Here is a 72,089-nt window from a genome sequence, read left to right as displayed (position 1 = left end):
GTTTGTAAATGTGCAATAATTCCTGCTCCAAACGGTTTCTGTTTCACAGATTGCGGTGTGCCGTAACCTTTGACCCACTAAAGAGAGTCAGCTGTGGATTATTCATTGTTGTGTCTGATACCTTGAATAATGTTACACAGTTAACCAGGGTCCCCTCTCTCTGAATTAGGAAAGGTCGCCAGGCCGCGTGTTGACCGCAGGCCACATGTTGAGTATCACTGTTTGAAATGTGAAAATCGTTCTACTACAGTCAATGAACTAAACCAGAGAAGAATAAAACAGACTTTACCACCATGAAGATCCTCAGTGTGGATCAGTATAATATCAGCTTTATGTCTGCAGTTCAGTGTCAGCACAACTTTCACATCATATTCATCTCAGCACAACTAAAACATGCTGACTGACCCAAGAGTTTCAAGTTCACATCCTGGACTCTCCAGAAAACAACACAGCTGCTTCACTCCTGAATCCTGCAGGTTGTTCAGGCTCAGGTCCAGCTCTCTCAGATGGGAGGGGTTGGACTTCAGTGCTGCTGTCAGATAATCACAGCTGATCTCTGACAAACCACAGCTCTTCAATCTGTATAAAGAATGAAAGATGTAAGTTTATTAGACAAAGTGTGTGCTTGAAATCATTCAGTTTGTCATAATCTTTTCAGAGCTGAAGAAAGTTCAGAATGTAGAAACTCCAAACAGCTGAAGCCAAGAGGAAGCAGCTTCAAACAAACACAAGAGAAAAAACTCATAATTTTTCCACATTAAAATTGTATATTTCTAACAAGAGTGTTTTAAAGACAGCGTTACTGATGATCATCTTCTCTTCACTAAAACTTTGGTTTTCCACATGTGAGTGCAAAGAGGGAGCCAGGAGGACGACAGGGAGATGGTACAAGACCATCAAGAACCCAGCAAGGAAATGAGCAGAAGGCTTTTGGAGCCTGTTGGATTGAACAATCAAACCAAGTGGCCCTAAAGAAACCCCATCATATTATTGTTCAACATGTACCAGTTTCCTCTGGGATCATTGGAACTTGTACAACTGCAGCATTTTCGAATGATTAGCGTCAGAACATGATTCACTCACTTCTACATCAACACATATCAGATTATTGTTGATCATCAGAAATCCTTGTGCCCAACTCCACAATGATTTCCCGTTTCTTTACTGGAAATGCAACATGTACAGCAGGTCCTGAGAAACATTAGCAGCATGACCTGATTTCAGCTTCTTCTTCTCATTCTTCATCATTAATCACACTTGGTTTTCATTCATTTCCTCATCACATTTACTTTTTAACACTATTACAGTTCAGTCACAGATTCACTCAAACACATGATCATGATTCATACAGATGTGAGGAGCACACATCTGTTAGCTGTTCTTTCTTTCATGGCTAAGCTTGTACACTGATCTACTGACTGACACTGAGTTATTTCCTCATTCATAAAGTCAAAGCTCAGAGGAGAGAGTTCATCTGCACAAGTGTACAGTAGTCCCTCGCCATATTGTGGTTCCCTTTTTGCGGCCTTGCTGTTTCGCACAATTTTTTTTGTGCAACTTTGCATGCTCCCCCCCCCCCTAAATAAACACAGCACATTGTGTTCTGCATCCTGATTTGCTGTAGAGCATTGTCAATCAATCTCTTATGTGCCGTGTCTCCTGTCCAGTATTGAATGTGTTCAGCTTGTCAAATTTACATAAATGCTCGATCGCTACAGTGTGACTCTGAAGTGCTGTACTGTATGTTTGTAAGTTTTCTCCCCAACAAACACAACAATGTCGACAAAACGTTTTGCACCATGAAAGGCACCTGCGGTAACACCCAAAAGGCAGAGGAAGATGCTAACCATCACACCAAAAGTCCGACTTCTGGACATGCTAAAGGAACACAGAAGTTACCATATTTTACCATAAGGCACACCGGATTATAAGGCGCACTAAGTGAAACAAAACAGTCATATAAGTCGAACTTTACTCAACTCATTCTTCTTGCTTCCTCTACTTCTGTACCATTGATTCATTCATGTTGAATTCTGCTCTATTCTAATGTTCTGGACCTGAAAAGAGGCCTTGATCTTTGGTTTAATTCTAGAACACTCAACTTATTTTTCTATCTGTAATAATTGTAAAAAATAAAGTTGGCTACTTTGCAGATTTCACCTATGGCGGGTTATTTTTAGAACGTAACTCCCGCGATAAACGAAGGACCACTGTACTTTGTTACAAAAGCGGAAATCCCAGTTAAACAGTTTGCCAAACATGAAGCTTTTACAGCCAATCAGTGATCAATATATCAGGATGGGGACAGCAATGGCAGTACAGATTTACCATCAGCTCCGGATAAAATCTATGATCTACATCTTTCTAACTCTGAGACTCTGTGGACAGTGTTGCTGTCAGATTGGAAGTTTCCTGCACTGTAAACATTTACTGTGTTGCACAGTGATCAGTGATCCATAATTGTTTGATTAGAATCAATCACACTGATGAAAACATGTATGTCACAGGTGGATCTTGGAGATGATGTAAATATCTGAGTGAAGATGAGGCTGAAATTACTTTAAGACTAAAACTGAAGTCAATCTTTTTCAAAGCAGCTGCAGACACTCTGTAATCTGATTATATTAGAGTTAATTATTTTAAGATTTTCATTTGCACAAAGTCATGTGACCATTGCTTTTATGTGTCCTAATATGGTTGTCATTGTGCAGATAGAGATGGATAATTAGGAGCTGTATTTTCAGCTTTGCACAGACATGCTATAATTCCCCATTACACATTTAGATTTCACACTTCTATGACCTTAGGCAAGTTCCTGTTTTATATAGTTTAGCGAGACGCTCACTTCTGCTGTTTCGGCATGACACACGTTAGTTTGTGAAAGGTCACACTCTGTATGAGGGCGACTGGAGTGATTGATATCATGCCTTGTATGGTGTCAGGAAGTGACAAAGACATACACACACACACACACACACACACACACACACACACACACACACACACACACACACACAAAGGCATATACTTTGCTCACACACACATGCCTGCTTAAAACTGTCACGTGGTTAACTGAATTGTGTGTAACCTCTGTTGTCAATAAAAGAGTGAGGCGGACGCAGAGGAGTTTGAGTTGCTTGGACAGGCGAGTGGCAGCACTGCCCTCCAACGCTCCCCTTGCAAGTAAAACTATTGTGGTGTCTGTGTGGTTGCTTTCAGTAACAGTAGCTGTCCCCATCCTGATATATGTTCAGGAAAACATGAAGCTGTGATTAGCTGACATTGTAAATGCCGGCAAAGCCACTTTACTTTTACACTTTTATTTTGAAAGAGTACCTTAGCACTTCCTCTTTTATTGTGTCAGACTTCCTGTTGTGTTCTCAGTGAAACAACACAAACACGTTGCTTCAGAGTAAAAAACTTTGATTTTTTTTTTGAAAATACTGATGCAGAACTATGTATTTTATTTACCTGTCACATGCTATAACTTTGGAAAGTTTACACAATATAGTTGAATTCGGGTTTTTTGTGTATGCATGTCATTTGTGTGTGGTTTGGAATGACTAGCTAGGAGATGCGCATGGAGGAGGTTGCTAGCAGGGTCAGCATGATTAGCACCCTTGGAAGCAGAAAGAGGTTGGTTTAATGATTGCAAATGATTGTTTATGTATTTAAGAGACAGAAATGTTGTTGTTAATTCATTTTATTAAATGCTGTAACATAAATTGTTTAAAAGCTATTGATTTATGTCAATGTCACGATTTGCGTTCATCAAAATAATTTTCTATATAGTAAAATGTGAACATTTCTGCACTTTCCACTTAAATGCTATTATTGCATTTGTTTGTGCATCTTTATAGTTTTCACGGTGCCATATTATCGGTGGTTTAAAGAGGAGAGAATAAAGTTGCATCAGTCGAAGCTCTCTGAGTTATGAGTGGTAATTCCAAGTGGGCAGCTACAGACACTTTGAACACAGTTAGCACACACAGAGGCAGACTCTGTCTAAACCCTCAGAACAAAAGCTGTCCACATGTTTCTGTCAGTCCAAATACTTCTTATTGCTGGAAACACACCTTCACACTGCTACAGTCAAAGCTGGAAATCATTCACAAGTAAACATCATATTCACCAACACTCAGTGTGATGTCATCAGTAAATATCTCAGCCTCCGGCTGACCTGAAAGCATCTGACTACCTACCAAGTGTCAGCACAACTTTCACATCATATTCATCTCAGCACAACTAAAACATGGTGACTGACCTCAGAGTTACAAGTCCACATCCTGGACTCTCCAGAAAACCACACAGCTGCTTCACTCCTGAATCCTGCAGGTTGTTCAGGCTCAGGTCCAGCTCTCTCAGGTGGGAGGGGTTGGACTTTAGTGCTGCTGCCAGATAATCACAGCTGATCTCTGACAAACCACAGCCCCACAATCTGTATAAACAATGAAAGATGTAAGTTTATTAGCCAAAGTGTGAGCTTGAAATCATTCAGTGTTTCAAAATCTGTACAGAGCTGAAGAAAGTTCAGAATGTAGAAGTTTAGAAAATGGAAACGCCAAACAGCTGAAGCCAACAGGAAGCAGCTTAAAAATACACAACAGCAGCGATGATGTTGGTACAGTTTCACTTGGAGGCGAAGTCTGTTCACACACACACAGAAAAGAGGCTGCTACCAAGATAGTGAGCTAAGGCTGGGTGTAGTTTAAGACATGAAGTCCAGACTTTACATTTGAACTGGACACAATTATGGCCAGAGATGGGCAGTAACGCGTTACTGTAATCTGATTACTTTTTAAAGTAACAAATAGAATAGAATAGAATAGAATAATCCTTTAATTGTCCCACAAGGGGAAATGTGGTTGTAACAGCAGCCAAAAAGACAAATATACAAACAAACAGTACACAGGACACGGAACAGAAACATACACAATTTTTCTTACATATTTACATTAAGGACAATGGTTAATATAAACAGCGAGTACTGTACAGTTATTAAATTAAATAAAAATAATTACAGGTAAGAGGCACACCAGGTTGTAGTGCGAATTGGTTAATTAACTAACTTATTGCAGTTACAGCATTGATGTAAACATCTATGTTTGTTGGGAGCAGTTCAGATTGTACAGTCTGACAGCTGCAGGGAGGAAGGACCTGCGGAAACGCTCCTTCATGCATCGAGGATGCAGCAGTCTGTCACTGAAGGAGCTCTGCAGTTCAGCAACATCTACATGCATGGGGTGGGAGACTCTGTCCATCAGAGATGTTATTTTGGCCAGAGTCCTTCTGTCTCCCACCACCTGTACTGGGTCCAGGGTGCATCCCAGAACAGAGCTGGCCTTCCTGATGAGTTTATCCAACCTCTTCCTCTCAGCTGCCAATAAACTGCTGCTCCAACATACCACACTGTAAATAATGTAAGGGATTACTATTGCAAAAAAGTAGATTACTGTTACTTTTCTGTAAGCACGCTACGTTACTCTTACAGTTTAGCAATGCAGTTTGTGTTTGTTTGTAAGTGTCTCATAACAATTATGTAAGCATGTGCGACATCCGTGGCAACGTGAGAGTACGACCATACAGCGTTAAAAGCGTGGAAATACTTACATTACTTCCAAGTTTTATTTTGCAAAATGTGACTAAAATTAGTGTCCGCTGTACACTCTTCGTGGGAAGAAAACTTCTTTCTACTGCGAAACTTCAAATCTGATAAACCCTCTAGGCAAGCCGCCACGGCAATGTGAAATCAACAAGGAAACCCCCAGATCCACCCAATGACATGACTGCTGTGGCACTGGGCAGATCTCCAATTGCTCAACTCCTGCTAAACAGGTGAAAATAGATTTAAGAGCGACAGGACTAGAGATGGGTATCGTTTAGGTTTTATCCGATACCGATGCCAAACCGGTACTTTTGAAACTGCCAGTGCTTAAACGGTGCTCAAACTGGTGCTTAAAGAATAGAGAACACAGACTTTGTCCAAAAACCCCTTATGTTTTTCATTTTTAGCATTCTCTTTTTTTCTGCAAAATGATAACAAAGTTAGCCTTTTCTGTTAATACAACATACCTATTTTGGTTGCTCAAACAATGGAAAACACAAACTTTGTCCTAAAACCTCTCATGTTTAGCTGGGTTTTTTTTGTAAAAAGATAACAATGTTAGCTATAGGGCATACAGTGGCATGCAAAGGTTTGGGCAACCTTGTTAATAGTCATTATTTTCCTGTATAAATCGTTGGTTGTTACAATAAAAATTGTCAGTTAAATATATCATATAGGAGACACACACAGTGATATTTGAGAAGTGAAATGAAGTTTATTGCATTTTCAGAAAGTGTGCAATAATTCTTTAAACAAAATCAGGCAGGTGCATAAATTTGGGCACTGTTGTCATTTTATTGATTCCAAAACCTTTAGAACTAATTATTGGAACTCAAATTGGCTTGGTAAGCTCAGTGACCCCTGACCCTACATACACAGGTGAATCCAATAATGAGAAAGAGTATTTAAGGGGTCAATTGTAAGTTTCCCTCCTCTTTTAATTTTGTCTGAAGAGTAGCAACATGGGGGTCTCAAAACAACTGTCAAATGACCTGAAGACAAAGATTGTTCACCATCATGGTTCAGGGGAAGGATACAGAAAGCTGTCTCAGAAATTCAAGATGTCTGTTTCCACAGTTAGGAACATATTGAGAAAATGGAAGACCACAGGCTCAGTTCAAGTTAAGACTCGAGGTGGGAGACCAAGAAAAATCTCAGATAGACAGAAGCGATGAACGGTGAGAACAGTCAGAATCAACCCACAGACCAGCACCAAAGACCTACAACATCATCTTGCAGCAGATGGAGTCACTGTGCATCGTTCAACCATTTGGCACACTTTACACAAGGAGGTACTGTATGCGAGAGTGATGCAGAGGAAGCCTTTTCTCCGCCCACAGCACAAACAGAGGTGCTTCAGGTTTGCTAAAGCACATTTGGACAAGCCAGCTTCATTCTGGAATAAGGTGCTGTGGACTGATGAAACTAAAATTGAGTTATTTGGGCATAACAAGGGGCGTTATGCATGGAGGAAAAAGAACACAGCATCCCAAGAAAAACACCTGCTACCTACAGTAAAATATATGGTGGTGGTTCCATCATGCTGTGGGGCTGTGGGGCCAGTGCAGGGACTGGGAATCTTGTCAAAGTTGAGGGACACATGGATTCCACTCAGTATCAGCAGATCCTGGAGACCAATGTCCAGGAATCAGTGACAAAGCTGAAGCTGTGCCGGGGCTGGATCTTTCAACAAGACAAAGACCCGAAACACTGCTCAAAATCCACTAAGGCATTCATGCAGAGGAACAAGTACAACGTTCTGGAACAGTCATCTCAGTCCCCAGACCTGAATATTATTGTAAACCTGTGGTGTGAGTTAAAGAGAGCTGTCCATGCTCATAAGCCATCAAACCTGAATGAACTAGAGATGTTTTGTAAAGAGGAATGGTCCAAAATACCTTCAACCACAATCCAGAGTCTCATTGGAACCTGCAGGAAGCGTTTAGAGGCTGTAATTTCTGCAAAAGGTGGATCTACTAAATATTTTTTTCATTTCTTTTTTTGTGGTGCCCAAATTTATGCACCTGCCTGATTTTGTTTAAACAATTATTGCACACTTTCTGTAAATCCAATAAACTTCATTTCACTTCTCAAATATCACTGTGTGTGTCTCCTATATGATATATTTAACTGACAATTTTTATTGTCTGTCAGTGCGCCCCAGGGTGGCTGTGGCTACAATGTAGCTTGCTTTCACCAGTGTGTGAATGTGTGTGTGAATGGGTGGATGACTGGATGTGTAAAGCGCTTTGGGGTTCTTAGGGACTAGTAAAGCGCTATATAAATACAGGCCATTTACCATATAAACTAGTTCTAAAGTTTTTGGAATCAATAAAATGACAACAGTGCCAAAATTTATGCACCTGCCTGATTTTGTTTAAAGAATTATTGCACACTTTCTGAAAATGCAATAAACTTCATTTCTCTTCTCAAATATCACTGTGTGTGTCTCCTATATGATATATTTAACTGACATTTTTTATTGTAACAACCAACGATTTATACAGGAAAATAATGACTATTAACAAGGTTGCCCAAACGTTTGCATCCCACTGTATATGGTATCACTCTATCAAACAAGAAGACAGCCGCATGTAACTACAACGGTGTTTGCTAGTTCACCTTACGTGCATTAATTTAATAACATGGTTAGCGTACTCAACGTAAATTACACACGAACAACATTAAGCTACTCGCCCAGAGAAGAGCAGCTGCTGCTGCCATCATCATCCATCATCATTTCTGCTACACTGGCAGGGCTAGGGGCCAGGACTCTCCTCTTCGGGTTCTTGGGGGACGTTGCTAACTCCAGGTCCGTTAACAGGCACCACACCCGCAGTAGATGTGCTTGGTGTGAGGTCTTGCAGCAAGCTATCAAATATGGTGCATTTTTCGGCTTTTAAAAAAACGTTATGCGTCGCCAGGTGTTTCATCAGATTCAAGGTGTTAACCCCTTTGCACAGTGTCACCTTAAAGCACTTGTTGCAGGCTGCTGAGTTTGCATATTTTGAAGTACAGCCAGACTTTTTTTTTTTTTTTGCCCGTCCTGTTTGGCTCTTTTGGCATCAGAATTATTGTCTAAATGTGAGGAAAGATGCCCAATGGATTTACTTTACCAAATTGACCATCCCAGCCTTGCCGTAATGGTCTATTTGATTCACCTTTTATTGTTTATTTTATTTATTTATTTATTTTTATTTTCACTTGCTAGATACGGGACAGACTTGAATGAGGAAAAGAAAAGGGAGAAAGGAAGAGGGGGACAAAACAGCGGAGAACAGGGACGGGGATAAAGGGCAAAAAAACAAAAACCAACTAAATAAGCAGACAAAAAAAAAATACATATATCGATCACCTGGATCACCTGTTGAGAAAGAAAAAAGAAAACAAGCAGAAGAAAACTAGAGCAATTCAATAAACAACATCACGATGATCTATGGGAATATAACAGTAAATACTAAATATTAAACATTATTGTGCAGCACATAAGATCAACAGAACACAGTGTGCTTTGAGGTAGGAGCCAAAAAGGGTGTAGTTTGTGGGTGTGAGCACCCGTGTTTACACCTGTGAGCATGGACGCACTTGTTTTTAAAAGGTTCCTTCATGTAATGATCTGCTAGAGGGTGTGGGGGGGCCACAGCCCCGTTCTCCAGGGCATGAAGCAGGTATGGAGGAGATCAAAACTCCAGACATCCAGAGGCCCTCAGAACACAAGAGACCAAGGAAGACTAACAGAGGGGCAGCCGCGCCACTGTCCCAGAAAGAGCTGAGGAGAGTCCCAGATGAGGGGTCACTCAGCAGCCGCGGAGCAGAAGCCAGGGGGGGTTGCAGTGGCGTGCCCGTGAGCTCTGCCGGCAGCCAGCTGCGCCAGAGTGACCGAGCCCCAGGCCGAGGGCACCCCACCCCCGAAGTGGCCCGAGCGAGCCCCAGGCTCCAGGCCCCAATAAGCAGCCACCAAGGAGTGAGCCGGTGTGAACCTGGGCGCCCATCCCCGGAAACAAAGAACCACCAACGCACCGATGTCTGAGGGCGTCTGCCAAGACAGCCAGACTTTTTACGGCTTCACCATGGGCATTTCTAATCTGTACCTTTGCTCCCTTAGAACGTACGTACCTGGGCCCGCCTACTATCCTTGGAAAGGTAAAATGATCCAAAGTGTATGACATCTCAAGAAAAAAAAATAAGCACCGAAATGTGCGCTGCTTTTCGGTCTGGTTACTACCGTGTATGTCAGAACCGGCACCAGATACCGATACCCATCCCTAGACAGAACTTAGAGCTGCTGAGTGTTTGATTTTATTAATTTTTTGCTGTGTTTTACTTGCATCTATTTGAAAGACTGCATGTAAAAACAAGAAATTATTTTATTTTATATGCCAGAATATACAGAAAATAGGTTTATGTGTTAAACAAATTTCTCCAAGTCAAAGACTGTTGCATATAATTCAATTTGTGCTTAATGTAATGTGCATGGGGTTCTGGGGGTGCTCCGACTCCGGAATGGGGCCCTGGCTGGGCCTTGGAGGCTTGGGTCCTGGTTGGTGGTCGCCGGGGTTGTGGGCGGGTGGGTGTATGGGGGATCAGCCTGGCGCGGGGTGCCGCCAGTGCATTGAGCCACCTGAGGGGCTCTTCAACTGGTGGGGGAGGTTGCTACATATTTGCAGGAGGTCTCCTCTCTCCAGGAACTCACTCTGCAGGTGGGGGAGAGATATAGGAGAGGTGGAGGAAGAACTCAGCCTGGGTGTCTATTGTCTTGTGTAGTCTGGGAGATGAGTGGATGATGGGGTGGGTGCAGTTTTCTCTGTGGTGGGGTCGGGTGGGCTGCCCCGGGCTCTGTGGGGCCAGGAGGCACTGCTGAACTGAGAGTATGGGCTGCCTACAGGGGTAAGCGGGGGATTCAGTTCACCAGCAGCTACAGAGACTGGACACACCATACAGAGCGACTGTACCAGTGAGGCTGCAACGAACACCTTCTACTGCATCTTTAACTGAGGGATGCACTGAATTTAGTTTATAAGACTAGAAAAACACGACACTTTTGACTGCTATGAAATATTAAAACAATCATCATGGGGCGATCGTGGCTCAAGAGTTGGGAGTTCGTCTTGTAATCGGACGGTTGCCGGTTCGAGCCCAGGCTCCGACAGTCTCGGTCGTTGTGTCCTTGGGCAAGACACTTCACCCGTTGCCTACTGGTGGTGGTCAGAGGGCCCGGTGGCGCCAGTGTCTGGCAGCCTCGCCTCTGTCAGTGCGTCCCAGGGTGGCTGTGGCTACACTGTAGCTTGCTATCACCAGTGTGTGAATGTGTGTGTGAATGGGTGGATGATTGTGTATAGTGTAAAGCGCTTTGGGGTACTTAGGTACTAAGCTTGATTATTTTTAATTGTTTGTCTCTGATTTTTATAGAAACAACAAATGAAGGTATGAGCACATATTTACTTACAGAGCTTTGTTGGAGGCTTTGACCACTGGCAGCAGCCTCAGAAGAGCCTCCTCTGAAGCAGAGTATTTCTTCAGCTCAAACACATCCAGATCTTTTTCTGATGACAGTAAAATGAAGACCAGAGCTGACCACTGAGCAGGAGACAGTTTATCTGTGGAGAGACTTCCTGAACTCAGGGATTGTTGGATCTCCTCCACTAGAGAATGATCATTCAGTTCATTCAGACAGTGGAGCAAATTTATGCTTTGCTCTGCAGACAGATTCTCACTGAGCTTCTCCTTGATGTACTGGACTGTTTCCTGATTGGTCTGTGAGTCACATCCTCTCTGTGTCACCAGACCTCGAAGGAGAGTCTGACTGGTCCGCAGTGAAAGACCCAGGAGGAAGCGGAGGAACAAATCCAGGTGTCCATTTGGACTCTGTAAAGTCTTGTTCACAGCACTCTGGTAGACCGATTTTAAATTGCTAATTTTTCTAAATAATTTAAACTTCTTAGTAGTAATTTGTTCTTCTTCCAGCAGATTGAGTCCAGAGTTGATGAAGGTCAGATGGACATGAAGAGCAGCCAGAAACTCCTGAACACTCAGATGGATGAAGCAGAACACCTTGTCCTGGTACAGTCCTTTCTCCTCTTTAAAGACCTGTGTGAACACTCCTGAGTACACTGAGGCTGCTCTGATATCGATGCCACAGTCTGTCAGGTTTGATTCATAGAAGATCAGGTTTCCTTTCTGCAGCTGATCAAAAGCCAGTTTTCCCAGAGACTCAATCATCTTCCTGCTCTCTGGACTCCAGTGTGGATCTGTCTCAGCTCCTCCATCATACTTGACCTTCTTCAGTTTGGCCTGAACCACCAGGAAGTGGATGTACATCTCAGTTAGGGTCTTGGGCAGCTGTCCTCCCTCTCTGGTTTTCAGTACATCCTCCAGAACTGTAGCAGTGATCCAGCAGAAGACTGGGATGTGGCACATGATGTGGACACTTCGTGATGTCTTGATGTGGGAGATGATCCTGCTGGAATACTTCTTGTCTCTGAATCTCTTCCTGAAGTACTCCTCCTTCTGTGGGTCAGTGAACCCTCTGACCTCTGTCACCATGCCAACACATGCAGGAGGGATCTGATTGGCTGCTGCAGGTCGTGTGGTTATCCAGAGGTGAGCAGAGGGAAGCAGTTTCCCCTTGATGAGGTTTGTCAGCAGCACATCCACTGAGCTGGACTTTCTAGGGTCAGTTAGGATTTTAGTTTTATGGAAGTCCAGAGGAAGTCGACACTCATCCAGACCATCAAAGATGAACAGAACCTGGAAGTCTTCAAAGCTGCAGATTTCTGCTTCTTTGGTTTCAGTAAAGAAGTGATGAACAAGTTCCACCAAGCTGAACTTTTCCTCTTTCAGCACATTCAGCTCTCTGAAAGTGAATGGAAATATGAACTGGAAGTCCTGGTTGGCTTTGTCTTCAGCCCAGTCGAGGGTGTATTTCTGTGTTAAGACTGTTTTCCCAATGCCAGCCACTCCCTTTGTCAGCACTGTTCTGATTGGTTCTTCTCTTCCAGGTGAAGCTTCAAAGATGTCTTCTTGTCTGATTGTTATTTCTGGTCTGTCTGATTTCCTGGATGCTGTTTCAATCTGTCTGACCTCATGTTCATCATTGACCTCTGCAGTCCCTCCCTCTGTGATGTAGAGCTCTGTGTAGATCTGATTCAGAAGGGTTGGGTTTCCTGCTTTAGCGATCCCCTCAAACACACACTGGAACTTCTTCTTCAGCTCAGATTTAAGTTTACGTTGGCAAACTTCAGCAAGATGTTCTCAATAAATAAACAAAGAATATCACTTCATTATTTACAAATACCATATGACAACTTTTTCTGAACAAATGTTATTCATCTCTTGAGAGAGCTTAAATATTCAGAGATATCCTCTTACTGCTCTGCAGATGGTCAGCCAACTCCTCCTGCTTCATTCTCCTCAGAAAGTCTAGTGTGATCTTCACAAATGCCTCGCTGCTGCTGTTTCTCTGACTCTCTAAGAATTCTGGGTAATCTGGACTCAGAACCTTCTGGATCTTCTTCAGCTCATTCTTCACAAAAGTGATGATGTTGTCCTCCAGCAGCTGGAACAGAATACTTTATGAATGATCCATGGAGCCAAACATCAGATCCATGTTGGACACACTGACAATCCACTGGTCTATAAAGATCAGCATGGAGATGACTGTGAACAGAATAGATGTAAAAGTAGTTTTTGTACATGTACAGACCATAAATATGGAGTCCAGGTGTGTTTGATGCTGCTGGGCAGACTGACCACTGGAAAGCTCTGAGCTCTCCTGGTCCACTCTGTGGAGGAATCACGAAGAATTAGTTCAAGCCGAGGATAAAGAACCAGTAGACTTCTGCTCAAATAACTTCATCTGAATTAAGTTAGTCAAGTGAACACTCCGGATATTATTTCATTGAAGAGTTAATCCATCCAAGCACAGGTGTGTACTGATTTACACAACACAGGTACGGTGGCTCATAGAGGTGGGAATCACCATACATCCCACGATACGATATTATTGCAATTTTTTAAAATCTTTTGCGATATTCAGATTCTGTACATAAAGGTAAACTTTATCAATATTCATTTTATCTAATATCAAAGTCTCACACTCAGTCTTTCTCTCATTTCAGTCAGTTTTATTGTTGACAAACTTGAACGGTTTGTATTACAGTCTAGTCCAACTTAACTGAATGCAACCATCTGGTACAATTATAGCTATTCTGAACTATGCAATTTATGAAAACTATGCAGCCCATTCAGCAACTGAAGAATTTGAAAGTAAATGAAAACAAAATATAATTTTACATTAAATAAAAAAGTTTTAAACTTAATTAAATAAAACATGTCTTAAATTAAAATAAGTAAACTGTCATGTTTATTGCTGCTAAAAAAAACATTAAACACATTTGGACAGTGAAGGAATGTCAGGATTCTTGCTCAGAAAAAGGAGCTGATCAACATGCTCTGAAGTCAGAGCATGTTCCAGTCCACAAAAACTTTTTTTGTAACAAAATATCGATTTCTGCTGTCCCTGTATCGATACATTATTAGCAAACAAAATATGACGATACTACACAGTATCGATTTTTTCCCCCACCCCTAGTGGCTCATGACAGGCAAATTGGTGCTCAATAAACATTTAACCACCTGATCTGCATATTTGAATAATTATCCTGAGTATGTGCATTAGTATTGGACTTTGAGCTGTGTGTTGTTCCTGCTCTTCACTCTTTCTAGCAGCTTCTGTCCTGTAAAGCTTTGTCAGCTGCAATGAATCTACAACAACAGCATGATACGTTTCTGGAGTTTGAACAATCACAGATTTGACTTGGGACTGACCTCAAACAACTTGTTGTCATGGTAATAGTCTACATATTCATTGGCTCCCAGTCAGTGTAGTTATGTGTGTACAAAGTAAGAAGACGCTTCAGACAGATGTTCCCACACACACAGCAGTAAAACATCAGACTACGTGGACAGATGAATGCTTGAAGCCTCCAAACATTTACATGGAAAAGCTTCAAATGTCTGTTTGTGTCAACAGTTCAGTGAGCAGAAGATGAACTGATCTCCCCAAGGCACAAAGTGTTCTCCATCTATAAGATACAAATGGCCTGCCTGCATTTGTATAGCGCTTTTCTAGTCCTTAAGGACCCCAAAGCGCTTTACACTACATTCAGTCATTCACACACACATTCACACACTGGCAATAGCAAGCTACACTGTAGCCACAGCCGCCCTGGGCGCACTGACAGAGGCGAGGCTGCCGGACACTGGCGCCACCGGGCCCTCTGACCACCACCAGTAGGCAAACATGGGGTTAGTATCTTGCCCAAGGATATTTGGCATGCAGCCAGGAGGCAGCCTGGGATCGAACCACCGACCTTCTGATTGGTGGCTGACCTGCTCTGCCACCTGAGCTACAGCCACCCCGGCTGTAGCTCAGGAAACTTTTGTGAAACTTTTCCTACAGAAACTGGAACAACTATAAACATTTGTGTAACTGCTGATCAGTCCTACATCACTGAGGGAATCTAAGCTCAGTCCTTCACACAGAGCAGCTTCAGCTCTGGGACTTCTACAATATTTCTGCTGGATTAGGATCCAGAGTTTGAGTTCGTTTAGTGCTTATAAAACTTTGTTTTTTCTTTGACCGTCCTTTAGAAGAATGACTTGTTTGCTTTGTGTCACTGTCTGACTTTCTCATGAGACTCAGTGATTCTACAAGAGGAGCAGCAGTAGGATGACTTAGAGCCCAGTTAATAACACTAAATAAAATATGAGGTCTCTGACAGTTATTAGACATGATCTTGGAGAAATACTTTGTTTCTGCTGCTCTTACAGCCTTCTGATTGATAACAATGATCTGGTAAGATTATTCAACCAAGGCTGGGTTTTAGGTTTTAGACTCCTGGTTGTGAGAGGACCACTGGAATCAAAGATTTCCACAGGCGGGATATTTGATAACTCCTGGCATCCTGGGGCCAGTGGGGACTGCTCCTCAATAGCGGCTAAGATACACACAGGCGCCATCTTGACACAACCCTATGACAGGCAGCTTGGAGCTGAGTACAATATAAAGCACCTTGAGGCGACTGTTGTTGTGATTGGGCGCTATATAAATAAAACTGAATTGAATTGATGGAGGTCTCATTAACAGCAGCCAGTATGAGCCAGGCTTTAGCTGCTTAGATGTTACCCTGGGTCTCTTTGTGACCTCTCAGACTGTTTAACAGATCAGACATAAAGACATGAGAATCAGAGACCAAGTGTTACGTGCAGGCTGTGTGCAGGCAGTGTGCAGGCAGGAGTGGTGATATGAAGGACCCAAAATGCAGACTCACGGAAATCAAAGGTGAACCTAAATACAGCTTTAATGCTGAACTCCCAAAAAAGTAACAAAACTGAGACCCCAAGGTAAACTTTACACAGACAGAACACACAGCAAAATAAGGGTAGATCGCGACACGGACACAGAGAAACACAGGGCTTAAATACACAGAGGGAGCAATCAGGGAATGGGTAACAGGAGGGAAACACAGCTGGGGCAAATCAGGCCTAACGAGACAAGAGGAAAGAAAAACCAGACACATTAACATCAGACATGGACCTTCAAAATTAAAGAGGAAACATAACACAGACTGAACTAAAGACACAGACTCACATGCAGGCACTGCAACAAAGGGAACAAAGACATGGGAAACAGGGCAGACAGACACTGACTGGACACGGGGATATAGCAACTAAGGACTACACAGAGACATAAACCATAAGACATAACTCTAACGAAGAAACCAAAGAATAGAAATAATAAATAATACAATAAACTCAAAACCCTGGGTCAACGACCCAGGCATCCTAACACCAAGCAGCTCTGTTCTTTAAAGACAAACATGAACCCACTCAGTACAGACTTTCCCCAGAGATATGAGCATCACTGTCCTGAAACAGCAAATGACCAAGTCTAAGATTTTTATCTTTGTTTTTTCATTGTTTTCTTTTTAATGAATATCTTGATCCCTTGTGGGGATAGGTTAATTGGATAATCCAAATTGCCACTAGGTGTGAATGTGCGAGTGAATGTGAGTATGAATGGTTGTCTGTCCTTGTGTGTTAGCCCTGCGACAGACTGGCGACCTGTCCAGGGTGTACCCCGCCTCTCGCCCTATGACAGCTGGGATTGGCTATTTACATGAAAAGGGAAAGATAATCTCTGAATCGAGGAGGGGGCCTAAGGGTACATCTTTCGCCATCTTACAATGCTGTGATTGCAGCCATTCCCCAACCATTGATCAGTGGGCTTTGATCACTGGTTGTTGATCAATGGTCATGAGAATTTGCATATTAATAATCAAGGAACTGAACTCCCAGCCTATTGTTCCTTCAGTGGGCTGGTTTCAGTCATTATGCAAATGCACTGTTTATAAGATTGGGGAAACTTGCAGTCAGCTGAGACTGAAGAAGTCACTTGGATGAATGACAAAACGTTTCTCCCACTGAAAACGCTACGTCCAGATGAACAGAATCCACTTTTGGCGCTTTTTAATGGATCTTTGTAAAAATCAGAGGATTTTCAGGTCATATTTATCCGGGAAAACACAAATATGTAACGGAACTCATCACAGTTCTCTGACCTCATTGGTCCAGGTTCATCACTGAAGTTTGGATTGTGACCTTTGGACCGGTCACTGGTCACAGACAGACGGCTGGATCCTCCAGACGGGGTCCTCTGACCTCTGCAGACAAACATGTTTTATTTAATGATAAATTCTCCAATAAAGTCATTGAAGCAGCTCTGATCACACAGACTGCAGATAATGCAGCTGCTTCCTGTCAGTAACAGTCCTCTTAGATCAGAGTACAGCTTTTTACAGGAAAACTGGACAAAACTAACTTTTGTTAGAAATTCATTTTCATTTCCTCTCAGCACACAAACCAACCCAGTCATAAAATCAACCAGAATCAACAGTATAATATAATAATGTATAATGTTAGTGCAGAACAATTTCTGTTAACTCAGTGAGTTCAGCTCTCTGACCTCGATGGTCCAGGTTCATCACTGAAATTTGGATTGTGACCTTTGGACCGGTCACTGGTCACAGACGGACGGCTGGATCCTGCAGACTCTGCTCTTTCCTCCTCTTCCTCCATCATCATCTTCTTGTGGACTTCAGTCAGTCTGAGAGGTAAACCAAAAACACTCAGTGAGTTCACATTAACAGAAGTAACTGAGTTACGGTCGCTGACCTCTGACTGTAATGTAACCTAGAAACCAGGTCAATATGTCTGTAGGTTCTCAGTCATCCAGGTCATGATGATCTAAAAAGCTTGGAAAGAAAAGAGACTCCTTTAAATTTCTTGAAGACGTTTCATCTGAGAAGCTTCTTCAGTTCTAAAACCAAACACTGCACAGTTCCAGATATTTAAACCCTTGAGGAAAAGAAAGAGGGTCGCTGACCCACTATTGATCATATGACTTATTACAAGATCAATAGTGTGTTTTACTGATTCTCAGTAGCTCTGCTTTGACAGTCACCACCATCATTAAGCAGAATATCAAACAACTGCATGTTGTGGGTCAAATGTTTGTGCATGTTGTATGTGTTTCCTCTTTGTTGTTATCAGTGTTGGGTCATTACTCAAAAAAGTAATTATTACACAGAACACTTTTATTAAAGGTAATGAGTACGTTACTTAATTATATCCACAAGAAAATACTTATACCCCGCATAACATTACTTTCATGTTACTGTGGAAAATGAGCTGAAGCACTGTCTCATTATGACCATTTAACAATATAAAGCTACAGCCCCACACACCAACACAGATCCTGATGAGGACACACGTGATCTTTCTGAGTATTTAGGTATGAACACAAATCAAAGATGAAACCAGCAAAAAGACACTTCAAAGTGATTCTACTGTAAAAACATGAACAGGTAGAAACCTGCAGGCTGACTGCTTATCAGTTTGTTACCTGTTCAAGATTAGCAGCAGCTCACTTTGTCACAGTGCTGGTCTGGGGTCAGCATTTACTCAGCTTTAATGTCACTCTGGGTTCTTGGTTAGCTTAGCGTTAGCATGCTGTCTGGCTAGCGTAGCGTTAGAGCTCTGGCAGGTGTCTCGTATGTAAATATTAATAACAAGTGACAGTAAAGGAGGTTAGGGTTGTCCAAATTCATAGGCTGCATCCTCCTGAGGACCCGGCCTGCACGGTCTATGTGGGCCGGGTCCTCAGAAGGTCGGGTAGGCCGGAAGTAAACAGCCGTGAAATTGGACGGTCTAGCCTTCTGATTTGCATCACCAGCTGTCTCAGTGGAGTTTAATAAACTCGTCCGTCTGCTCCTTGCTATCTAAAATATAACAGGACACTGGTGTAAATTCTCTACCATTTCACACTTCTGTTTAATCAGTTTTCTGTTTGACGTTTATTCAGCTGTGTGAAAACCACCCGAGGGATTAAAAAAAGTTTTATTTTATCTAATCTAGTAACTTTAAACTCAGCCAAATCGATTTACTCACGAACAAATAAAACACTGAAAAAACCAAACAATAACATTTTTAGGTTATCTAAGTGACTTATATTACGTTTAACCTGAGTAGCGAAAGACCGAGGTGATCTGAAAATGATGTGCCGGGAGTTTGCCCTTCTCGCCGGCTGTAGTGACCTTGACCTCCCGGCTAACTATCAAGCTGGTGGGTAACAGACTTGATAAACCGAGCAGATATTTAAAGTTTACACAGCTACATTCTCGCCTGAAAATATGTTAAAGGTTTATTTTATGACCCAAAGAGTACTATCCGGTCGTTCAGCCTGACGTCACTAGCCGTGTCTGTCCGAGTATGGCAGCCTCGTCGCGAGCTCCCCCAAGCAACGGCTTTCTTCTGTGTTTAATTTTACTTTTCCCTTATTTTTTCACGAGTAGCACTTGTCTCCTTGTGTACGACCGACAAACCCTACTGGACATAAAATACGGTCTTTCTTATAACTTTCCGGAGTTCAAGTTTTGCAACACGGACGCTCCGTTTGCAGACCCCCCATTCATCTCACCTGAGACGCCTTTGTTCTCTGTCCCTGGAGGCCGCAAACGCCGACGCAGAGGGAGAAGATCTGGCGTTCTGGTTCGACTGAGACGGCGCACTAACAGACCACCGTTACCCAGTTTATTACTGGCTAATGTGCAGTCTCTGGAGAACAAGCTGTGCGAGCTTCGGGCACGGATCTCATTCCAGCGAGAGATGCGGGACTGCTGCGTGATCTGCCTCACAGAAACCTGGCTATCGGACAAGGTACCCGACTCCGCAATACAACTACCGGGGTTCTCCGTGCATCGTGCGGACAGGTCACAGGAGCTTACTGGGAAAAGCAGAGGCGGTGGTGTATGTTTCATGATCAACAACAGCTGGTGTGATTATGCGAACGTGCACCCGGTCAAATCCTTCTGCTCACCGGACCTGGAGTACCTGATGATTAAGTGCCGGCCATTCTGGCTACCGAGGGAATTTACAGCAGTGATTATTACGGCTGTTTACATTCCCCCACAAGCCGACACTGACCGAGCACTCAGGGAACTGTACAGCGCGATCAGCAGTGAGGAAACCGCACACCCAGAGGCAGCGTTTATCACAGCCGGAGACTTTAATAAGGGAAACCTGAAGAAAGTCTCACCAAAACTCCACCAACACATCCATTTCAACACTCGTGGAGACCGGCTCCTCGACCACTGCTACACCTCTTTCCGGGATGCGTACAAAGCCCTCCCCCGCGCCCCATTCGGCCAATCAGATCACCGCTCCATCCTGCTCCTGCCCGCCTACAGGCAGAAGCTGAAACAGGAAGCTCCAACCCGGAGGGCGGTACACTGTTGGACGGACCAATCGGAGTCTGCGCTGCGGGACTGTTTTGATCACGCGGACTGGGAAATGTTTCACGTGGCTGCCAAAGACATTGATGAGTACACAGACTCAGTCTGTGGATTTATCAGGAAATGCGTGGAAGATGTCGTCCCATCCAGAACAGTTAAATCCTTCCCAAATCAAAAACCTTGGATTAACGGAGATGTTCGCGCGGCACAGAACACCGCCTTTGCCTCCGCGAACACATCGGACTACAAATATGCACATTACCAACTTCGGAAGACGATCAAAGCAGCCAAACGTGAGTACAGGGACAGGGTGGAGCAACAGTTTGACAACCCTCGGAGTATGTGGCAGGGTCTAAACACGATCGCAGACTTTAGAGGGAAACCCAGCACACCGCAGACCACGGCCTCTCTGTGTGAGGATCTAAACGTATTCTACGCTAGATTCGACACAGCGAACACCATGAGACCGGACAGTGTGCGCACCGCGGATGACGTCAGTGCGCACACTGTGTCTGAGGTGGATGTGCGGAAGTGCTTCAGGAAGGTGAACGCGCGCAAAGCTACTGGTCCGGACGGGATTCCCGGCCGCGTCCTCAAGTCATGCGCGGCTCAGCTGGCTGGAGTGTTCACACACATCTTCAACCTTTCCCTCTCTCTGTCTGTAGTCCCAGCCTGCTTCAAAATGGCCACCATCGTCCCTGTACCCAAATCCTCCACCATCTCCTCATTGAATGACTGGCGACCTGTAGCCCTGACCCCCATCGTAAGCAAATGCTTCGAGAAGCTGGTCAGGGACTTCATCTGCTCTGCACTACCCGACTCACTGGACCCTCTACAGTTTGCATACCGCCACAACAGGTCCACTGATGATGCCATAGCCCTGACACTACACACTGCCCTGTCACACCTGGAGAAGAGAGACACGTATGTGAGAATGCTGTTTGTAGATTACAGCTCAATACCATCGTTCCCTCGAAGCTGGACAGGAAACTGCAGGATCTAGGACTGAGCAGCTCCCTCTGCAGCTGGATCCTTAGCTTCCTGTCTGACAGACGCCAAGTGGTCAGACTGGGCAGCATCACCTCATCCCCCATCACACTGAACACTGGTGCTCCACAGGGGTGTGTACTGAGCCCTCTCCTGTACTCACTCTACACCTACGACTGCACAGCCACTAACAACTCCAACATCATTGTGAAGTTTGCGGACGACACTACAGTGGTGGGTCTTATCACCAACGGTGATGAGATGGCTTACAGGGAGGAGGTCAGCGCCCTGACCCACTGGTGTCAAGACAACCATCTCACCCTCAACGTCGCAAAGACAAAGGAGTTGATAGTGGACTTCCGGAGGTGCAGAGAAGTACACACCCCTATCACCATCAACGGCGCTGCTGTGGAGAGAGTGAGCAGCTTCCGGTTCCTTGGAGTACATCTGGCTGAGGATCTTACGTGGTCAGTACACACAAACAAAACAGTGAAGAAGGCGCAGCAGCGCCTCTTCTTTCTCAGGAGACTGAAAAGATTCAGCATGAGCCCCCGCATCCTCAGGACCTTCTATCACTGTGCCATTGAGAGCATCCTCACTGGATGCATCACCACCTGGTATGGCAACAGCACCGCCTACAACTGCAAAGCTCTCCAGCGAGTAGTGCGGTGCTCTGAACGGATAATTGGAGGTGAGCTTCCCTCCTTCCAAGACATCTACAGGAAGCGCTGCCTGAGGAAAGCGGGGAGAATCATCAAGGACTCCAGTCACCCCAGCCATAAACTGTTCAGACTGCTTCCATCAGGAAGGAGGTTCTGCAGCATCCGGTCCCGTACCAGCAGACTGAGAGACAGCTTCTTCCACCAGGCCATCAGACTGCTGAACACTTCATAGACACCTCAGCTTCACTACTGGAACTTCAACATTATGCACTACACACTGTACAGTAATGCCACTGTTTTGCACATGTCTCAACTCTGTATATTTTTATATATTTTATTTTATTATTTCTTACTATTTAATTTGTAAAAATGTGTACACACACACACACACACACACACACACACACACACCCACACACACACACACACGTAGAAAAACATTTAGTATACACATCCAGAAATGCATACACTATTATATATTGTACATATATTTATTAGTTTCAGGTTGGCCATTCTTGTATTTTGCTCGTTTGTGTTGTTGTGTTTTGCACATCTCTGTTGCTTGTGGGGCTCGCACACAAGAATTTCACTCGCATGTGCTGTGCCAGTGTGCCTGCACATGTGATGTGACAATAAAAGTGATTTGATTTGATTTAAACTCCGCTGCAGGTCCATATATCAAACGATCACTATGCCATTACTGAGAGTTGAAAAACTGTCTAAAGTCTTTCATCTTTAATAAAATGATCAGCGTTCTGCTCTACCAGGTGTAACAATTGAGTTTAACATCCAGGCATCCATGAAAACGGAATTTATGACATTTAACGGAGTTAGAAGTTAGCAGGGAGTTAGCTCGCTAGCTTCTATCTAAATACAATATAGCATGTCCTGACTGCGGGGTTTTGTAAACAAATTAAAACGTACAGCTTTGTTATCACTTCCAGCATAAATGAAGACAGAAAACTAAACAGCAGTGACGTTTGTAGGGTTACTGAAGTTGGGCTAGCTGGTATATAATGATGTGCTACGTGACCGCTAGCGACACAGCTATGTTAGCATAATATAAACAAGCTAACTTTTTTTCCACTCGATAAAAGTTAACGTGAGTGTTCTCGGTGGTCAGGAACAAATGTAATCGCATGGCAGGATGCTGTAAAAGGACCAAACTTCAGCCAGGAGAACAACTGAGATAATCCATCCACAATACGAGGTTAGTCATTCATATACTGCTGCATGGGCTGGGCTGTAGTTACATCCTAAGGTTTTAAAAACTGAGCTTAAATAAATGATTAGCGGTAATAAAAGCCGAGGGAGGTCAACAGTGATCACTGACTGTTTTAGGAGCTTTTTGAGATTAAATAGAAGAAAATACAAAACATTAAACATGTTAACAACACAAAAGCCATATTAAACGCAAACTACTTTTGGCCCGGAAGTAGGATTCGTCACCTCATCACTTAGCAATCGGATAAAAACTTAGTAGCGGCCGCCATTGTTGGAAACTGGAATTAGCTGGGCCACGCTATGAATTCTGGGATATGGTGAGCCACGAAGGACACACCCGACCCATCCATCAAATTCAGGGAAAGAAGGACACATTTGTCGGCTGCATTCAGAGGAGTCTACGAATTTGGACAGTCTTCGCTGCGTTGCTGTGACATAATCAGCCTACAAATGCGGCCTCAGGAGGATGCAGCCCATGAATTTGGACAACCCCGTTGTCGCTACCAGAAACCCGATCAGTACCACGCATGTGTAAATCCTACGTCACTTCCTCTCTTTGCCAACATTGCGACAGTTAATGGGGGTGTCCATATTCGGGTCCTCAGGAGGATGCAGCCCATGAATTTGGACATGACCAATATATTTGATAATATACACAGTTAGCGCCCAGTTAGCTCCTAGCATTTCTCGACAGCTCTGCCTCTTTTTGGACTGCCCGGGACATTTAAACAATGGATACCTCCGTATACAAACAAATTCATGCTTTTCTCCTCAACATAGAGCTTCCCCCGATTGAATAACGGCGCTGTAAAATAACAAGGATTTTTTTTATTAATCTTCTCAAACACTTCATTTTACATGTCAACAAAAAGTTATGTATCAGTATAAGTGGTTAAGAACAAAGCAGTCATCGAACAAAGAACAATAGAAGAACAGTATAGGTCAGAAATACCATAAAGCAGCATACAAGTACAATAAAGTGACCTATCATATAAAAGTAAAAACAAAAGTACGCAAATACAATCTAGCTACATCAATTGAAAAGCTGCATCAAAAATTCAAGTAAGGTGTGAGCTTTATTTAAGTTACACTTGTCTAATGAAGCCTTCCACAGCAGGACTTCATTTTTAAAGCCAACAAAGGTCGGAATAATTTTCAAGAAGCGACATTTATGAATGAAAAATTTTGCAACTATAATAAGTTGTTAATCCCAAATTCTATTTTTTTTTCTGCTTATAGGCCAAATCTAATTCTTTGAAAGGTTAGAGAAGGGCAGTCAATATTTTTAGAGGTTAACCAGTACTGAAAATCATCTGGAACTCTCACATGAATAAAAAAAGATGCTGTAGTTTAAATATCAGTATTGCAGAAAGTGCATGCGTTCGTATCTATATTGAATTTCTTGTGAAGATAGTCATTGGACGGATATATATCATTTAAAATTTTAAAGTGATTTTCTTTTGCTTTAGGAATTGGAAAAGAAAGATATTTAGTCAAAATGTCGAATTATAATCTCTAAACATATATTTTCCTTTTAGTTGAAAAGAAAAAAGTTTGGTGAGAATTGTCCTTAAAAATGTATTATTGCATGCCTTTCCTTTAAATTGGTGATCATCAATTATTAAGGACGGTTTACAAATTATAGAGGAGGTAGTGACAAGAGGTAAAGGCGAGAAAAACACTGCAGCTGAGTTGTGACATCATCACGTACGCCGCGTCCTCTGTGGACTCACAAAGTACAAACTATGTAAACAAACACGAACGTAGCTTAGAATGGCGGACACACTCGTCCCTTTTGGTCCAGCTGTGAGTCCGTTAACGTGAACTATGGAGCAGCAGATTTCTGCTGTTTGTGCAGAAACTAAGCTGCACACAGCTGATGTTAGCCAGGAAAACATCACACACTGACTTTAATGGAGAGACCGGAAATAAAAACACACACAGTTTGTTGTGTGAAGAAATCAAACATCAGCTGAATAAACAGTAAAGTTCCTAAAGACAAACTGTTAAAGAAAGAAAAGAAACAAAGAAACAAAGCAAACTTACAGTTTCTTTACACCCACCAACAACAAAAGCTCAACTCCACACCTGGACACTAAACACTAGTGCTGCGTCCTGCAACACTGACGCACCGACGCATGTATCAAGCTCACAGAGCGAAACCTGATGCGTGCGTCGCTTTAAGAAAAAGTCACGTGATCGATACAGCCGCTGTATCGCTCATTGCCAACGCGCCAAACTGTCTTTAAAAGGTACCGCATCCGCATCTGCCAATGGAATGAGTCGCCACCAAAAAAAACCACAAAATTACTCTCGCAAAGATAAAAAATTTATAATAAACTCTGAGTCAATTACATTAACTGGGTAATATTATATTCACAATACTTTCATTTTAATTTTCACTTAATTTCATTCACAATATATTTTTAAGATGTCTACAATATTTGCAATGTAAAACATATAAAATGATTCCATGGAAAGTACAGTACCTTACAGTGTACAAGAATGACTAGGTCATTGAATCAGTGTCTGTTGTGAGTCTAAAGTAAGTTGCCTGCAATGATATTTAAGGTCCAGCAGGTGTCAGTATGGAGCAAAACAGCAAAACTGTGTCGACACAGTATCGATACAGTTTGGGGAATGTGCTGAAACGTTTCACGAGGCCTCATCTACCCATCACTACCTTGACCCTCTTTGTTATGGCGTTTATGTCATTTATTAATAATAGGCTCTATAACGCTTGAGCCTTTTTGCAGTCGCCTTGGATTGCTTGGAACCCCGGTGGGATCGATACTAAAAATGTAACTGTTATCATCTATCACCCATTTACTATATGTCAGCTTCTCGGCTATGCACAGCACAGCTTAGCTGCCACACACACACACATGCATGCACACACAGGAACAAAAAAATAGTTGAAATGGTTATAACTGGTCCAACTACACTAAGTACAATTCATGGACCCTCTGGGCAAGCTAGAACATGTCCTGTATCTTCAGAACATGTGCAACAAACTATAAAGTTAATAATACACTTTTACTAAGGTATATTTTGCACAGTGGAAACTGAACTGAAAGCTTTCATTTTTATTCAAATATGGAAGAAAAAATCCACAATTTTGCTGGTGAACAAAGTTTCTCATAATGAGGCCAGTGTATGTACAGGTAATTCCCGTCACCAATAACTCAGACTGCCCTAAACCTTTAGTAATTAGTATTTCACTTCTTGGATCCGGACTATATGATGTCATGTCAGGAACAAAAGCCCACTCACCTGAGGTGCAGGCAATCAGAAGAATGATTACCTGAAAACAGATGAACTAACTGGCTGCACTAAGCTCCTGTATAAAATAAAACAATACTTCTATTTTGGAAGTTGTGTAAATGCTGCTGCATCCGGGCATGTGTGCATAGATGCAAGTTTTAACTCAGCAGATAACAAAATTTTTCATTGATCAGTGTTTTCATTCATATTTCTCTCTCAAAAAATCTTGAAAGAGTAGTTGTAAAACTGTCTGTGAAGGTTCTCAGTCATCCAGGTCATCGTAGTCAAAGGAGCTTGCAAAGAAAAGCGTCTGGACTTCTTTAAGTTGCTTGAAGCAAAGAAAAGCGTCTGGACTTCTTTAAGTTGTTGAGTTGCTTTCAAGCAACTTAAAGAAGTCCAGACGCTTTTCTTTGCAAGCTCCTTTGACTAGTTGTAAAACTGCTAACAGATCATCTGCAGAGGAATGGCTTATTTGAAGAGTTTCAGTCAGGCTTCAGAGCTCATCACAGTATAGAAACAGCTTTAGTGAAGGTTACAAATGATCTTCTTATGGTGTCTGACAGTGGACCTGATAGGTTCATAGCATAAGCCTATTCGCTGGAATGTTCAAGACAATTCAACTACACAGCAAAAAGCATTGAACACCAAGCAGAGCTCTTTATGATTCTCGTATACGAGGGAGACCAACTGGACAAACGCCGTTCCTTCGCTTGACCCCAGTTGTTCTCGTCCGCTCCCCCGTAACACTGCGCTTTTATTGAGGTTACATGAGTATACATAGGTTCATTAATATATGACGTCTACATACAAACAAAGAGTATCTTGCCTGTGCGTTGTGTACGTGTGTGTGTGTGTGTGTGTGTGTGTGGGGGGGGGGGGGGGGGGTCTTTACCATTTATCAGTAAGAGCAGATATAACCTCTCTCCTGTCCTTAAGTTTTGTGTGCATGCCAGAGTTCTCTGGGAGGCACACTGAGTCTCCACAGACTACTAAGGATCAAACCTCTACCAACATGACATTGATTATAAAACTCTAAGCATATATGAGTAGATATTTCTAAGCATGAATGACAATCAACAATACAAATCTAACAGGACCCATAATATCAGGTTGTATTTTACTCACATGTGAAGCAACAGTTTAAGAAATGCATTAATAGTCTTCTAGTTTTCTGCTTCTAAGTTCAGCTAAATGAAATATATTTTCAAACCAGATAGTTACTCAGCTGTCAAGTTAAGATGAGATATGGACCATAGGCAGGTCAATATTATCACAGGGCATTTGATAAACATGAAATTCAGCTAAATCTTGTGATAAAGTCACTAAAGATGCAACAGCGAGGTTGTCATAGTGAGCAGTCTGGCAGGCAAGGGTAGGACCCAAACGCAGGAGTCAAAGAAAAGATTAATTTAAAAAGGCAGCTTTTGTTTCCTTTGATAATTAACTAAAACAAAGTTTAAAAAAAAAACAGAACAAACTGCACACCAGTGATAGCCCATTTGAAGGTAAAGCTTCGGTGCATGTGTCTACACACTGCTTCAGAAAAACTGTGCCGAGCCGTGGCTCGTCCAAACAGAGTCACCTGACATCTGAAGCTTCATTTGGCACGTCACTGCTTCAGAACCCGATTCACTGGTTTATAAGGAATTGAATCATTGGTGGTATTTGTGTGAGAGAAAGCGAAACCAGTGTGTCACATAATTAGAGACATGGAGTCAGGAAGAGAGGCCTGTTCCTAAATAAAAAAACATCAGAATTCTGCTCCTAGGTCTAAAATGTACATAAGAAATAGACTATAAATATAGTTATAAAAGTTATAGTATATCATATATAAATGTACCTTTCAACTGAATAATGACATAATCATGTAGAAGCAGGGACCTCACACCACAAGACACCTTCTATGTCAGGGGTCAGCAACCTTTCTGATGATGAGTGCTATATGTGCTATATGATTGCATTAGCAATAAATTTAATAACGCTCTATATTAACAATTACACACCATATAGAATAACTTCATAGAATTCCATTTGATAACTATTCAGCTGTCAGCGAATAGTTATCAGATGTTTAGAAACAAAAAAAAAAGACTTTTTATCCATAACAGCAAATGAACTGTACAACAGAAAATGCAAATGTTATTTATGGTCTACTCATAACAATGATAAGAAAAATAAACTGGGCCAATATGACATGTTAGAGACACATGTTAATGTGATCTCTGGTCTCCCACTCAGAGACACAGGTCTCCGAGTGTCCAGCATTCAGACGGCTACCTGAGGACACTCTTCATGTGAAAGAAAATCTGCTCACACAGAAATGTTGAGCAAAATACTGTCAATAAGGCCTCTGCAATGTTCTGAAGACAGTTAAACTTGTCAGGTAGTGATGTCCAGCAGGTGAAAATGCAAGCTCCATAAGCACGCACACCTGTGGATTCCAGCTGCGTTCGTCTTCCTACAAATCTTGACCCCCACAGAGTCGAGCTTTCCAGTTCAATCAGCTGCATTTCGATGTCCTCTGTGTCCAGCCAGTTAAAGAGAGACAAATCCAGCTGCTCATTAAAGCTTTCTGGTTTGATCAGAAAAGAAAACATTGGTCCATAGACCTGAAAGTCCCGAAAATGCATTGTGAATTCTGTCTAGAGTCTATGGATTTCCGTGGTGCTGATACTGCACTGAGCTGAAAGCTCCTGAAGCATTTGAAGTGTCGGAATGTGGAAATTTCAACATCGCTTGAAAAAACTGCCAGCTAGCAACATCCCTCTCACCAGTAGGCTAAGTGATTTTAGCCAATTACAAGTTGAATATTGTAGTTGGGGTTGTTAGCTAAGATACCGTCACTAAGAAGTGGCACAACTAATGTGTCTATGCAAGCTAATTTGCAATGTTCACCACTGGTCCGGCCATTTATTTTGTAATGCACCTTCTCAGATTAATTTACTGCCTGTCATGCCTTTGTTTGTCTGTTTGTTTGTTTGTTTGTTTTTACCACTATATGGGTCTCATGGACTCGTGATTTGGTTGGGTTTTGTTTTTGTTTTTTTGTTTTTTCAGTTTTACGTTCTTTTCCTTCAGCAGATTTTTTGTGGTTGGTCTATGTTTATATTCACAGGCTTCCTTAGTTTTGGTTTTGCTATTTAGTTTCTGTCTATTGTTATAGTTTGTTTATATTCCTTGTTTCACTTTATTCCTTCCTCCTGTGTGTTCTGTTGTTGTTAAGTCCACTTTACTTTAAAGGGTGTTCTCACGTTTTGTTTCCCTGTTTTATGTTGGTTCTCTGTTGTGCTTTGTATTTAGTTTTACTTTCCTCGTTTAGTTCCCTTACTGTGTTTTCCCGCTGATAAACGAGCACAAAACGTAAACTGTGCCAACAGCACGAAAGACAGTCTCCTCCTCTCAGCACGAATGCAAATAAATCGAAAATTGCAGCTCCCACGTTTGGCATGTCACAAATGTATCACTCATGTACACCTCAGCTGTATCAATCATGTGATTTCTCCTAAAACGATATCTGCTGCCTCTCTCTACCGGACTTGTTTGTTGAAGTCTTCGTGTTTTGCCTCTGTAGGTGAGATTTTTTTTTTATAAACAATAATAATAATAAATAATATTATTTTAATTAATAATAAGAACAGTAATTTTTTATATTGATTCAGTATGTTCGAGTATGTGGAGTGTGCCTCCATAGTGCGGTGGATAATACTATGGTGGGATGCTTGTGTGTCGGCTTTATGAAGCTCAGGTACTCCGAAGTGTGATTCAAAACAGGGATTTCAAAAGTCCCTCCTACATAATATTCCACTTTGTTTGTTGATAAGGATTGCTATGGACTTAGGAAAAGAGGAGAACCCGAGAACAACCTTACAGTTAGACTACAAAACACGAATCTTACTTCGCCACTGCGTGTTGTCTTGTTTTAACTATGGGTCTCAGTGTCAGTTTTGTAGAGACAGTTGTGAACAAGATCTTAGCTTTATGGCATATGTATTTGTAAAAGTTTCACTTTCTGCACAATATGGAATGGAATGTTTAAATATGCGAATACTTTGTGAATTTCTGTTTGAAATTAATTGTCAATTGTATGAGGATCCTAAGGACTGAATCTCATGAAGAACTTCACATAAGTCTGTTCAAATGTTGCATTTTTCCAGCTATAAATGAAGTGTTTGTTATCCAGTACGATATTGAAGGGTTGTTTTTTTTTCTTTTCTTCTTCACCGATACCAAAGGAAAAATAGCAGTAACAAAGTGACAAAGTTGGTAATTTGTGAAGGTTCTCAGTCATCAGTCATCAGTCATCCAGGTCATTGTAGTCTACGGAGATTGGAAAGAAAAGCATTTGGACTTTTTTAAGTTGCTTGAAGACGTTTCACCTCTCATCCGAGAAGATTCTTCAGTTCTAAGGTCAAATGGTGGAGAGTCCCAGATTTACTTGGGGGCTTAAATCTGGGACTCTCCTTAGACTATTACCGGTAATAAAACTGAAATTATGAGGTTTAAGTACTTGTTACTAAGTAGAATTTGCTAGGACATCCTCTGTCCCGGGATGATTTTGATATCTTAACCTAATTTTGATCTCAGTTGTCATCCTGGTTAATTATGTTTCACATTCTTTCGAATGTAGGAGGAAGAAGAGATATTTCATTTTTATTATCGTCTGCTCATCTTCAACTTAACGGATTCAAGCTCAGTACCTTGATTAGAACCAAAAGTTAGACTGTTCAGTTAGCTTTGCACAAAAATAGCAGGTGACTTGAGGCAACTATGACTTGGCGCTATTGTCGTGTTCAAATTTTTCAGAGGGAAATCCAGAGATTGTCTCTCTTTAAATAATTGAATTGAATAGAAATGCCCTCCAAGGAGTTAATGTGTTAATTAGCGAATTAACTTACGTTAATATTCAGTTAATATGAGATCCATTTGAGTAAATTCTCATTATTTTTGAGGAACGATTGGTGGGGCTCACTTCTAAACACTCAGTATGAGGAGAGAAGAGTTTTTGGCAATGTCCCCACAGTTTCGAGCCATCCATGTAAACTATTGATTACACACTTCTTCTGATTGCATCTCTCTTCCTAAAAATTAAAACTCCTTGTAGCTCTTCTATCACAACCACAAGAAATTTTTTTTAATTCAACACAACCACAACACGCACAAGACATGATTTTTTCATGAAATTTCCAGTAAATTGTGTGCCACAGACTTTGTAGTTCAAATTTGTGCGACTCATTTAAATATAATAAATGGATATGCAATTCGACCAGCCTCAAAAATTCTCCTGTTCATAACTTTCTGTCACAAAACTGGCACTGTGTCTCTTTAGTAAATCTAAAAGCTTTTTAATGTCAAAATAATTTAAATCTGGACCTAAATATTAGTGTAAAATTCCAGCCTTTGCAATGAAAACATATTTTCCACCGGATATTTTCATTTATATGACATGGTTAAAAGATTCTGGGGTAAAGGTACAGCTATTTTGTAGTTCATGTTCTGCACATTGTACTTTCAATACAGCCAACATTCGGCATCACATTGTTAGTGTAACGTTGTTCAAAGTCTTAGAGCATTGCTTTTCTCTTTTCTTAATATCAATCTTCCCATCTGCCTTTACTTGACCTCAATTACATTTTCATTAAGACCAAGGAAAAGAGGTTAGGAAGAGGAGATAGGAGGGACTTTTGGAATGCCTCCAGTGTTTCGAAAGATTTGTGCTTTGTAAGCTTAACACAGTGTCAAAATCAGTGTCAGTATCAAGCATCTTATCCCAAATTCTGAGTGAGTTTCAGATTTCTGGTTTTCTCTCAGTTTCTTCCTGAACTTTGTAAACTCTAGATGAATGAGCATTTTTTTAGACTTCTGTCTTCCATTTGTATTCCACACTCACACAGGCATTGATTGAGGTGGTGAACTCTTATGCTCGTGCTGTTTGTATTCATCTTCTTGATAGCATTTTATACATTAATGTCTGTGTAAACCTGTTTGTGTCTCAGAATCTTTGAAGTGAAAATGGGACTGAGCTTTGTGCCATATGGAGGGATCCCAATTCTTTTGGTGGGCCTAACTGTCATATACCAGTTATACCAGGTAAGGAAGTAGCAGAAGAAGCCTCACAGGCAGGTGAGAGTAATCAAAATTTATTGCAACAGGTTTTTGTCTTGAGAATTAATCCACATTAAGGTAGAAGAAGATTCTTCTTCATGTTTAATCTCAGATTTGCTCATGTGCAGGTATTACCTGATAATTTCAGTGAATATTCAATTTTACCTTTCTTTTTATTTGTAAAGATAATGACATTTTTAAAATTATACTTTAAAAACATCTTGTCCAGTCAACAGAAGCACTTAAACTCTGAATCACTCAGTCTGAGCACACATAACCAAACTAAATGGATTGAAGCTCCTTAAAATCAGATCTGCCAGGAAGGTTTTACAGTAAGATGAACATTCATAACAGGATGTCACCAAAACTCTGTAGGTTCCAGAAATCTGTCCTCTCTCCTTTTGCTTTTTTTTTTTTTTTTTTTTTTTTTTGCCTGTCCCGTTTGGCTCTTTTGCCATCAGAATTATTGTCTAAAGGCGAAGAAAGATGCCCAACAGATTTACTTTACCCAATGGACCATCCCAGCCTTCCCGTAATGGTCTATTTGATTCACCTTTTATTGTTAATTTTATTTTATTTTTACTTGTTAAATACGGGACAGACTTGACTGGGGAAAAGAAAGAGGAGAAAGAAAGGGAAAGAAAAACAGCGGAGAAGAGGGATGGGGGAGAAGGGCAAAAAACAAAAACCAACAAAACAAACAGACAAAAAATACATATATCGATCACCTGGATCACCTGTTGAGAAAGAAAAAAGAGAAAACAATCAGAAGAAAAAAAAAGAGCAACATAATAAACAACATCACAATGATATATGGGAATATAACAGTAAATACTAAATATTAAACATTATTGTGCAGCACATAAGATCAACAGAACACAGTGTGCTTTGAGGTAGGAGCCAAAAAGGGTGTAGTTTGTGGGTGTGATCACCCGTGTGTACACCTGTGAGCATGAGTGCGCTTGTTTTTAAAAGGTTCCTTCATGTAATGATCTGCTAGAGGGTGTGGGGGAGCCACAGCCCCGTCCTCCAGGGCATGAAGCAGGTATGGAGGAGATCAAAACTCCAGACATCCAGAGGCCCCCAGAACACAAGAGACCAAGGAAGACCAACAGAGGGGCAGCTGCACCACTGTCCCAGAAAGAGCTGAGGAGAGTCCCAGATGAGGGCTCACCCAGCAGCCGCGGAGCAGAAGCCAGGGGGGTTGCAGTGACGCGCCCGTGAGCTCCGCCGGCAGCCAGCTGTGCCTGAGTGACCGAGCCCCAGGCCGAGAGGCCGGGGGCACCCCACCTCCGAAGTGGCCCGAGCGAGCCCCAGGCTCCAGGCCCCGATAAGCGGCCGCCAAGGAGTGAGCCGGTGTGAACCTGGACGCCCATCCCCAGACACAAAGAACCACCAACGCACCGATGTCTGAGGGAGTCCGCCACTGGCAGGGGAAGTGGTGGTGGGGGGAGATAGGCCTCCAAACCTTGGAGGGCCTGAGATGTCCCCAGAGGCACCCTATAATTTTCACCATTTTCCTTTATAAATCATTGGTTGTTTGCATCATAAATTTATTTTAAATATATCATATAGTAGATGAGCACAATGATATTTGAGAAGTTACTTAAACTAAATTAGGCAGGTGCATAAATTTGGGCACCCCAACAGAAAAATGACATCAATATTTAGTAGATCCTCCTTTTGCAGAAATTACAGCCTCTAAACGCTTCCTGTAGCTTCCAATGAGAGTCTGGATTGTGGTTGAAGGTATTTTGGACCATTCCTCTTTACAAAACATCTCTAGTTCATTCAGGTTTGATGGCCTCCGAGCATGGACAACTCTCTTTAACTCACACCACAGATTTTCAATAATATTCAGGTCTGGGGACTGAGATAGCTGTTCCAGAGAGTTGTACTTGTTCCTCTGCATGAATGCCTTAGTGGATTTTGAGCAGTGTTTCAGGTCTTTGTCTTGTTGAAAGATCCAGCCCCGGCACAGCTTCAGCTTTGTCACTGATTCCTGGACATTGGTCTCCAGGATCTGCTGATACTGAGTGGAATCCATGTGTCTCTCAACTTTGACAAGATTCCCAGTCCCTGCACTGGCCCCACAGCCCCACAGCATGATGGAACCACCACCATATATTTTACTGTAGGTAGCAGATGTTTTTCTTGGAATGCTGTGTTCTTTTTCCTCCATGCATAACTCCCCTTGTTATGCCCAAATAACTCAATTTTAGTTTGATCAGTCCACAGCACCTTATTCCAGAATGAAGCTGGCTTGTCCAAATGTGCTTTAGCAAACCTCAAGTGGCTCTGTTTGTGCTGTAAGTGGAGAAAAGGCTTCCTCTGCATCACTCTCGCATACAGCATCTCCTTGTGTAAAGTGCGCCGAATGGTTGAACGATGCACAGTGACTCCATCTGCTGCAAGATGATGTTGTAGGTCTTTGGTGCTGGTCTGTGGGTTGACTCTGACTGTTCTCACCATTCGTCGCTTCGGTGTATCCGAGATTTTTCTTGGTCTCCCACTTCGAGCCTTAACTTGAATTAAAAAAGGAGGGAAACTTACAATTGACCCCCTTAAATACTCTTTCTCATTTTTGGATTCACCTGTGTATGTAGGTCAGGGGTCACTGAGCTTACCGAGCCAATTTGAGTTCCAATAATTAGTTCTAAACTTTTTGGAATCAATAAAATGACAACAGTGCCCAAATTTATGCATCTGCCTGATTTTGTTTAAACAATTATTGCACACTTTCTGTAAATCCAATAAACTTTATTTCACTTCTCAAATATGGCTGTGTGTGTCTCCTATATTATATATTTAACTGACATTTTTTATTGTAACAACCAACGATTTATACAGGAGTTGATGATACACCCTCTGGTGCCCCTGGACACATCATCAGTGATGTAACTTGGGGTCATTGGGGGTTTCGGGTCTTTCAACAATCAGACCCCCTCTCCCAGGCGACCCTGCCAGGGTTGATCAAGCCCCAGCTTGTGTCCAGGTAGGGCTACCCTACATGCCATTCCTCTCCCCTTTTGATCCACAGCCACCTCGACGCCGCTTCTGCTGCGTTGGTGGCCAACTTGATGGCTGTTCGCTGGTTTGCCCCTACGATGCCTAGCATTTTGTGTGCCCTGCAAAGGGATTGACCCGCGAATCCTCGACATCCCACTTCAATGGGTTGGCATCTTGGCCGCCATCCATTACTCCGGCACTCCTCCACTAACTCGGAATACTTTGCCCTCTTCCTCTCATGGGCTTCCTCCATACGGTCTTCCCAAGGCACAGTAAGCTCTAGAAGGATTACCTGCTTGGAGGCAACTGAAGTAACAACGATGTCTGGCCTCAGAGTTGTCTTGGCTACCACTTCAGGGAACTTTAACTGCTTTTCCAGGTCAACTCCCAGCTCCCAATCGTGCGCTGTTGCCAACAGGCCTGGCGAGGTGTTTCAGAATGGTACTGCTAGCTTCTCCCCGACTTTTATAAACGTTACCTTGTTCTTAACTGGGCAGGTGCTCTAATTATGACTGATCCCGCTACGGCCTTCAGGACTTGGTCATGTCGCCATCGGTATCGCCCTTGGGCCAGGGCTTTTGGGCAGCAACTTAAAATGTGCTCCAGGGTTCCTCTCTTCTGACAGAGAGGACAGCCTGGTGTCTCCACCTTCCCCCAAGTGAAGAGATTCGATGGACTTGGTAGCACATCGTATACTGCCCGAATCAGGAATTTTATCCACTGGGGTTCTGATTTCCACAGTTCATTCCATGTGACCTTGCGCTCTACAGCTTGCTCCCATCTTGTCCAAGCCCCCTGCTGCCTCAATCGCACGATTTGGCTGGATCGCTTCTCCTCGACTCCTGCTCGCGCCTCCTCAAGGATCAGCGACCGCTTCTCCTTTCCCTGTGCCTTGTTGTAGTTTGGTGTTCTACTGCTACCCAAGCCCGCTATTCACTGAGCCACTGTACCCACCATCACCCTTTGCTGCAGCCTTGATACTGCAATGTCTACAACCTCAGCAGCCCTCCACTTCCATCCGGTCCTAACCTCTATCCCAGCCAGGGCAACCCGGGGGTCACTGGACTCCCGATATTGGAGCAGCTCCCTGGACCGGCTCACCATGAACTCCTCGCTTAGGCTGCTAAAGGGGAGCTTCAGTTTGTTATTATGACCATACAGAGCGATGCTGCTCAGGCTTCGTGGCAGACCCAACCACTGAAACCTGCTGATCCTCATCTCGAATCCTTCCACTGCTCAGATGGGAACTTCATAGACTAAGAGGGGCCATAAAATCCGGGGCAGAATTCCATGCTGATAAATCCAGGCTTTAACCCTTTAAAGCCGGTCAGAGCGGACACGCTCCATTTTGCGTAACTATTTTTAAATCCCGGTAGCACTGCAACCACATAAGCTAGCACAATAATTTTTTTTGCATATGAAACCGGAGGAGTTGTACTTACATCTTATGCCATCAACTTGTCCTAGGTCACAGTTTCCTTCCACATATAGCTTTGCAAAAACTGCATAAAAAGCGCTTGCAGCAACAAAAACATAATATTCCAGAAATACGCTTTGCCGATCCGATCAGCTGTTTGTAACACTTCCTACGTCCATCAGTGCAAACTATCGCATGTCCGCCATGACCTGCCCGAAACCGGAAGTGACGTCATTTTGCGGAAATGTAGTTTTTTACGATCGGGGCCTTATGAGCCTATACTTGTGTTTTTAAAAGTTATGTTTGAGTTTATGACTTTCTGTGTCGTTTCTGGGATGCTTAGGACTCATATTGCACTGCTGGAAATAGTTTATTTTGATGCATATGCTGTTATTTTGCAAATTTGCAGTATAATATTTATTTTTGTTTTTCCTGCAGTATATAAAAATTGGTGTATTTCAAAAATAAAACTATGAAGACACTCAAAATAAATTTCCTGTGGTGGGAAACTAGTTTGTGCAACTTTTTTGTATTTACAGTTTTGAGGGATAAGCCTCTTAAATTTCTCTAACTAGAAATATATGTTAATAAAACAAAAACAATTTTCAATTTTTTTTGTAGTTTATTGCACTTTTTTGCAATTTATGTAATTACTATGCACCTAATGCAGACATATTATTAAAGTTTGGGCTATAATGGTTGTATTGATGTATAGCAACTTGAAATGCTCCCAAAAATGGCTCCACAGCATCTAAAAATATAATATAAGCTCTGGCGGACTTCGTTCTATGGTAGGTCTTAAAGGGTTAAACTTGCCAGGAAGACCAGATTTATCCACTGATGAGAGCCAGGTCTCCAGGTCTTCGTTGGTCGAAAATAATGACTATTAACAAGGTTGCCCAAAGTTTTGCATCCTACTGTATACATATTTCATCCTGTATGTTTTATTTACAAATTGTCTCCTGCTGATGAGGACAGTATGATCCTGACATAGAGCACAGGCTGAGTCTTTGATTTATTTCTGCTTTTGTGTCTTTCAGAGAACGAGGGCAGGTCAAAATAAATCTAAAAATGTTAAACTGTCGGCATATGAACAGTGTATTGACACTAACCGGGTTGACCCGCAGACCATGCAGGTAATGGCACTTTACGTTGTTAAAATCTCCCAATTCTTTTAATCTTTGGGCTGAAGGAAGGACAATACTCGGTGTATAAATGCTCAATCAACAATCATTTATTTCCATACAATTCAACACTTAAGAGCATAAGAACGTCCGGACGGGAGAGATGCTTGCAGAGGGTCACAGCATGTCTCAAAATGGTGACGGGTTACTCAAGCTCTTATAGCCTTTAGTGGCCCCCACCTAGTCGTAAAAGCCTAAACATTCACATTCTTTCTCTGTTACGGCGCCTAAGTTATGACCTCGGCTCCTTGTTTTTCTGCTCTCTGTAAAGGTGGGGTATGGAATGTGGTCTGTTTCTTCTATTATCGGCACAAGGTCCTCTGCACACAACATTCCCTTCATGATTTAGCAGTCTGGCATGTCAAGAAACAGTGTAACACATTCACAGCAGATCAAGGGTACAGGGTAATGTACACCTGTCTAACAAATCCAAAAATGGTCACATTCTTTTAACCCAACAATATAATGGAAACTAAGCTACATACACAGCACACAATCTAGACTAAAGGATATTATATGACCTACAGCAGTTAACATAATTCAACTACTTTAACTACAGATATAAGATAACATATGATAACAGAATAATCTCACAACGTTATGTATTGTTTAAACTGAATCCGTAAATATAAACAACAGAGAACTGACAGCACCCAGTACTGACAGAAACAGGAAGTGTGGGGTTTATTTTCCTTCATCAGCACTAGCAGGCAATATCCATCCAGATTTCTTCCTGTGTGCAGATCACATGGAGGGATATCGCAGGTCTGGAGGAGGTGATCAATGAGCTAAAGGAGAAAATGATCTTCCCCGTTCAGAAAAGACATCTGTTCAGGAAATCCCGGCTGCTGCAGCCGCCCAAAGGTCAGCAATCATAAACTGTCTTTGTTGTTCAGGATTCCCATTAGCATCAGCCTTTGCCTTAGTTATTCTTAGATGGGATACAAAATTGCCTTAATCAGGACACCCACAGAAACTTTAATCGAAATCTACATAGGATGCTCACCTTTTAATGATTACATTACATCTGTATTGGATATAATTAATAAACAATAAACATTTGTTGCTTCCTGTCATTTCCATTTTGATTATATTACCATTTACATTCTTTGACTTTAGTTCCAAGATCCAGATTATAAGTTTACTTTTGTTCTGAAGATGTAGCAGGACATGTTCTTTCCAAGTCTGCACATAAGGGGGTGGTCACAGACTGGACTGGGTGCAATTGAATCAAATGTAACATGTTAAACCACAGTGCTGGTCTCTTTGTTTTGGGTTGATTCACTTGTGTCCCTGTATGTGTGTCCAGAGAAATGTAGATGTTTTTCACTGTTTATTTAAGGCATACAAATTGTTTTCAGTTTCTTACAGAGTTTAATGCACTTTATGCTATCGTAAGTAGGATGCTGCCATGCTATCCTTTTACATTGCAGCTAAGCCATACCTTTCATATACCGTATTTTCCGCACAGTTAAAATCTTTTAATTTTCTCAAAAATTGTCAGTGCGTAATCCGTAATCCGGTTGCGCCTTGTGTATGTATTCCGGTTGTGCTTACTGACCTTGAACCAATTTTATGTGGTACGCAGCGCTCAAAAATCTGTCAAAAAATGTTTTTGTACAACTTTGGTAAGCTAGGAAGCTGCACCACTCGATGGATTGTCGGAGCATTATGGCTACCGTGATCAGGAGCCTTGCAGAGTAATCTGGGTCCAAAACTCCCAAAGTCAAATGAACACTGCCACATCATCTTTAATAAAATGATTAATGTTGCTGCTTTACCAGGTGTAACAATTAAGTTTAACATCCAGACATCCATGAAAATAGAATTTATTCAGTTTAACAGAGTTAGAAGTTAGCAGGAAGTTAGCTTGCTATTTTCAGTTAAACATGATATACCATGTTCTGACTGAGGGACTTGTGAAAAAACTGAAATGTACAGCTCTGCTATCACTTCCAACATAAATGAAGACAGAAAACTAAACAGCAGTGACGTTTGTAGGGTTACTGAAGTTGGACTAGCTGGTATATAATGATGTGTTACGTGATCGCTAGCGACACAGCTATGTTAGCATAATATAAACACAGTGAAGCTGGAGGATGAACATCAACTTTTTTCCACTCAATAAAAGTTAACGTGAGGGTTTCTGGTGGTCAGGGACAAATGCAATTGCTTGGCAGGAACGGCTCAAACTTCAGTCAGGAGAACAACTGAGATAATCCATCCACAATACGAGGTTAGTCATTAATATACTGCAACTGGAAGCAGGGCTTGAAGAAGGACACTAGGAAAGGGTACAAAAGAAGTTTATTAGAAAGAGAGCAAGGGATACATGTAGAAAATGTAAATAGATGTAAAATCAGTGTAGAAAACTAATAAAAATATATGATTTTCCAGCACATGTGCGGCCCTATAGTTATTACAGATTTATTACAGGAAAAGTGATTTTTTGGTATTTTTATTGTTGGGTAGTTTTATTTCTAACAATCAGCAAAATAAGATAAAATAATTCAAGATAAGCTTTAAAGCAAATAGGGGCATCCAATCATTTTAATTTGGGGTCTTTAGCTGTCCATGTCAGAAACTGCCTGTAAATAAGATTTAAGTTTGGATCTATGGTCACGTTTGCTGCAAGACCTCAGTGCAGCGTTTAAAACTTTAGTTTTGATCTATTTATGCTCCTAGTTCAGTTAATTTTAGTCAGAGAATAAAAAAAACCACGGCATTTTCCGAATCTGTAAGACGTCTGTTTTCAGCACCCAACATCGGGTAAACTATCTGCGTCCTATGTTTACATCTTTTTACAGAATCCATTTATGTTTCTTGTTTTAACTGTTTGGAGGTTGTTAAATAGTTTTTGAGCTTTAAGCTGAGATTCTGGCATTTCTGGCAAAATGCATTTATATTTAAAAATCGATTTTAGGATTTAATGAATCGATATCGGATTATTCAAATTAAAATCAATTAAAATTTGTTTTTTTAAACCCACCCCATTTGCAACCCTTTTGAAACAAAATTCTCTCCATAATGTATGCAATATACTGCATGTGAATCTTGAACATAAATGATCAGATGATCAATAAAATGCAGGGAAAATGTGAAAGAAGAAAGAAGGAAAGAAAATCAGAAATAATAAAAAGTGAAAAACGCAATGAACACAAGGGGAAGAAGTGACAGACAATTTTTTATCTAGTGCATAATCCCACTGTCTTCACAAAAGGTGTGCTGCTGTATGGACCCCCAGGATGTGGTAAAACACTCATCGCCAAGGCAACAGCAAAAGAGGCAGGCTTTGCTTTCATCAACTTGAAGCCGAGCACGCTGACAGACAAATGGTACGGAGAGTCCCAGAAACTGACTGCTGCTGTGTTTTCACTGGCCTCCAAACTAGGCCCAACAATCATCTTCATCGATGAGATAGGTGAGCAACACACACACACACACACACACACACACACACAGTCTCTCTCTCTTTCTCTGTTAAACTGGAAGTAATTTTGACAAGTGAAGTTAGAAAAAGAGTTGTTGTTTTTTTTTTTCAAACTTGATTCAGAATCAGAATCTTTATTGTCATTGTCACAGGTACAACGAAATTAAGAATGGTCCCCAATCATTGCATCATCCCTCACAATATCAAAATATAAATAAAACAATAAAATTCAATAAATAAAATAAACAGAATACTTAAAATGCTATAATTCCCACATACATGTTTCAGACCATGCATAGATTAACACAAGAGTGTCGTGATTGGCATTTTTTTTGTAGTATTCAGATGTGTTATTGCAGTTGGATAAAAGCTGTGTTTGAGGCTATTAGTCCTTGCACTGATTGCCCTGTACCGTCTGCCTGAGGGCAACAGTTCAAACAGGGAGTGGCCAGGATGTGAGGTGTCTTTTATGATGTTTTGGGCCTTTTTAAGACAGTGGGCATTGTGTAGAACTTCCAGTGTGGGGAGAGGGCAGCCAGTGATCTTTTGGGCGGTGTTAATGATCCCTTGGAGTGCTTTCCTCTGAGCCCCTGTGCAGCTAGTGTACCAAATACATATGCAGTAAGTTAGAACACTCTCAATGGTGGCTTTGTAGAAGGACACCAGCAGTCTCTGTGTGATGTTATTCCTCCTGAGAATTCTCAGGAAGTACAGTCTCTGTTGGGCCTTTTTCAGCAGCTCGGAGGTGTTCACACTCCAGGAAAGGTTCTCCTCTATATTGACTCCCAGGAAGCGGAAGCTTGCCACCCTTTCTACACAGTCCCCATTAATGAATAGTGGTTGGATCTTTGCCTTTTTCCTTCTGAAGTCTGAGTTCTTTGGTTTTTGAAGTGTTGAGAAGGAGGTTATTGGCCTTACACCATGACGTCAGCTGCTCCACCTTGTCTCTGTACGTAGACTCGTCTCCCTTGGAAATGAGCCCCACCACTGTGGTGTTGTCTGCAAATTTCACAAAGATGTTGCTCTGGTGGCGAGAATGGCAGTCGTGTGTGTAGAGAGAATAGAGCAGTGGACTGAGCACACAGCCCTGGGGTGAGCCAGTGCTGAGACTCAGGGCTGAGGATGTGTGATGGCCAACTCTGACTTTCTGTCTACGGCCCGAGAGGAAGCTATTGATCCACATGCAGGTGCTGTATGGAAGCCCCAGGTCTTGTAGCTTGGCCACCAGTTTGTGTGGAAGGATGGTGTTAAAAGCTGAGCAGTAATCCACGAAGAGCATTCGCACATAGCTCCCATGCTCTTCCAGGTGTGTTACTGCAGCATGGAGTACTGTGGCTACAGTGTCTTCCGTGGACCGGTTTGCTCTGTAGGCAAACTGGTGTGGATCCAGGCTGCGGGGCAGGGCTGCTGTGATGTGTCTGCAGACCAGCTTCTCAAAGCATTTCATTACCACTGGGGTGAGTGCCACCGGTCTGTAGTCATTCAGGCCGGTGATGTGGGGCTTCTTAGGCAAGGGGACTATGGTGGAGGACTTCAGGCAGAGTGTGACAGTCTCCTGTGCGAGGGATTTGTTGAAGATGCTGGTGAAAATCCCAGCCAGCTGTTCCTCACAATCCCTCAATATTCGACCTGGCACACCATCAGGACCCGCCGCCTTCCTCGAGTTAACTGCCTGCAGCATGCGCCTCACCTCGTGCTCTTCCAGGGTGAGGGTGGTGCTGCTGTGGGCGGCGTGTTGCTGCTGTGGCTCCAATATCTCCAGTACCATGGTCTCAAAGCGGGCGAAGAAGATATTCAGCTCCTCTGCCAGTGCCAGGTCACCTTCCTCAGCTCCGAGATTGATCTTATAGTTGGTTAGATGCTGGATGCCTTGCCACACCTGCCGGCTGATGTTACTCTCCAGATGGTCCTCAATCCTCCTCCTATAGTCCCCCTTCGCCTCTCTGATGCATCTCTTCAGGTTGGATCGGGCTGCGGTGTAGTGATCCCTGTTGCCAGACCTGAACGCAATGTTCCTCTCTTTCAGCAGCTGCCTGACCTCCCGGGTCATCCAGGGCTTTTGGTTGGGATAAGCCCAGATACATTTGACTACTGTAACAGTGTCTATGCAGTAGGGCTGGGTCATATTATACTGTTCACGGTAATACCGGTATAATGTTAGGCAACGATAGGAAAATGAAATATTGCGATAGAATATGAGTAAAACGCGCATGCGCAGTGCCTTTGTTTTCTTACTCACATGATTGTTGAGTGAAACAGATGAACCAGAATTGGTTTGTAAAAATGGTGCAACTTCAGTGATGTGGAACTGGTTTGGTGTTTGTCCGTCAGATACACGACAAAGCACATTTTTTTTCAGAACATGCAAGCGGCCGTCGTTATTGTCGTATTTGTCGGACTAAGATGCTCTTAAATCTGGGAGTAATCTGGGTCCTAAACCCCCCTCTTCTTGTCAAATGAACACTGCAGCATCACTGAGAGTTAAAAACTGTCTAAATTCTTTCATCTTTAATAAAACGATCAGCATTGCTGCTTGCAGGTGTAACTATGAAGTTTAACTTCCAGGCATCCATGAAAACAAAATGTATTACATTTAACCAGTGTTGGGTAAGTTACTTTAAATTAGTAACTTAGTTACATTACTAGTTACTTCTATCAAAAGTAACTCAGTTCCTTCAAGTTACTCGTTACTTTCAGAGTAACTAGTTACTAGGGAAAGTAACTTTGGTTTTACTCAGAATTCTCTTGTTAATGTCTTGCTTCCGTAACTGGATATCCAGCAAGATTGCCAGTCTTCTAACTTGCTTACTTGCCACAAGTGCACTGTGCCACCTACCAATAGAAAGGAAAAAATAATGTGCACACTTCCATGAGAGAAATCCCACGCCTGGACCATCGTTGACCGCCGCATGATTCTAGCCTGCTTTTTACATCCAACACAAAAACTGCAGTCGTGGTGCTTTCGATTGTACTCAGAACTCGGAAATTCTGCCTTCTGAATAGGAAGATGTAGGTAACACCACACTGCAGATGAGCTGCATACAGAGCTGGACTGGGACAAAAAAATCGTCCCGGACATTTTGACTAGAGACCGGCCCACCATTATAGAAAAATCATAAAGCCTTTGAATGAAAATAAACACTGTTGTGACAGTGATGTACACTGTTTTGATGGTATATATGTATCAATCTATCAGTTGTTTGTTGCAAGACTCAGATAATTATTTTTTTTAAAGTGAGACATTTTAAATGAGAATAAGAAAGTATTTCCTTGTGCCCCCCTTTCCCTGTTAATGCCCTACCTGCCCCCCTGGCAACACTTTGCTAGACCCGCCCCTGCACAGTTACCAGCTGTCAGCTACTTAGAAAAGGATCCTGGTGTTATTTGTCTCTCAGAAACAGTTCATAACTTCTCTTCAACTCATTCATGTCCTAAAAGGTAAACCTGTTTCTCCATCACAGCTCTGATGATTCAGTAAGGACATCTCCTGGTTTCATCTTCATGTTTCCCTCTCACCACATATCCAAACCAATATCATGACCAGCAGCTTACAGATGTGGCTCCAGCCAACATCAGCTGATACTAGAAATTAATATTAAATAAATTCTAACAACAGCTGATCAAGCTTAAACGTGCTGCTGTTGTTTACCGCGACATCCGGTGGTTTCCTCTTTCTGGCGCAAAGTGGGCGATAAACAAACAAGAGAGAAAAGCCGATCAGCTGATCATTGATCAGTTTCATGATTGAAGTAGAAACAGGAGAGGGAGGGTGAGAGGATGAGAGAAGAAGAGGCAGCTGTGCAGCGTAAACACAGAATAACTCCAGCTTTGTGTCTTTTTCATTGTAGCCGAAGTCCGGGACAAACTGTGTTCCTTTTCACCTCAATACGAAACACGTAATAATTTCTCTGAATACCAGACGATTCCGTTTTTTAGGGGACGGTTGGCAACTCTAATAATTAACCTTATGAACAAAATAAAGTTCAACATCAGTAACAGCACCCACCCAGCTATATAGAAACTCCGTCATGCTAGCTAGCACGCAGTACGAAAAAGTCAGCATAACGAAAATAAACTCCACCTAAACTTGGTTCATATCTAACCCAGATGGACTGCAGGTTATAACTTCATACCTGAAGTTCAGTTCACCTGACACTCTCGGACCAGCGGCCGCTTCGGTTCTCTCCTCTTGCCTCCCTTTTCCTTCATCCACCTGCTGGCTTCTACCACTTGCTAATGTTATTGAATCTGTGGAAGCTCCGCGATAGCCACCACACGAAGTAACGAATAACGAGCCTATCTAAATCCCAGTAACGAGTAACGCGTTCCTGGTTTTGGCATAATAACTAGTTACCGTGCTCGTTACCACAATAATAACGTAGTTACTGTAACACGTTACTTAATAACGCGTTAGTCCCAACACTGCATTTAACGGAGTTAGAAGTTAGTAGGAAGCTAGCGGAAGTTAGCTCGCTAGTTTCGCTAGTTACCTAAGCATGATATAGCATGTTCTGACTGAGAGATTTCTGAAAAAAATCAAACGTACAGCTCTGCTATCACTTCCAACATAAATGAAGACAGGAAACTAAACAGCAGTGACGTTTGTAGGGTTACTGAAGTTGGGCTAGCTGGTATATAATGATGTGCTACGTGATCGCTAGCGACACAGCTATGTTAGCATAACATAAACAGTGAAGCTGGAGGACTAACACTTTTCCACTTATAAAAGTTAACGTGAAGGTTCCTCATGGTTAGAGACAAATGCAATCGCATGGCAGGATGCTGTAAACGGACCAAACTTCTGTCAGGAGAACAACTGAGATAATCTATGGGCTCAAAATGTGGTCATAAATATTTTGTACTTGTAAATCGGTTTTGTACTTGTAAAAAAGATTTGTATGTGTAAAAAAGATTTGTGCGTGCGTAAAAAAGATTTGTATGTGTAAAAAAGATTTGTGCGTGTGCGTAAAAAAGATTTGTATGTGTAAAAAAGATTTGTGTGTGGACTTAGCCAAAAAACCCCTGCAAGTTACAACTACGAATTTTGACCCTATTTTTCTTCCTTTCATCTGATTGGTGAATGTCATGTCAATCACAAATGTAACAATCCAATCAGAGAACAGATGGGTTTGGCTGTCGGAGGGGCGCTTTTTTTGAACTGCAGGTCTTTGAAGGGAATAAATGCCCTTTTACATGCCAACCCAGCGTTTTCCTTCATCACCACGAAGGAAAACAGTCTGTGGTCGTCCGAGTTTAGTGATTTTTGTGTCACAGGACTAAGTGTTTAATACGCTGCGGACCGCGGGGTGGGGGCGGGCAGTGTTTTGGAAATGACAGTCTTCATTACAAAGCTTTCTTCGTTATGAATTAGCATACATGTTTTTATTGAACATTTGAAGAACTAGCAAAAAAACCAGAAACTCTTGTAGTTCACAGTTCACTTGTAAGTCAGAGATAAAAACGACAAGGAGCAGGTGCATCTAGTACAGGTAGAGCTGCTGCAAAAACCCACAGAGCCCAGCAGCCAGCAACAAATTCTGGATCCTTTGCTTTTAGTTAGCAATTAGCATTAGCAGCACATCCTGCGTCCGATGTGAAAGGACTTTTATGCTGCTCGCTGTGACTCACAACAATGGTCCCGGGTCAGCCCTGACGTTGTGTTAAACTAATCCTAAAGTAATAATGGTATTTCTAACCACTGACATACCACAACGTTATCCTTTCAACAGCTGCTGAAAGTAAGGGGACCTAACTGCTATCGGATATTTATATAGAGATTACCCTTCAAGGACCTGCAGTTCAAAAAAGTGCCCCTCCGACAGCCAAACCCATCTGTTCTCTAATTGGATTGTTACATTTGTGATTGACATGACATTCACCAATCAGATGAAAGGAAGAAAAATAGGGTCAAAATTCGTAGTTGTAGCTTGCAGGGTTTTTTAGCTAAGTCCACACACAAATCTTTTTTACACATACAAATCTTTTTTACACATACAAATCTTTTTTACACATACAAATCTTTTTTACACATACAAATCTTTTTTACACACACACAAATCTTTTTTACACATACAAATCTTTTTTACACATACAAATCTTTTTTACATACAAATCTTTTTTACATACAAATCTTTTTTACACACACACAAATCTTTTTTACGCACGCACAAATCTTTTTTACACATACAAATCTTTTTTACGCATACAAATCTTTTTTACACATACAAATCTTTTTTACACATACAAATCTTTTTTACGCACGCACAAATCTTTTTTACACATACAAATCTTTTTTACGCATACAAATCTTTTTTACACATACAAATCTTTTTTACACATACAAATCTTTTTTACGCACGCACAAATCTTTTTTACACATACAAATCTTTTTTACAAGTACAAAATATTTATGACCACATTTTGAGCCCATAATAATCCATCCACATAGGGTTGCCAACTCCCTGAAAAATAAATAAGGGACACCTCGTGGCCAGGGCCGGGCAACCCAGTTGTCTTCACCCTTCCCAGTGTGGTAGCTCTTTTTTTGTGAAATTATTTTTTAACCATTTGACTTGAATTTGATTTAAGCAGATGCATATTCTTTGTGATATGACCATATGGGAAACAAATGATCATTTAGCCATTTATTTTTAGCTCAAAATGACAACATTAACACAGTAAAACAGGTCTCTTTCTTAAACAGAAGCCTGTCATGCTTAACTTTTGAGAATATAAGTAAATATTTCTTTAAAAGAACTCTGTCCTGCTTAACTTAAAATTATATAAATTAATAGAAAGCAATAGAACAAAAATATTCTTGTAACAGTGCACATATAGTGCATTTAGTACAATTGGCTTCAGTTGAGGTATTATTTCAGCTTTTCTAATGCTAATCAGCTGCTCCTGTTTGTAAACCCACTTGTTCCCATGATTACGCATCTTAAGTCATCATCATTATTAATCTATGTATTAGTTTTATGTATTAGTGATCTATTTGTTGTAATCATCTATCCTTGCAGTTGTTTATTACACAAAATAAATTATATTATTACACTTCTGGCCACATAGCGCTGATATTCACTGCACATGCCCATATTAACCTTAACCAGAGGGTTTAAAAAAAACAAACCAGTGTTTACATACCATATCTGCTTCTGCCGTGGCCTGGTGGATAAAAAATTGGTTAAGGGTTCCCCGAGCTGTCACGCCCCTCATGTTCTTCATGTGCCCACCACTAGAAGCATGCCTATGGAAAAAGTGCAGTGCGCTTTATAGGTGTTTGTCGTGCACTTTTCCAGCCAGATGTTTCCCTTTTCCCATTCCTCCCTGTACTTTTGCAGCCTTTTTTTTCTTTCTCTGAGGGGAACAAACATTGCTGCTCTAATGCTGGGCTTACACTGTGCGGTTTTTGGCCCATTTTGAGCCAATTTTTGAGTCATGCGACCGATTTGGTGATCGGCCTAATTTTGGCCTTCATCGTGCATCGTGTAGTATACGTGGGGTAACGAGAAGCAATTAACACCTCGAGCAGCTCCCGATCATCAATCGCTCGTGAGGGTGTCACCGCAGCTGCTCACGCGCAAACACGTAAACGTCGGTGAAAAAGATGGAGCAGCACGGCAGTGCAGCGTGTGATCTGGACACAAGCGATGGAGGCACAACTTGTAGAACTTTGGAAAGCTCATCCGAGCCTTTTCGATGTGGCACCACAAAATTATCACGACCACAACAACAGTGAAAATAGTTGGATTTACATTGCTGCTCAATCACAGCTGCCTGATCAATGTCTTTCATTAGCAATTTAGCAAAGTTGATGGTGGTGGTGTGTCTGTGTGAGTGAAAGACAGAGAGAGAGCGAGCGACAGATTTTCTGTTATAACCTTCATTTTATGGAGGCACAGTGTGAGCACTCAGGTCGCATCAGAGCATCGGGTGAGACCCTGCATCGTGACCTACCAACTTCTAACCCCTGCGAGTCAATCGTGCAGTTTGAAAATCGCACAGTGTATGTCCAGCTTTAGGTGTACTGTCATCCGAGACCGCAGTGTCGGCGTTTGTTTCCCTGTTGGCCATGCTTCTTGTTGTGGTCATCTGTTGTCTTCCGGTATTTTCTCCGTAAGCGACCTTTCCTCGACCAATGAGATAAGCGGTAATCTGACTTGTCATACTCGAATTGTCATAAGTGTGCTGACAGCTCATTGGTCACAAAGCAGGAGAAGGGCTGGGAATTATGTTTTCAAACAAAGCGTTAATTCCATTAACATTTATAGACTACTTTTGATTATCACTGTATTACGGGACAAAGTGCGTCCCTTATTAGCTCAATACGGGACGTGTACTTTTGTTTCGAAATACGGGAAGATTCCGTTTTTTAAGGGACGGTTGGCAACCCTACATCCACAATACGAGGTTAGTCATTAATATAGAGATTGAAAATGTGACGTCATTCAGGGGTAAAACCGCAAAGAATTCTGGGAACTCGTGGCAAGAGGTACTAGCGCACGCAGGCTTTCAATTGAAATCAGTTATACAGCGATAAAAAGAAACAAAAAATGGCAAGAAGCTGTTGTATTATTAACTGCAATAGCCGGTCGGAAGACAGCCACGGAAAGCCGACGGGTAAAGAGATCGGTTGTTATCGGATTACGTCGTTGAAGAGAAATTGTTCGAGCCATGTTTCCGAAGTAACAAAGAGGCGACGGGTGGCCTGGATTGCAGCCATTCAAAGACCAAATATAACGTCCCAGAACACTCCAGCTCACAGGTTAGTCTGCTCCAAGCATTTCCACAAAGGTCAGTCTTCTGTTGTAGTCAATACGTCATTTTTCTTAACATAATTGGTGATATAGGTTACAAGCAAGTCTGGCGCTGAACAGAAATTGTCGCGCTATGCTCCTTTGTTTATTGTGCATAAATAGTAAATTGTCCTGACACAATATTGTGTTTTGCTTCTGTTATTACATGGTACATTGACAAAAACATACTTTTATTCACAGGGTAAAACAGTTTTTTTGTATCACTAATTGCCCAGTACGATTACAGCATACAATATTATTGTCACTGCTACATTTCTGTAATGAACCAGAAATTATTTCCACTACTAATTAATTACCGTTGAGCTCAAAGGTCCTATTAATAAACAATTAACGAATGTGTATTTATGAAGACGATTTGTGAGACTGGTAAACTTACCTTTGTTCGTACGATGGTCTTTACTTTCTACACGGTGCATTTCAAGGTCCTGTACCCATCCATCGGTAAACTGTACCTGGGCTTGTTGCAGTGACCTGAAATTACTAAACTTCACAAGTGTATGTGTAACGGAGGGAAGTTGATTCTATTTCCACAGTGTTTTTTCTAAAGGAAGGAAACCTTCCTCCAAACGGACAGAGCAGTGGAGCCGCCAAGGGAAAGCACACGATTAAAAAACTGTATAATTAAAATATAATTTATTATATTTAAATAGTTAAAAATGTAAAATGAATTAAAACAACCCTGGCCAAGGGGTAACACAATAAAAATCAATAAAACACAACATTAAAAGTCCAGTGGCATCCGCCACGGTATAAAAGTCACAAAGAACTAAGAAATCCAGCGAAGTGGTGTAAAAGGGAAACCCAGAGGAGTCCTCGCCTTCCTCCCCGCACTCCGCGTCCCGGTACGCTGAAGAAAGGGAGGGAGCGGCAGTCACTATTCTTTTCAGGCAGTTTTCATTCGTAAAAAGGGGATAAGTCGAAGACTTACCCCGGGTGGGCAGAGCTCTCAACTCCGCCCGCCGCTTCTTTAAAACTGCAAATCGGCACCAGCTGTCTCGCCGCCTCTGCTCTCCCGCAGTGCACAAGCTGGTCTCTTGTTGCTACTGCCATCCGACTGTTCGCTCCGCGTCCCTAGTCGCTGGTGCTGTATCGTTCTCTCCTCTGTATAGTTCCCTGCTCGAACGCCAAGCTCCAAGCCTCCAAGGCTCCAAGACTGCCAGACTCCTCGAGTGCAAGACTACAGGACTGACACACACACTCCGGCCCGTCTCTCGAGCCCCATGTGTCACTCTTTTCGTGTCGCTCTCAAACCTCATGTCAGGCCTCATGTCGCACGCCATGTGTCACGCCTCTGTGACTTCACTCTGAAGCCTCACGTCAGGCCTCTCAGGCCTCATCTCTTAAGCCTCCGTGTCACTCCAGGCTCTCGTGGGTTCCCGTGACACTCATGGGTGCCTTCATGCTTCGGTCCTCTCTTGCCTCTCGGTCGAACTGCTTCCTGTGGTCTGCCAGGCCCTCTTATTGGCCTCTCTGGGATCTCTCGCAGGTGTGATCAGTTTATTATCAGGTAGGGGCGGAGTCTTTCCAGGACAAGTCACCAAATAAATACCATTAAAACATGCAGTAAAACTCATAAAAATAACCCAATGTACAATATTAAAACATTAAAAAGATAAAACACAACAAAAACATGCACAACAAAAAACCTAGGTAACTTGTCTCTCTCCACCCCGTGACATCTGCACTCACTCCAAGACTGGTAAACTTATGATATGTACGATGGTCTTTACTTTCTACACGGTGCATTTCAAGGTCCTGCACCCATCCGTCGGTAAACTGTACCTGGGCTTGTTGCAGTGACCTGAAGTTACTAAACTTCACGAGTGTATGCACTCACTTCAAGAACCGTATAATTATAAACATGAGCGTGGTGAAAGTTGGGCAGCACGCCAACGTATTTTGTCCCTCTGTGTGCTTGTAAGGGTCTAACCCTTTCACTGGTTTGATTTTTTTCCTCGTATCTTTTCTTTGACTTTTCATCAAGTCTGTCTTTGTACGGACCGGCATTGTTCTCCTTCGTTTTGTACATACCTTTTTGGGGGGCAAAGAAAAAGCAAGAATTTATTGGAACCGAAGAATGAACGTTTTGCGGTGCTGCAAATGCTTGCATTTGATGCGGTACTTTGATTGTTTTGCCACGAGTTCCCGGCATGCAATGCGCGAAAGTCACGTGGTCTGTCAATTTCTATACTGCAACAACATGGGAATAGAGCAGCTGCCAGAGAATTCAACATTAATGAATCAATGGTACAGAAGTGGAGGAAGCAAGAAGAATGAGTTTAATAAAGTTTGATTTATCTGACTGCTTTGTTTCGCTTAATGTGCCTTATAATCCCGTGCACCTTATGGTCCGAAAAATACGTACTGCACACTGCAGTTTAATGTTGCAAAGCACCTCTTTTTAACTTCAGTGGATATTATACATGGTTATGCTCAGGATATGTCAGCCCATTTCTACTGGAAATGCTTTTTGGTTAAACTTTCAGCAAGGAATTTGCATTTGCACTGTTACATTTTTATAAAGCTTTAATGTACATAAAAACCAGCTTCTTGTTTAAGTGAAAATAAATGGAAGGTTGTCTTTTTGCGCTAGTAATGTTGCGGAGTTGTATTTTGTCTCGCATCAATTATATCGTCAGTTATATCGTTATCGCAAATTTTCAAATATATATCGTGATAAATATTTTTGGCCATATCGCCCTGCTCTACTATGCAGTGTTCTATATAGCAGAAAACACTGTCTGTGAACATTTCCAAGTCCTGATGTTCAAAGATATCCCAGTTAGTCCTGTCAAAACAGTCCTGCAGCTGCTGAGAGGCACCCTCTGGCCATATGGTAATATTCTTTGTGATGGTAGGAGCAGTTTTCTTGAGGGGGGCATATGCAGGGATTAGAAACAGTGACAAGTGGTCAGACTGACCCAGATGTAGCAAAGGTCTGGCCCTGTAGCCCATTTTGATGTTGGAATAAACTTTGTCCAGAATCTTGTCACCCCTAGTGGCACACTAAACATGCTGGTGGAATTTGGGGATTGCTGTTTTTAAGTCTGCGTGATTGAAGTCCCCTGCTACGATATGTACACCGACAGGGTAAATGCTCTGTTTATTATTGATGTTTGTATGCAGGAGTGCGATCGCCGAGTTAGCATTAGCATCTGGTGGTATGTAAACAGCTGTTATTATGACAACAGTGAACTCCCTAGGTAGGTAGATGGGCTTGCATTTGACAGTCAGATATTCAATGTCCGAACAGTGACGGTCTGTTATCACTGTGTTGGTACACCAGCTGTTGTTCATATACATACAGAGCCCCCCTGCTTTGCGCTTACCAGAGTCCACTGTTCGGTCATGTCGCTGTGTGGTGTAGCCTGCTAGCTCAATAGCAGAGTCTGGAATGGATTGATGTAGCCAGGATTCAGTGATAAGAAGGATGCATGAGTCTTTGATGAAGTTATTCGCTGCTATTTGCAACCTCAGTTCATCCAACTTGTTCGCGAGGGATCTGGCATTTGTGATGGGGAGCGGTGGTTTGAGTGGCTGCCTCCGTAGCCTGGCTAGCGCGCCGGCCCTGCAGCCTCGCCGTCTCCTTCTCTCTCGACGCCGCCTACGCCTCCACCCCGAAGGGATAACAATCCATGGGGAGCCCGGACTCCTCGCTATTTCCACCGGTATCTTGTGTAAGCAGACAAATTTGCTAGTCACGCTCTCGCGGTGACTTACTCCAATCTTGAGGAGATCATGTTGGCTATAGATGTTATTCGCTTGGCTGGTATAACACAAAAAGAAACATATGGCGTACAAAATTATCCAAACATAGCATCGATCGGTCCAACACTGAGCTGCTGCAACTACGTGTGCCGCCATCACGTGTGTTTTTCCCTTAATGGCCACTTTATGTCATGAATCAGCTGTGTAGCACAGGCAGGAGAGGACTCGTAGGCAAGACGTTCACTCAAAATACAGCTTTATTAGCTGAAAAGAAAATAACATAAAACTATACTGGGAAATTATATGAACTAAACACACAGAGAGGCACACAGGGAAACACACAACCATGAGGGAGATCACGATACAGGACCAAAGGAGACGTTGACATAAATACACAGAAGGATAACGAGGGAATTGTGAACAAATGGAGAACACAGCTGACACATATTAACATGAAGACACAAGACCTTCACAATAAAATGGGAAATGGATGAACATGATGCAGGAGTGGACGAGAGGCAGACAAGAGGGAGCAAGGGAAAATGAGACAGAGAGAGAAGACATGACAGGCTGGGGAAACAGAATGTAACACAAGGAGGGAAACAAGACAAAAGGGCTCATACAACATATATAAAGACAGACAGAGAAAGACACAGAGGGCAAAGACACAGGAGGGAATCTAAATAATCAAGGAGCTAAACAGAGGAATTAACTCAAGACTAACTAAACGAACTTAACCATAAACCATAACGCAAATCACATGAAAAAACAAGAACACAAAACACTGGGTCAAATGACCCAGGACCATGACACTGTAGGATTATACAGTTTAATTGGGGAAAGAAACCAGATTTCAGTTGACTACAATCTGATAACATTTAGTGGCAATATTTCCATACTCTACCTTAAAATTTAGAAATAAGAAAATTCAAAACAATGTAATGTGCTTTTAAAATAAACAGAATGTAATATATAAATTAAAAATATAAAGAAACCGATTTTGCTTTCAGTGAATTTGGTCTGCACAACCGATTCAAAGAGAGAGCTGAATGTGTTTTAATATTTGGTCTTAGCTGTATGCATTTTGACAAATACCAGAGAGGCAAAATAATGTAAACTGAAGTTTACACTACAACTTGCTGCTACTACTGCACATTCACCCAATGTACATACTATATATATATATAATGTTCTTCCTCTACCCCCCCCCCCCCCCCCCCCCAAATTTTGCACATGTCGAGGCGCGTGTCAGGCTACATTTCACTGTGTGTTATACTTGTATAACTATGCATGTGACAAATAAAGAACCTTGAACCTTGAACCTTGAAATGATGAGACTATTCTGTGTGTTTGAACAGATTCATTTCTGAGGACTCGATCCAGCAGGGATCATGAAGTCACAGCTATGATGAAGGCTCAGTTTATGAGTTTGTGGGATGGACTCGAAACAGACCACCAATGTCAGGTATGCACACATCTGAATTGCTTGGGTTCAATATGGAGTCTTGAGATATTCACTGACCTGTGGATGTATTATAGAGAGAAATTTGTCTCAAAAGGGTTGCAAATGCGTAAAATGTGATGCACAATCGTAAATTCATTTACAAATGTGTGCAGTGATTTGTGTGTAGCGTTTGAGGACTGACAAGCATGTGCTTCCATAAACCATAGATCCAAACTACAGTTTAGATCTATGGCCACTTTATTCTGCTAGACCTCAGTGCAGCGTTTATAACTGTGGTTTTGATCTGTTTTTGCTCCTAGTTCAGTTAATTTTAGTCAGAGAACAACAAAACCGGCATTTTCCCAATCTGTAAGACGTCTGTTTTTAGCACCCAACATCTGGTAAACTATCTGCGTTCTATGTTTACATCTTTTTACAGAATCCATTTACGTTTCTCTTTTTAACTGTTTGGAGGTTGTTAAATAGTTTTTTGAGCTTTAAGCTGAGATTCTGGCATTTCTGGCAAAATGCATTTATATTTAAAAATTGATTTTAGGATTTAATGAATCAATATCGGATCATTCAAATTAAAATCAATTAGAATTTAAACCCACCCCATTTGCAACCCTTTTGAAACAAAATTCTCTTCATAATGTATGCAATATACTGTATGTGAATCTTGAACATGAACGATCAGATGATCAATAAAATGTTTCTTCGCAGTTTCGGTCTGTATGTAAATCTGATTAAAAGTTTACTTTGTCAGGTGATCATTATGGGAGCCACCAATCGTCCTGAGGACATAGACCCTGCCATCTTGAGGAGGATGCCCACCAAGATCCACATCAAGTTGCCTGTATGTCCTTTTAAAATAAGTCTGACTGTTTTTTAAAAACAAACAAACAAAAAAAATGCATATTGAACGCAGCAGTATGCATTGTAACATGATACATAACATATACATTATAACAGTATATATCTGCATTGGTCGCTTTGCATGCCGTGGCAAGATCATCACACATTCATTTCCATTTTTGCCTGCTGTTAAAGCACAATACTCTCAAGTATTCCCCTGAATGCCACTTGTTTTGCACAATATCCAACTGCCAACCTCTGTATATTTTATATATTTTATTGTTTACTCTATTTAATTTGTAAAATATGTATACACACACACATATATACATACACACACCTAGACATACATATTTAGTATACACATTCAGTAATATGCAGACACTCTTATATTGTACATATATTTATTCAGATAATTCTCAGATTTAGCCATTCTTATATTTTGCTTGTTCTTATGTAATTGTACTTTGCTCCTCTGTTGCTTGTGAAGCTCGCACACAAAAGTTTCACTCACATGTACTGTACCAGTGTACCTGCACATGTGATGTGACAATAAAAGTGATTTGATTTGAATGGAGGTGTCACCACTCAGATAATATCACCACATTAGAAGGAATAAGGCAGAGAGACCTGAAACCTAAAGAAAAGCATCCCAAGAAGTCTTGTGTTTCTCTAATGATATATCATTAAAATGGCAGCAAAAACTGACAAAGCTCTAACACTCATGTCTTCATCTGTGGTAGTGGCCGTGAAACAATGTGCTAGGTTACAAAAACAAAGTGGTGCATGACCAGCCGAAGTGACACCGGAAAGGTGGCATGCGCCAGCATATGAGACATAATTTTTGGCGCACACCACCATCAGACAGGGGTGTGTGGTGAGCATAAAAACAGTCTGACAGGGTGTTTGTTTCTGCAGAACATTGAGCAGCGCGAGCAGATACTCAGACTGATCCTGAAGCACGAGATGGTAAGTTCACAGCCAACACGTTCTCACTCCTAAAGTGTAACATTTTGCGCTAGGTGGCAAATCTTCCGTATGCTTTTGGCCACTGTGAGGGACCAAGCAGCCAAAGCAAAGAGGACACAGGCAAAAAAAAATCTCTTCAAAAAGGGTTTTCTTTATTTTAACCCTCAAAAAGTCCAAAATTAACAAAATTCAAAAACATACTTAGCAGGCCCATAAAAGAGGTCAACTAAATATAACTCTACAAAAAAGAATTTCCAGAAACTTAAACAAAACAAAGTGAGACACAACTTAACTCACAAACTGACCTAATTACAAAGACACATGAGGGTAGCTTTTATAATGATTTGGCCAAACCATTTGAACACAATAGGGGGGAAAACAAAAACACACTAATATTAACAAAGCACAGAATAACCTAACTAAACCTAAAACACCCCTGCTCCTGGTAAGCCCATGGTTGGTCCTGCTGAGCAGGCATTTTGTTCCCAGAATCCTCAGCCACGCCTTTTGCCCAGACAGGAAACAGCCACCGCCCAAACCCAGGTAACTCAAAGAAAGAGAAACATAATTAATATCACAAAACATTTTAGAAAAACCACACAATGCTACTATGTGCGCGCCTCATAATACCAGTGTTAGGTTTAACCAAATGATTAATGAAGAAAACTGCAAAGCAAACTAATAAAGTGAAAAATGGACTAATTTACCCCTGTGTGGCTGATGCCATCACACACACACACCCCCCTACCTCTTCAGGACTCTCGCTGGTACAGCGAGAGAGGAAGTCGGCGGTAACGTTGTTCTTCCCAGGAATGTGCTTGATGACAAACCGGAAAGGTTGCAGAGCAAGGTACCAACTTGTGATCCTTCCGTTCTTATCTTTCATCTTTTCCATCCACTGAAGTGCACTGTGATCCGTCTCCAGGGTGAATTCTCTTCCAAGAAGGTAGTACCTGAAGGAATCAAGGGCCCACTTGATGGCAAGGGCCTCCTTTTCCACTGTTGAATACCGAACCTCTCTTGGGAATAGCTTTCGGCTGATGTAAGCAACAGGATGACGTTCTCCTTCCAAACCTTGAAGTAGCACTGCTCCCAGACCCCAGAGTTGCATCAGTTTGAAGGAAAAAGGGCTCATTAAAGTCTGGACTGTATAAAACTGGTTCACTACTCAGTAATTGACTGATTTCCTTGAAAGCTGCTATAGCCTCCTCTGTCCAATTAATCTGATTAGGACACTTGATGCCTATCAAGTCCGTTAGTAGAGCTGCCCTGGTGGAGAATCGTGGTATGAACCGACGATAAAAGCCTGCCATGCCCAAAAAGGATCTTAGTTGCTTCCTTGTCTGTGGGAGAGGACAAGAATCAATGGCTTGGATCTTACTGACCTGAGGCTTGATCACCCCATTCCCGATCACATGGCCCAGGTACGCAGTCTCAGCAGAGGCAAAAACACACTTAGAGGGGTTCACCGTCAACCCAGCAGTGCCAAGACGGTCGAAGACAGCATGCAGAAGTTCCAAGTGTTCCTCCCATGTGGTGCTGTAGATGACAATATCATCAAGATATGCAGATGCAAAATCTGAGAAACCACATAGTACTTGGTCCATTAATCTCTGAAAGGTTGCTGGAGCCCCATCCAGCCCGAATGGCATCACTGTAAACTGGAAGAGACCCCAAGGTGTTTGAAAGGCAGTCAACTTCTTTGATCGCGCCGTGAGTGGCACCTGCCAATATCCCTTGCACAGGTCAAGTGTGGTCAAGTACTTTGCCTTCCCCAGCCGTTCCAGCAAATCATCAATGCGTGGCGTGGGGTATGAATCAAACAGTGATATTGAGTTTAGGTACCTGAAGTCTATACAGAACCTCATGCTTTCATCCTTCTTTGGCACCAGGAGCACCGGATTACACCACTCACTCTTTGATGGCTCGATGATCCCCAAGGACAACATGAGGTCAATTTCCTTCTTCAGGGATCCTGTAGCTCAAACGCTTTACTGAGACGCCCTCTTTAATGACAATGTCATGCTCAACAATATCCGTTCGGCCAGGATTTACTTGAAGCACCTCAGAGTTGCATGCAGCTCTCACCTGAAGCTGTTTATCATCTGGCAGATGACTAAGGTCAAAATCTACCACATCAGCAGAAGGCAAGTATTGCTCACCAACCTCTTCTTCCTCTGGCACACCCCTTATGAGCATCACCTCTGCTGTCTTTTCAGGGCGCTGCACCCATTCCTTCAAAAGATTTATGTGCAGAACCCTGCTGGAGCATGGCTTTCCAGGGATGAACACTTGGTAAGTAGTGGACCCCAATTTCTTCTGAACCTCAAAGGGCCCTTGCCACTTAGCCAATAGCTTGTTGTTGTCAGTGGGGAGGAGCACCAACACTTTTTGTCCAGGACTAAAAGACCTCTGACGAGCTGCTCGGTCATACCAAAACTTCTGCTGGATTTTGGTCATATTTGACTGAGCAAGCCCACTCATTTTCTGCAGTCGCTCCCTCATCTGCACAACATAGGAAACAATGTTAACAGAGTCCATCTTTTCCTTGCCTCCCTCCCAGATGTTTCTTAACAGGGCTAGAGGTCCTTGTACCTCATACCCATACAAAAGTTCAAATGGAGAGAAACCAGTGGAGGCTTGTGGCACTTCCCTGTAGGCAAAGACAAGATAAGGAAGCCACTGATCCCAATCAGCACCATTCCTATCTACCACCTTCCGGAGCATCTGCTTCAGAGTCTGATTGAACCGTTCTGTTAGCCCATCAGTCTGAGGATGGTATGGGGTGGTTCTCAGGCTTCTAATGCCCAGCAGCTTGTACACCTGTTTTAGTAAGTTGGACATAAAGTTACTCCCCTGATCAGTCAGTATTTTCTGTGGGAACCCTACTCTTGCAAAGAGCTGTACAAGGCAGAAAGCTGCTGATTTTGCCTTGATGGATTTCAGTGGGAAGATATTTAGTTGCATAATCAGTGATTACAAGCATATAGCGATTCCCTGACTTACTCTTCTCAACAGGTCCAACAATATCCATTCCAAGGCGCTCAAATGGGGTACCAATAATAGGCAGTGGTTGGAGTGGAGCTTTGGAAGGGACTTTAGAGGATGTCATTTGGCACTGAGGACAGCTCTTACAGAAGTAGGCTACATCTCTATGGAGCCCAGGCCAGAAAAAATGTTGTTTAATACGAGCTGTGGTTTTGTGCTTACCAAGGTGGCCAGACCAGGGAATAGAGTGTCCTAAATTAAGCACAGTTTCTCTAACTTCTTGGGGGACCACTAGCTTCAGAAGTGAGCCCATCTGATGGTAAAGTATGCCATTTTGCAAGACATAGTCACTTTTGTTAATGCCAGCCTCCTCTACTTGGTCCTTGTCTATTGCTCGCTGAAAACAGCGAGCAATAGACAAGGACCACACTAATATTAACTAATATTAACTAAGCACAGAATAACCTGGCAAGGTGGTTAGCACTGTTGCCGCACAGCAAGAAGGTCCTGAGTTCAATTCCAACATCAGGCCGGGGTCTTTCTGTGTGGAGTTTGCATGTTCTCCCCGTGTTTGCGTGGGTTCTCTCCGGGTACTCCAGCTTCCTCCCACCGTCCAAAGACATGCAGCTTGTGGGGATAGGTTAATTGGATAATCCAAATTGTCACTAGGTGTGAATGTGAGTGTGAATGGTTGTCTGTCCCTATGTGTTAGCCCTGCGACAGACTGGCGACCTGTCCAGGGTGTACCCCGCCTTTCGCCCTATGACAGCTGGGATAGGCTCCAGCGCCCCCCGCGACCCTGAAAAGGATAAGCGGAAGCGAATGGATGGATGGACAGAATAACCTAACTAAACCTAAAACACCCCTGCTCCTGGTAAGCCCATGGTTGGTCCTGCTGAGCAGGCATTTTGTTCCCAGAGTCCTCAGCCACGCCTTTTGCCCAGACAGGAAACATAAAACTCAAAGAAAGAGAAACATAATTAATATAACAAAACATTTTAGAAAAACCACACAATGCTACTATGTGCGTGCCTCATAATACCAGTGTTAGGTTTAACCAAATGATTAATGAATTATATTAATGAAGAAAACTGCAAAGCAAACTAATAAAGTGAAAAATGGACTAATTTACCCCTGTGTGGCTGATGCCATCACAGCCACCCAACATGTCCCTATATTACGAGTTCGGAAAAATGAGGAAACATGAGACCCATTTGGAAAGAATCTACACATGTACATTTTTTTTTGTTTTTTGTTTTACTGTAATTGCTTTACAAAACACTATCTGACATGATTAACCCTTTAAAACCGGTAAGAGCGGGCACGCTCCGTTTTGCGCAACTACTTTTACATCCCGGTAGCACTGCAACCACGTGAGCTAGTGCAATAATTTTTTTTTGCATATGAAACCTGAGGAGTTGTACTTACATCTTATGCCATCAGCTTGTCCTAGGTCACAGTTTCCTTCCACATATAGCTTTGCAAAAACTGCATAAAAAGCACTTGCAGCAACAAAAACATAATATTCCAGAAACACGCTTTTCAGATCCGATCAGCTGTTCATAACACTTCCTACGTTGGATTAGACGTCAGCGCGAACTATTGCATATCCACCATGACCTGCCCGAACATGTAAAAATATAATATAAGCTCTGGCGGACTTGGTTCTATGGTAGGTCTTAACGGGTTAAGGTGGTGGTTAAGGTTAGGGATACAGTTATAGTTAGGATTAGAGATGATACCACTTTTTTATGTCTGATACCAATATCATGAATTTGGATATCTGACGAATCCGATATAGTGTATTTTTTAATCAGTAAAACATTTTTGCATTTTGTATAAGTTCATACACAAGTTTAAAAAACAAACAAAAAAAAACACCAAAGCTATTCTCTTATACCTGTACGCAAAAAATACACTGCACCCAAAATATTTCATAGTTCAGCAACGCTGATCAATCTCATAAACTTAAACCTACACCATCCTCCCTATTCTGGTATTTTAAAGTGTACCTAGCAGAAATATTAAACAACCTAACTAATAGGGTTGCAAACTCCCAGCAAACTAGGTACAAGATTCAGATAATTATTTATTAAAAGCCAGAAAAACCAGACCACCGAGAAGTCCCGCCACAGCCGCTCTATCACGTGACGCACACTGCTCCAACGTGTTAAGGGTACGAGCTGAGTTACGCCATGTTGCAAATTTTGTGAGGTGCTTTTTTGATATTTAATGTATTGGATTATATTTTTTATTTCTCTCCGATATCCGGTTTTTCTGGTTCTTCTCCTGCTCTTTTAATGCACTTAGCACAGGAAGTCAAAGAAAATTGTAAATCTATATTTATTAAAAAAAAAAATGAGTGATGAAAAAGAAACGGCTTTAAGGAAGGTTAAAAATTATCCTCTTATGGCCTCTGACAGTCAGGAAATGGAAAACAAGGTATTATAGAGATAAGAGTGTAAAAAAACGAAAGGGGTGATTGAAGAAAACATGGAAGGATTAAGGAAGCAACAATGGAATAATGAGAATGAATGGAAAAAGGAAGAATAAAAGGGAGAAAAAATGGAAGTTGAAAAAAGGGAAACGGACTAAAAAAAAGGGTAGGGGGAGGAAAGGGGTAAGGAAAAAAAACACTGGAAGAGAACACTGGAAAAAGAAAAGAAAAAGAAAGAAAAGAAGAGCAATAAAATGTATTACTAGTACTTTATTTATCCAGGTAAAAATCCCATTTCCAAGAGAGATCTGGCATCATGGCAGCAAAACGACAAATATACATGTATCACATAAGTACATAACAATTAAAACAAATACAATATCCCATACAAACATGTGAGAAATATACAATAACAGATCATTAAGAGCAACAAAAACAATCACACTTACTAAGTGTTGTTCTCTCATTCTTTTAAGATGGACTTAAACTCCCTCAAGATAACAATTTCTAATAATTTCAGTTCACTCTGCAGATTATTCCAGGAAACAGGGACAGCATATTTAAAAGCCTTTTTCCTCATTCTGTTCTGGTTTTGGGACAATCAATTGTATGATATTGTGAGAATGAAGGCTGTACACATAGTAAGATGGAACCAGCCCAAGGAAAGATTTATAGATAAAGACCAACCAATGGGAAAGTCTGTAAATATACAACGGTGGACATTTATCAGCAGCCTACAAAGGACAATGAAGTACACGATTTCTATAGCCAGTAATAAAACGTAAAGCGCAATGGTAGACAGTATCCAACCTCTTTAGGTAGTGGGCAGGTGCATTCATAAAACGCAGGTCACCATAATCCAATAAAAGTGAAAAAAAATGAATCAAGTGTTTTCTCACTTGGAGGGAGCAACAGGATGGATTTCTAAAAAAGTAACTTGGCTTTAGTTTCAACTTAGACACAAGCCTCTGAATGTGAGTTTTAAATGACAAATACTAATCTATAATGATAACTAGTTACTTGTAAGATGTGACTGTAACACATGCTTAGTATAGTTAGGCTAGGCTTATAGACTAGATCCGAGAGGAGCAAAATAAATTTGAGAGAACTGAATGTTAAGCCGGCAGATTTATTACAATATTACAATGGTGCAATAAACCTGTGTAAACAACAGAAAATTAACAGAGAAGAGTGCTCTTTTGAAAATAAAAGCAAAATAAAATAAAATAAAATGAGTAGTCTCTTCAAACCTGACTCTTGATGAACAGGATATTGTGAGTTCAATAGTTTTTCAGAGGAGCAATCCATATGGAGTAAGTGGTTTGTTCTTGCTTATCTGAAATCCTGCATTGAAGTGGTTCAGTCTGTAGATCTACTCTTGCATCCAGAACAGCTGGCCAGACTGCTTTTGAATTGCCAAGAGTTTTAACAGGATCTGGCTCGCCATCAGTATCCAGAACCAACTTCGGGATCAGATCCAGGATTACAAAAAACAGTCTGCACATACAGTACAGAGCAATAAACGAAATAGTTCTTACAGCTGTTTCTAAATAAAATGAGATCTCATAAAGTTTTCAAAATCAAGTACACTGTTGTTTTAACATTGTTTCAGTTTCTATGAATTCAATTTGTATTGCTTTACAGAATTACAGTCAAATATATTTATACAGTCCTTTTTAAGACATGTGTAATCAAATCATGAAATGTTTGTTACTTAATTAGTTTTAAACAACTTATTTACACGAATTAACTCATACTGAAATGACAAAGTGCAGAAAAGACATGTACAACTAAGAGAAAACTGCATTTTGCATTATTTTGGTGCATTTGTGAAATAATCAAATAATCAAATAAACAATAAAATAAAAATATATCAGTTTCACACACAGTTCAAGTACTCCAACTGGTTTTACCTTTTTTTTTTAGACAATACAGAGTCCACATTGTTGCAGTAGTTACCACATGTAAACTTAGATTAGGTTTCCCTACTAACTTATCATTTATAGTAACTCACCGGAGTTTCCAAGAACCTGTTTTGGTCGAGAGCAAAACACATAAGAGGTTCTGAAAAGTACATAACTTTAAGTTACAGATTGTTAAAAGTACATTTTAACACTTGTTTTATATCGTTTTATATCAAAAGACTCACTGTGTAGCTTGTTGATTGCTCTGGTGTCTTGTGCTGCCATGTCTAGCTTAATGCAGCAGCTTGCTTATGTTGCACTGAACTACGGAAAATCACAGTGTGTTCAAGGAGTGTCAGAAATAATATTATAAGGTGAAAGAAAGAAAGAAAAGGAAAAAGCTAGTAACCATGTCTGTAGGGGTTACATGACCAGTTCAATTTCAGTTCCTTGAATGGTTTTAATCTTAAGAGACACAGCTAGCAACTCATTGCCATTCGAGATTAACATGAACTTGGATTTTCCGCATTACATGGGACTGAATGACATCAGACTTCAGTGCGGGTCTGATGTCGTGGGAGGAAATGAAGGGAGGAAGGAAGGAAAAGCTCTGAAAAAGGCGAGGAACAAGAAAGGAAAGAAATTAAGGAAAAGGGAATGATGTGTAAGTTGAGTGGAGTAGGGAAATGAAATAGAATCAGTTCTTGTGATTCTTCTGCTACACTTATGCACAGCTATTTCGAATACAGGACACTCTCTTGACAATCAATTCAAGCTCACTTGATCAGAGTTTTGTAGTTGATTCTTTCTGCTTTTGTAGGTGGATCCACTGATTAACCTCAGCCATATTGCCAGGGAAACTGAGGGGTTCTCAGGAAGTGACCTCAAAGAGATTTGTCGTGAGGCAGCACTGCTGTGTGTCCGACACATGATCGATTCTCACACGGAGGTGTCTGGCGTTTCCAGGTCAGAGAGTTTCATGTTTTGTCATCATCAAAATGTGCATATTGATCAAAGTCAGTATTTTGACAAATAAGTATTATAATTAATAATAAAATAAACCTTCAGAACTGATGATATTTGTTCACTTTTTCATGTTAATTAGGACAAATCCAACACACATGCCAGTCTGTTGAAAGTATTTCTTTTCCTGTTTTCTTTTTTGTAAATCTGACACACCTGTCACTATTTCAGTGTGCAGGCACTTTTATGATTGAACTGAGCGATACAGAGCTGCTCTTAAAGAGTTCAGAAGTTCACTTGCTGCTTGCTAAATGTCTGATTTCTTTCTCTCAGCCTTTCAGATGACTGCATCCGTCCAATTAGTCAGGATGACCTCCAGAAGGCCACAACAAAGATGAAGGAGTCCAAGAGTCTGGGTGGCCTGACACTGGATGATGTCTTGTGTGGAATTGGACGGGTTATTTACTGCTACAATATATTCTACAGCATTAACAATATAACAGATAGCTTTAAGAGGGTATTAAGATGTTTAAACATATAAGTACTATAATAACCTTTATTACAGGTGTAGATATAACCATTTTATATACACCTTGCAATTTGTGCTTATTAAAGAGTTATTAAAGAGTTAAAGCTCAGTCAGTAATTGAAGGTCAGAAACTTCGTCTGGCGCTAGGTCCAGACGATCTATTGTGTAAGTGGCTTAGAGCTATGGAAGGACCGCCTACATGCTTACAAAACACATATGTCATGTCATTCATTAATTTCCTTTATTCGTTTATATCCTTTTTATTATTAAGCTTTGAGTAGTGGCATTTGATTAAAGCATTTATTCAATGTATTGTTACATATAGTTTCAGTTAGGTTATTACACATATGAGAGTGGCTCTGTCTGGTGAGAGGTCATGAGTTAGTCGGCGAGGTGAGACAGAGTGCATTTGAGGTCAGACACACACACAAACATCGTAGGTAGATTCATTTCTAAGTAAGAGTTCAGACATATTTTGCGAGCTTGCAACTGCATTTTGTGCCTGCGTAAGTGACAGTTTGTTGTAGGACATGCTCTGATGTTCGAGAGATAAGCGAGAGTAAGATGAGCTACCGGAAGTACCTGGCGTGGAGACGGAGAGAATGTTCTTTTCACATGTGTCAAAAGTCGTTAACTGAACATTTGTGGTTTTGAAACTTATGTACGTGTTGTATCTGCTTGAGGCATGAGGGGGCATCATAATAATACCCCCAATGCTATAAAACAACTGCTTGTGTATTTTTGGGCGCAGATCGATGTTGATTGTGTGCAGTGTTCATCTCCCCACGCGTGTGTTCATTAAAATCATTAATTGACCTAAACTCTTCTGGACCATCTTTGTTTTGTTCTCATCCTCAATATTCTGAACACAGGACACTTGTCATACTCATATCTCAAGATTTTCTAGAGAAATAACATTTAGTTTGGCAGTTTTTTCCTTTGTGGGCCTAACTATTTAATGTAGTAAATAGTTACTTTACTACTTTCCTTTGTAGTCAGTGCCTAACTAATGTCATTCAATCTGATCTGCAAGTCTGGAAAAATCAACCCAGTCAGCTCAAGAACTGGTTAGCAGAAATCTAATCATTGATACATGAACACGAATTGTCATGTTTTCTAATCATCTGCATGAATTTGTGAGCAATATATTTCAATAGGAGGAGCACACAGGGCGTATATGATGTTTCTTGACTTAATACTGTATATATACAGTATTACGCACCATTATGGAGGGCCAGGAGTGACAAAATGAATGAATTAAATATGCCATTAAATAATTAATTATATTTTAATGTTTCATTAATTATAATTTGAATAAATTAGTTACACATTTAATTATGTATTTAATAAAAAAAGTATTGACACATTTGACACTAATTACGTCAGACTTAAAGACCACATTGTTTCTGTAAAATAAATAACGAGCTGACAATTTCCTCATGACACCAGCGATCAGCTCGACGACCCTCAGTTTACCTGCATACATCCTGTTCACCTATCAGCTGTTTAACACCTGCTGCTGATTCAGGAAACACGTCCACGTTACCTGGTGACAGTCACAGTTTAACGTGGGCAGCTGCAGCTCGATATACTCTAATGTTGGTGCAATATTGTGCACAAAATATATAAATGTCATTTGTTTTCTGAGCGCAGAGCTGCTGGAGGTTGTGTTTCCTTCAGAGTGATTGATCAGGGTTAAAGATGACAAACAGGATTTAGAAGGAGGAGATGGACATTTAGAAAACTACAGAGCACTTTATAAGCGAAACCACTTTATCAGCGGCTGATGTCCAATCACCAGCACACAGGTTTAAAACCTTTATCTCTCAGTGTTTAAACACTGGACTTAATTCACTCAGGTTCTGTTTGTCGGGTCACGTTTATTTCACTGTTTTATTTACAGCAGAGCAAATTTGTTTTTGCTCAGATTAAAGTTACGTTTCATAACTGCATAGTTTTGCTGAAGTTTAATGTCTCACTGGAGCACATGCTAGACTGAACCATTTACTTTTCTTTATTATAACATGTTCATTTATGCTGGATTTCTTTTTAAACTGTGAATTTTGAATTAAAATTAACATTTTTTTTTGTACAAGGAGGAAAAAGAAAGCACATTTCAACTGAGAGGATCAGCATCTGAACCAGCATGTTGATCATGAAGACTCCAGCCTGTACATAAATGATTAAATCATCTCTTTTTAATATTTATTCAACCGTATTCTAAGCACCAGCTCTCTGTTAGAATTTTGGGGGTTTACTCAAATAAAAACAAATGAGGTTAACATGATTTATGTGAGGTGGATTTTTTTAACCTTTAACAGTAAAACATTTAACTATAGAACACAAAACACATCATGCAGACTCCTTAGAAGAAAACTAATACTCATGAGACTAAAAACAGGAAGCTGTCCTTTATAACTAAACATGATATGTGCAGTTTGTAAGCAGAGACCTTCTCTTTAACTTGATCAAACTGTCACATATTGTGGTTTATGCTGTGAAGCATAACTTTGCCCCCCCACCCCCTTCATGAAACTTTTTTTTGAAACACAGTGATGAAGGATAATGGAAACAGCTGCTGGTTCTACTCTTCTCAGAGAAAGTCATGGTGTTGTAATAGCTGCAGTATGTGGTTTTGTGTTGTCCTGCTCAAATACAAACAATGCCTTCCCTGAAATAGAAGAGAATGAACTACTGTTCATCTTTTTCTGTGACTACAAAACAGCTTCAAACCTCCATTTTGTTTTTCTCTGCTTCCTCACAATCTGAGTGGCCATTTTAGACCCAATAAGTTTCATTTTCAAGTTGGACATGCCAACGAATAACATTTGTGAAGCTTAAACTTGTTTGTTTATGACTCACACTTTCTGTTCATCCTTCTGAGCCACAGACGACAGTCTTTGTCATATCTTTGACTAATCTGGGCCTAATTTAGTTCCTTATGGCTCAGTTATGGTTCTGGTAAATAGTACTGCTGCCTCGACATTCAGACACTTAATTAAAGTGTCAAGCCTGTTCTGTTATATAAAAGCATGTCCAGTTTTCACCCCAGCTCTGTAACTAAATATTAGTTTTAGCCTAATTTTAACCCTACTGAGTCACCTCTGCTCTGGGTTTGTAAAACGTCTCTTTGTCCGCTTTATTGAAAATATTATACTTCCAGCTTTATTCTGATCACACAGTGGCCTTAAATAAAATAACTTTTTCACATTACAGGGAAGAAATCAAGTCAAAACACTGCTGAAAATAAAACAGACACACAACAATTAGATGATTTTCACATTTGGTTTTATTTCACAGGGTGGGCCATTTATATGGATACACCGTAATAACATGGGAATGGTTGGTGATATTAAAGTCCTGTTTGTGGCACATTAGTATATGTGAGGGGGCAAACTCCTCAAGATGGGTGGTGACCTTGGTGGCCATTTAGAAGTCGGCCATCTTGGATACAACTTTTGTTTTTCAATAGGAAGAGGGCCATGTGACACATCAACTTATTGGTAATGTCACAAGAAAAACAATGGTGTGCTTGGTTAACCCGGGCAGGTCAAGGTGGGGAATAGTTGGTTTCAGAATCCCTTCCTGAATTGAAACATGAGATCTCAAATCAACTTTTATTCCTTTTTATTGAACTTAACAAGTTTGGTTTGTTCAGTTTGTAGGTGACTTTGATCTTTCTTCTAATTATACTGCCAACAAATTTCATAATCATAATTAAAATCATTTAGGGCAACATGTTAATTGTTCTTCTGATGACAGCTGGGATACCTTGTTTTTACTCTTAGCCTAAACTTAACTTAGCAGCTAAATTTCCAGCCATTCCTCCCATTTGTCCATGTCATGACCACCTCTTGATAATATGGCCCCTCAAAATAGATGTTAGAAATCCTTCCCATTGAATCAGTGAAATTAGAAGAGAGAGCAGAAGCTGAAGAGAAGTGAAGAAAATACAAACCTCTATGTGTACTGCAAGGAAATGAAGGATTTTCTGACTCATGCACCACCAGTCAAAAGTTTGGAATCAGCTTCTCATTTCACATTTTTTATTTATTTTTATGACTATTTACATAGTAGATTCTCATTGAAGGCATCAAAACTATGAATAAAAAAATATGGAATCATGTAGTAAAACAAAAAAGTGTGAAAGAATTCAAAACATATTTCATATTTTAGATTCTTCAAAATAGCCACCCTTTGCTTTGATTACTGCTTTGCCCACTCTTGGCATTCTCTTGATGAGCTTCATGATATAATCACCTGTAAGAGATGCTTTCCTAGAGATGCTGAGCACTTGTTGGCCCTTTATCTTCACTCTGGGGTCCATCTCATCCCAAACCATTTTGCTTAAATGTAGATCAGGTGACTGTGGAGGCCATCTGGCACAGAACTCCATCATTTGTGGGTCTCATTTAGTCTTATTTAAGAAAAATCACTCAAACCAGAACTTCACCGGCACTCAATAATGTGGAACTGCTAAAACCACTTTAATTTTCTCCCATCTCATTTACTGTAAGTCACTTTTCTCATAAAATACTGTTTAAATCTCAGTTGTATAGGTAGCATTTCTCTACCCATTATCTCAACAATTCTTTTTTGTAAATCTAATCCCCTGGTCATAGATAGCTGTTAATAATGTGCTCACTGATTTAATGGAGGATAAGTCAAAAAGTAGTATGGCTGTTTCTCTAACTCTAAATAGTAAGAGCAGGCACATAACTGTGGTTTTGCAATAAAAAGATGCAGAATGGTAATGATGGTTTTAACTTTCAGAGAGGAAACAGAAATGAACAGGGTGTGTTTGCAGAAGTTTCCACATTGCGTGGCACGGCCACTCCATTAAACCATCACCTGATCCTGCACTCGATAAGACTATTTTGAATTTCAAATGTGAAGGCAAATGTCATTTCAAACTTCTCCTTTCCATCGCAGTCTAATTTTACTGTTGCCTCAGCAACCATGCTTTATGTAAAGTATGAAACAAAGACTTTGGTGAAGGTTTTCTGTGTTTAAAAAGCATTTACGTAATGCACATTCATGACAGTCTGCACAGTTTTCTACCAAGGAAATTGTTATATGATATTTAAAAGCATTCTTCACCCTCCTTAATCCTCATATATGCCTCTTAGAATATCACGATGTGAACTTTATGTTTTCATTTACATTGTCACAAATCACAAACAAAGACTTATATGAAACTGTGAACCGCCCACTGCTGGTCATTAAAAATAAAGCAGGTGTAAGGCTTCCCTTACCAAAGCTTGAAGCTACAGCCATCTGTTATCCTGTTTGCGCCATAGAATCAGTAGTGACAGTCACAGTGTGAGAGCAGCGAGCATTTGCTAGACTCTGATGTTTACAACTGTCTCACATTCACTACTTCTGTAGGTTTGTAAAATCCTGTCTTAGGCAATAAACTAACTGCATGTTTTGTTTTGTTTTTCTGGATAATCCAGTGATTCTGACCTCTGTGGATTTTGTTTTGAAGCTTTTAATGTTGTCAGACAAACATGATACTGATGAAGCAGATATAAACTGATAGACTGCATTGTGTCGGTTGGTTAATAAACTGGCTCTGTTTTCTAAAAGGCAATATAAGTAGACACAAACATGCCTCTCTTCCACCCCAGTGTGGAGTCTATGCAAGTCTTGCTTACAATATATACAAACACTAAAACAGTGACATGTTTTCCCTAAACAGCCACTGAAACAATGAGAAGTATACTCACAAATGAACTAG

General features: G+C 41.3%; 2 protein-coding genes and 1 pseudogene across 2 annotated transcripts; 1 reads left to right on the top strand and 2 right to left on the bottom strand.

Moving 5' to 3' along the window:
- Nucleotides 1-11,047: 11,047 nt before the first annotated feature.
- On the bottom strand, nt 11,048-25,442 carry LOC146635241 (NLR family CARD domain-containing protein 3-like). Its single transcript, XM_085345302.1, has 6 exons — nt 25,377-25,442; nt 17,631-17,771; nt 17,227-17,328; nt 13,308-13,386; nt 12,974-13,160; nt 11,048-12,855 (listed from the first exon to the last, which is right to left on the bottom strand). Exons 2-6 carry the CDS (start codon nt 17,747-17,749, stop codon nt 11,048-11,050), a joined length of 2,295 nt encoding a protein of 764 aa, XP_085201428.1. The 5' UTR covers nt 17,750-17,771; nt 25,377-25,442.
- A 10,227-nt stretch (nt 25,443-35,669) lies between these two features.
- Nucleotides 35,670-38,056, bottom strand: LOC146635240 (uncharacterized; annotated as a pseudogene).
- A 34-nt stretch (nt 38,057-38,090) lies between these two features.
- On the top strand, nt 38,091-66,391 carry LOC146635239 (outer mitochondrial transmembrane helix translocase-like). The gene is made up of 10 exons (XM_085350062.1): nt 38,091-38,099; nt 38,163-38,258; nt 39,050-39,170; nt 41,527-41,727; nt 55,619-55,725; nt 56,471-56,560; nt 57,478-57,528; nt 65,678-65,808; nt 66,154-66,277; nt 66,386-66,391. The coding sequence occupies exons 1-10, from the start codon at nt 38,091-38,093 to the stop codon at nt 66,389-66,391; spliced, it is 936 nt and encodes a 311-aa protein (XP_085206188.1).
- The last annotated feature ends 5,698 nt before the right edge of the window (nt 66,392-72,089 follow it).

The sequence above is a fragment of the Diplotaxodon limnothrissa genome, linkage group LG3 (assembly GCF_057381915.1).
Source record: "Diplotaxodon limnothrissa isolate DT_005_m linkage group LG3, D_limnothrissa_male_GT1.1, whole genome shotgun sequence".
NCBI classification, from domain to species: domain Eukaryota; kingdom Metazoa; phylum Chordata; class Actinopteri; order Cichliformes; family Cichlidae; genus Diplotaxodon; species Diplotaxodon limnothrissa.
Note: the sequence above shows the minus strand (reverse complement) of the source record. Positions and strands in the feature narration are given on the sequence as shown.

Coding starts and splice junctions, on each gene's coding strand:
- LOC146635239 (XM_085350062.1), top strand. Junction 38,259..39,049: donor TTGACCCGCAGACCATGCAG/GTAATGGCACTT, acceptor TCCTGTGTGCAG/ATCACATGGAGGGATATCGC. Junction 55,726..56,470: donor AAACAGACCACCAATGTCAG/GTATGCACACAT, acceptor TTACTTTGTCAG/GTGATCATTATGGGAGCCAC.
- LOC146635241 (XM_085345302.1), bottom strand. CDS start 17,749: ATGATGATGGAGGAAGAGGAGGAAAGAGCAGAGTCTGCAGGATCCAGC. Junction 13,387..17,226: donor GATGAACCTGGACCAATGAG/GTCAGAGAACTG, acceptor ATTCCTCCACAG/AGTGGACCAGGAGAGCTCAG. Junction 13,161..13,307: donor ACCTGGACTCCATATTTATG/GTCTGTACATGT, acceptor ATTCTGTTCCAG/CTGCTGGAGGACAACATCAT.